General features: G+C 53.4%; 23 protein-coding genes and 2 non-coding genes across 25 annotated transcripts in view; 14 read left to right on the top strand and 11 right to left on the bottom strand.

The window, feature by feature from the left end:
• Positions 1 to 4,326: 4,326 nt before the first annotated feature.
• Positions 4,327 to 6,055, top strand: BO82DRAFT_272629 (MFS transporter; the record flags this gene model as incomplete). Its single annotated transcript, XM_025631029.1, has 6 exons — positions 4,327 to 4,426; positions 4,504 to 4,749; positions 4,839 to 5,123; positions 5,180 to 5,689; positions 5,744 to 5,917; positions 5,970 to 6,055. 6 exons carry the CDS (start codon positions 4,327 to 4,329, stop codon positions 6,053 to 6,055), a joined length of 1,401 nt encoding a protein of 466 aa, XP_025496658.1.
• Positions 6,056 to 7,520: 1,465 nt separating this feature from the next.
• BO82DRAFT_87153 (uncharacterized protein) lies at positions 7,521 to 7,988 on the bottom strand. Its single transcript, XM_025641614.1, has one exon. The coding sequence runs from the start codon at positions 7,874 to 7,876 to the stop codon at positions 7,613 to 7,615; it is 264 nt and encodes an 87-aa protein (XP_025496657.1). The 5' UTR covers positions 7,877 to 7,988; the 3' UTR covers positions 7,521 to 7,612.
• A 1,167-nt stretch (positions 7,989 to 9,155) lies between these two features.
• On the top strand, positions 9,156 to 10,636 carry BO82DRAFT_360760 (FAD-dependent oxidoreductase; the record flags this gene model as incomplete). The annotated part of the gene is made up of 2 exons (XM_025636787.1): positions 9,156 to 10,232; positions 10,283 to 10,636. 2 exons carry the CDS (start codon positions 9,156 to 9,158, stop codon positions 10,634 to 10,636), a joined length of 1,431 nt encoding a protein of 476 aa, XP_025496656.1.
• A 3,551-nt stretch (positions 10,637 to 14,187) lies between these two features.
• BO82DRAFT_350159 (uncharacterized protein) lies at positions 14,188 to 15,605 on the top strand. Its single transcript, XM_025634071.1, has one exon. The coding sequence runs from the start codon at positions 14,196 to 14,198 to the stop codon at positions 15,405 to 15,407; it is 1,212 nt and encodes a 403-aa protein (XP_025496655.1). The 5' UTR covers positions 14,188 to 14,195; the 3' UTR covers positions 15,408 to 15,605.
• Positions 15,606 to 16,247: 642 nt separating this feature from the next.
• BO82DRAFT_300301 (MCT family MFS transporter) lies at positions 16,248 to 17,674 on the bottom strand (the record flags this gene model as incomplete). The annotated part of the gene is made up of 3 exons (XM_025632054.1): positions 17,457 to 17,674; positions 17,261 to 17,402; positions 16,248 to 17,195 (listed from the first exon to the last, which is right to left on the bottom strand). Coding segments are annotated over exons 1-3 (1,257 nt in total), but the record flags the coding sequence as incomplete, so codon positions are not given.
• A 331-nt stretch (positions 17,675 to 18,005) lies between these two features.
• On the bottom strand, positions 18,006 to 18,906 carry BO82DRAFT_87132 (uncharacterized protein). Its single transcript, XM_025641613.1, has 3 exons — positions 18,769 to 18,906; positions 18,427 to 18,709; positions 18,006 to 18,341 (listed from the first exon to the last, which is right to left on the bottom strand). Exons 1-3 carry the CDS (start codon positions 18,798 to 18,800, stop codon positions 18,159 to 18,161), a joined length of 498 nt encoding a protein of 165 aa, XP_025496653.1. The 5' UTR covers positions 18,801 to 18,906; the 3' UTR covers positions 18,006 to 18,158.
• An 853-nt stretch (positions 18,907 to 19,759) lies between these two features.
• BO82DRAFT_300298 (NAD(P)-binding protein) lies at positions 19,760 to 23,502 on the bottom strand. The gene is made up of 9 exons (XM_025632053.1): positions 22,973 to 23,502; positions 22,880 to 22,899; positions 22,788 to 22,824; positions 22,655 to 22,728; positions 22,218 to 22,591; positions 22,050 to 22,142; positions 21,794 to 21,978; positions 21,424 to 21,451; positions 19,760 to 21,170 (listed from the first exon to the last, which is right to left on the bottom strand). Exons 1-9 carry the CDS (start codon positions 23,154 to 23,156, stop codon positions 20,060 to 20,062), a joined length of 2,106 nt encoding a protein of 701 aa, XP_025496652.1. The 5' UTR covers positions 23,157 to 23,502; the 3' UTR covers positions 19,760 to 20,059.
• Positions 23,503 to 23,736: 234 nt separating this feature from the next.
• On the bottom strand, positions 23,737 to 25,875 carry BO82DRAFT_325547 (cytochrome P450). Its single transcript, XM_025632879.1, has 4 exons — positions 25,683 to 25,875; positions 25,078 to 25,456; positions 24,740 to 24,960; positions 23,737 to 24,677 (listed from the first exon to the last, which is right to left on the bottom strand). The coding sequence occupies exons 1-4, from the start codon at positions 25,850 to 25,852 to the stop codon at positions 24,059 to 24,061; spliced, it is 1,389 nt and encodes a 462-aa protein (XP_025496651.1). The 5' UTR covers positions 25,853 to 25,875; the 3' UTR covers positions 23,737 to 24,058.
• A 939-nt stretch (positions 25,876 to 26,814) lies between these two features.
• On the top strand, positions 26,815 to 28,894 carry BO82DRAFT_388598 (putative cytochrome P450; the record flags this gene model as incomplete). The annotated part of the gene is made up of 4 exons (XM_025638397.1): positions 26,815 to 26,904; positions 26,962 to 27,066; positions 27,129 to 27,257; positions 27,338 to 28,894. The coding sequence occupies 4 exons, from the start codon at positions 26,815 to 26,817 to the stop codon at positions 28,616 to 28,618; spliced, it is 1,605 nt and encodes a 534-aa protein (XP_025496650.1). The 3' UTR covers positions 28,619 to 28,894.
• A 3,149-nt stretch (positions 28,895 to 32,043) lies between these two features.
• On the top strand, positions 32,044 to 33,985 carry BO82DRAFT_380095 (putative tannase; the record flags this gene model as incomplete). The annotated part of the gene is made up of 3 exons (XM_025637734.1): positions 32,044 to 32,434; positions 32,491 to 32,772; positions 32,837 to 33,985. 3 exons carry the CDS (start codon positions 32,044 to 32,046, stop codon positions 33,916 to 33,918), a joined length of 1,755 nt encoding a protein of 584 aa, XP_025496649.1. The 3' UTR covers positions 33,919 to 33,985.
• Positions 33,986 to 35,176: 1,191 nt separating this feature from the next.
• BO82DRAFT_t26 lies at positions 35,177 to 35,250 on the top strand. Its single transcript has one exon. It is a non-coding gene; the product is annotated as a tRNA-Asn (tRNA).
• A 522-nt stretch (positions 35,251 to 35,772) lies between these two features.
• BO82DRAFT_360751 (uncharacterized protein) lies at positions 35,773 to 36,330 on the bottom strand (the record flags this gene model as incomplete). Its single annotated transcript, XM_025636786.1, has 1 exon — positions 35,773 to 36,330. One exon carries the CDS (start codon positions 36,328 to 36,330, stop codon positions 35,773 to 35,775), a length of 558 nt encoding a protein of 185 aa, XP_025496648.1.
• A 614-nt stretch (positions 36,331 to 36,944) lies between these two features.
• On the top strand, positions 36,945 to 37,989 carry BO82DRAFT_397619 (uncharacterized protein; the record flags this gene model as incomplete). The annotated part of the gene is made up of 2 exons (XM_025638958.1): positions 36,945 to 37,371; positions 37,457 to 37,989. The coding sequence occupies 2 exons, from the start codon at positions 36,945 to 36,947 to the stop codon at positions 37,987 to 37,989; spliced, it is 960 nt and encodes a 319-aa protein (XP_025496647.1).
• A 567-nt stretch (positions 37,990 to 38,556) lies between these two features.
• On the bottom strand, positions 38,557 to 38,628 carry BO82DRAFT_t24. The gene has a single exon. It is a non-coding gene; the product is annotated as a tRNA-Ala (tRNA).
• Positions 38,629 to 39,447: 819 nt separating this feature from the next.
• Positions 39,448 to 41,135, bottom strand: BO82DRAFT_300290 (cytochrome P450). Its single transcript, XM_025632052.1, has one exon. The coding sequence runs from the start codon at positions 41,078 to 41,080 to the stop codon at positions 39,488 to 39,490; it is 1,593 nt and encodes a 530-aa protein (XP_025496646.1). The 5' UTR covers positions 41,081 to 41,135; the 3' UTR covers positions 39,448 to 39,487.
• Positions 41,136 to 43,152: 2,017 nt separating this feature from the next.
• Positions 43,153 to 44,006, top strand: BO82DRAFT_388595 (uncharacterized protein; the record flags this gene model as incomplete). The annotated part of the gene is made up of 3 exons (XM_025638396.1): positions 43,153 to 43,278; positions 43,341 to 43,510; positions 43,578 to 44,006. 3 exons carry the CDS (start codon positions 43,153 to 43,155, stop codon positions 43,987 to 43,989), a joined length of 708 nt encoding a protein of 235 aa, XP_025496645.1. The 3' UTR covers positions 43,990 to 44,006.
• A 170-nt stretch (positions 44,007 to 44,176) lies between these two features.
• On the bottom strand, positions 44,177 to 46,314 carry BO82DRAFT_325536 (uncharacterized protein). The gene is made up of 2 exons (XM_025632878.1): positions 45,167 to 46,314; positions 44,177 to 45,112 (listed from the first exon to the last, which is right to left on the bottom strand). The coding sequence occupies exons 1-2, from the start codon at positions 45,882 to 45,884 to the stop codon at positions 44,316 to 44,318; spliced, it is 1,515 nt and encodes a 504-aa protein (XP_025496644.1). The 5' UTR covers positions 45,885 to 46,314; the 3' UTR covers positions 44,177 to 44,315.
• A 628-nt stretch (positions 46,315 to 46,942) lies between these two features.
• BO82DRAFT_272568 (Zn(II)2Cys6 transcription factor) lies at positions 46,943 to 49,205 on the top strand (the record flags this gene model as incomplete). Its single annotated transcript, XM_025631027.1, has 2 exons — positions 46,943 to 48,115; positions 48,174 to 49,205. The coding sequence occupies 2 exons, from the start codon at positions 46,943 to 46,945 to the stop codon at positions 49,203 to 49,205; spliced, it is 2,205 nt and encodes a 734-aa protein (XP_025496643.1).
• Positions 49,206 to 50,170: 965 nt separating this feature from the next.
• Positions 50,171 to 51,399, top strand: BO82DRAFT_300280 (proline racemase family protein). Its single transcript, XM_025632051.1, has one exon. It carries the CDS (start codon positions 50,232 to 50,234, stop codon positions 51,312 to 51,314), a length of 1,083 nt encoding a protein of 360 aa, XP_025496642.1. The 5' UTR covers positions 50,171 to 50,231; the 3' UTR covers positions 51,315 to 51,399.
• Positions 51,400 to 51,954: 555 nt separating this feature from the next.
• On the top strand, positions 51,955 to 54,059 carry BO82DRAFT_325528 (isoamyl alcohol oxidase; the record flags this gene model as incomplete). Its single annotated transcript, XM_025632877.1, has 2 exons — positions 51,955 to 53,768; positions 53,827 to 54,059. 2 exons carry the CDS (start codon positions 51,955 to 51,957, stop codon positions 53,846 to 53,848), a joined length of 1,836 nt encoding a protein of 611 aa, XP_025496641.1. The 3' UTR covers positions 53,849 to 54,059.
• Positions 54,060 to 54,922: 863 nt separating this feature from the next.
• On the top strand, positions 54,923 to 56,345 carry BO82DRAFT_87015 (uncharacterized protein). Its single transcript, XM_025641612.1, has 5 exons — positions 54,923 to 55,075; positions 55,136 to 55,348; positions 55,425 to 55,588; positions 55,646 to 55,714; positions 55,791 to 56,345. The coding sequence occupies exons 1-5, from the start codon at positions 54,988 to 54,990 to the stop codon at positions 56,196 to 56,198; spliced, it is 942 nt and encodes a 313-aa protein (XP_025496640.1). The 5' UTR covers positions 54,923 to 54,987; the 3' UTR covers positions 56,199 to 56,345.
• A 146-nt stretch (positions 56,346 to 56,491) lies between these two features.
• Positions 56,492 to 58,159, top strand: BO82DRAFT_428371 (uncharacterized protein; the record flags this gene model as incomplete). The annotated part of the gene is made up of 2 exons (XM_025640438.1): positions 56,492 to 56,876; positions 56,976 to 58,159. 2 exons carry the CDS (start codon positions 56,492 to 56,494, stop codon positions 58,157 to 58,159), a joined length of 1,569 nt encoding a protein of 522 aa, XP_025496639.1.
• An 812-nt stretch (positions 58,160 to 58,971) lies between these two features.
• BO82DRAFT_350151 (uncharacterized protein) lies at positions 58,972 to 59,662 on the bottom strand. Its single transcript, XM_025634070.1, has one exon. It carries the CDS (start codon positions 59,548 to 59,550, stop codon positions 59,143 to 59,145), a length of 408 nt encoding a protein of 135 aa, XP_025496638.1. The 5' UTR covers positions 59,551 to 59,662; the 3' UTR covers positions 58,972 to 59,142.
• A 938-nt stretch (positions 59,663 to 60,600) lies between these two features.
• On the bottom strand, positions 60,601 to 62,627 carry BO82DRAFT_272941 (alpha/beta-hydrolase; the record flags this gene model as incomplete). The annotated part of the gene is made up of 6 exons (XM_025631036.1): positions 60,601 to 60,735; positions 60,821 to 60,881; positions 60,958 to 61,042; positions 61,225 to 62,223; positions 62,292 to 62,453; positions 62,513 to 62,627. 6 exons carry the CDS (start codon positions 62,625 to 62,627, stop codon positions 60,601 to 60,603), a joined length of 1,557 nt encoding a protein of 518 aa, XP_025496637.1.
• An 805-nt stretch (positions 62,628 to 63,432) lies between these two features.
• BO82DRAFT_415548 (Zn(II)2Cys6 transcription factor) overlaps positions 63,433 to 63,623 on the top strand; it is a gene marked incomplete at both ends in the record, with an annotated part of 1,853 nt that continues 1,662 nt past the window's right edge. The window contains 2 exons of the mRNA XM_025639963.1: positions 63,433 to 63,539; positions 63,608 to 63,623. The exon at positions 63,608 to 63,623 is cut by the window's right edge and continues 1,662 nt beyond it. Coding sequence (XP_025496636.1) covers positions 63,433 to 63,539; positions 63,608 to 63,623 — 123 coding nt within the window. The remainder of the gene's footprint in view (positions 63,540 to 63,607) is intronic.

Below are 63,623 nucleotides of genomic sequence, written 5' to 3'. Positions count from 1 at the left end.
TGTGCTAGCATTGATCCTCCGTGCCCTTTGGCCAATCAGGTGAGGTGAGACCACTATTATGAGAGACGGACATTTCGGTGTATCCTCGACAGCATTGATCGCCCCTTTGGATAAATTGTTTTATGTTTCTGTGGTGTCCATCTTGACAGCTGTCAAGGGTGACCCGTACACATTGAGAATCTTCTTGTGGAAACATCTCCTCTTCCTCATAACTTGCTGGAATGCAGCAATCTGAGTCGAGTTCTATTGCTTCCGCGGCCTTCGCTTTTGTTTCTCTTTCGGCATCTCGAGCAGAACTGTTTCTTGTTTATCTTGAGCAATTCATCGAACTCAGCGAGATCTGTCGAAGACATAAGCCGGACCCGTAGCAGACCATGTCAATCCTGCTTCAATAGACAGAGTACGGGAAAGCAACATGATGATGAAAATTGAGGGAAATGGCGCGCCATGCAAAGAACCAGGTCTGTCGTGCGAAGGCCTTGCAACCTGATGACGAGCGCGATGCTCACATGGATCCTGGTTATTGCGAGGGAAAGCTCCTGGTGCATCGGCCGGCCAGCAGTGGGCTGAAAGCTTTAGCAGCAGCCCTGATAATCCCCAATCGCCTTAGTGTCCCAGATTGAGATCGATGTTCTGGCACTCGTTCTGGACGGTCGGACTAACAGCAACATTTCGTTTGCAGATGGCGGTTGTTTGATGTTGGCTTCTCGTATGCGTATGGGCATTTCGTGCCCCGCGGACTGTTCCGAGAATTCTCCGTGTTACAACGCCAGAATGCTGATGATAAGGAAACTGAAGTCTTTTTGTTTTTTGTGCAATGAGGTTTGCGATTTCAAGTGCCGTAGCTGACAGGTTCTGAGAGGGTAAAGCAGTACAGGAGACGCTGTTCGCGATGACGTCGAACACAATCGTCACTGAATCCTTGGTGAGATTCTCCACATCAATATTCTCGGAGACGCGCTTCCGTAGCTTTCAACCTTTGCAAGCGCTCACTTGATAGTCCCATGAAGTATGGTGCTGCTCTCATCTAAGAAGGTGAAGCCAAGCTGAGTGCAGCTGAGGCTCGTGGCGTGTTGATGAAATGGTGGAGTTGTGTGTGAACTGAAGCTTTAACCGAAGCGATTCAATTGCAGTGACCACAAACCTTATGGCCAAAGTCAAGTCACCACACTGCGGCAGCCAATTACATGCTTGTCTCGCGAATCTGAGCTTCTCAGTTCTTACGGTCTTGGCTGCTTTCTGCTTGTGACCTTCTGTTTTGTCCTGGTCAGCCTCGAGGCTGGCTCGGTTTCCTTCCCGGCGTTCTATGTGTGGATTTACGTATGGAAATCCGAAGGTTCGAGTCCATCGTCAAGTTACAGGCTCTCCAGTAGGCTGCAACTAGACGAGCGCAGGTCGGGTTAATATTTCTGAGCGCAGGGCTTAGCATCTCCGTGACGAGCATACCATCAGCCGCTTTGTGCCAGTTTAGCAAGTCCGTCAGTGGGTAGGGTTATCCCGAGTAAAGAATCCAGTCAGCTCTCGTCACGATGGCTTGTGTCGCATCATGCACACTGCAGCATGCATAGAGGATCATGGCGTCCGAATCCAGACTCTAAACGCGATCGTACTGTGTCAGGGCAACGCCCGCAGCCTCGGGTCTGCCCATGTCACTGCATCTCTTGTCAGCTTCGCTCCACATCTTGATCATGGAAGCTAGTGTACTTACTATCACCGTTCAGCCCGGTCTGAACTTCGATGGGTATAAGCTCGATTCTCGCTTTACGCTTTGAGCAGCAATCTGCCTCCCGCAGAATCGCTCGCCGGGCCATATTGCAAAGGATACAGAAGCAGGCTGTCACCCTAACTGTCTCGACGGGTTGAACGTCTACCGCGCTGCGGCATCACTAAGCTCCTCCCTATCCACCATTGGGATTTTCCTCAGCCCGTGGGACAGTCTCAGCGTGCTGAAGATCTTGCTGAACCAGGGCATCAACGCCTTAGGAGGTTGATCATCCAACCTAGCACAGAGCCAGTAGCTGCCTCAGCGTTTGATCATCGTGGCTCAGTCGCCAGCTACCACAGGCCGATCAGAAAACCTGAAGAGCTTCCAACTGCACAGACAACTTTCAGCCATCGGATTGATCCGCGCGTCATTTTACAGGCCGCCACTGTGTCGTTTGAGCGGTAGTGATGCGCCATGGTAGGAGCTTCCCCTCGTGACCCGACGGAAAAATCATTCGACGGCCCAGATTTGCCGCGATAACGTCCAGATCGTCCGCATCGTAATTGTAAACAATGTTCTGGTGAGAGAGTGTAGGTCTGCCACTGGCCCACGTGAAAGTCTGTCGAGACATGCTTGACCGATCTTTGCCGATCCAGCTGCTATTATTCTCGGCACTACCGTACAGCACATACAGGACCTAGGAGACAGGTTAAATGTTAGATTCCATGTCCAGAAGACGATCGTACGTGACTTGGGATACGAACCTTTCTGACAGTTCCTCCAGCGTCGAATCGCCAGGTCAATGCTTATATTGTGGTTTCGGAAGCGAAATTCTCAATAACCATAAAAATGCATATATCGCTCAGTCGACTTTCAAATGGCAGCCACAAATTCTCCTTTCGACAGTGAGGTCCCAGGACTGTTCCACCATCGTATACTGGCGTACTTGGAGGTGCGGAGAATAACTATGGACAGATTACCGTGACTGTCCTTGTCAGCACTCTCAGCTGCGCCGTCTTCGCGATGCATCGGCCATGGTATACATAAGCCCAGAGTACAGATCAGCCTGTAGCTCTTCCTGATTCAGTTCAAGATTCGAGAGGAAATAATTGCGCTTGTTGTATACGTTTCCGAACTCTGCCCGCCCGGAAGACGAGATTGTCAGACTCCGCTGTCAAGATTTGGTTCCTTGGGGGGCTTAGCACGTACCTTGGCCATTTGAAGCTCTCGCTGAGTCTCATCACCATCGCATGGGGCTCGTATTGCAGAGCTAGACCTAGTTCCTAGCTGGGCTCACGCACTGAGCCTCACGAAAAAGACAGAGTGCAATAACGGCTGCGCTATCCAACACCTCTCGCGACCTGACAGAGACTGCCCACGTTTCAGGGGGAATCTCCTGCATCTATCGCCAACGCACACTCCGACAGATTTAGTGAGGCGTTATGCAGCTGATTGGTCCACGAGCTGGGTGTTTGCGCAGTCTGCGACCCGACAACCCCCGGGACACGACTGTCCCAGTACTCCACCCACTTTCTGGAGGAGGAGACCCGCGGGAGAGATATACTGAAAGAAGGACGCAATGGCCCTTGGATGACTGGTTCATCGACTTGTTTTTGCCTCTGAAGGATGGATATGGGAAGAAGAGGACTCCGCAGAGGACGGGCCACCGGCCTTAGATTTTGACGGTGTAGAAGCTAAATCCACCACCGCGAATGAGATTTGAAAATGCTATGGCAGTCTTTCAAACAGTGTATCAAGAAACTCATCTCTTTGGATGTTGGATTGAATCCAGGAAATCAAGGACGTTGACTGCCAGTTCTGGTTTTGTGTGGAGTGGCTAGGAGATTCTCTGAAGGGTGGTTGGGGAAGATGAGAAGAAGGTGGAAGAGAGGTGGGAGAGGGGCCTTTTATGTTTGAGGACAGGAAGTGACTGACACCCTTTCGTTTTGCTTTATTCACAATGATATCAATCTTCACTCTGATCGGCTGGCTTTCTTGTAGAAGAGAGGAGAATTGGCTTATGATTAAATACCCAGAATATTGAACAAGCGCTATGTTATGTTCACTCCGTCAAAAAAAAAGTCTGACGGTGAAAGAGACCACAGCATAGAGTAATAGATTGAAGTAATGGGGCCTAAAGGTCAAACATTTCACCAGGGCTTTCTGGTGGTTGTGAACTATGTTTGCGAAGCGCAGCTACCGCAGCATAAAATATTATCCCGCCCATTGAGGCTGTCAATCGATACATTGTCTATTGTCGCACCCACACCAACAACATCGGCACTCCGAAATCCTCCTAGCAAATCTCTTACTGCAAGAAAACCTTTCCTCCAGCTGAGCTCCCCCTCAAAGAACAGAGACATGTTTCTGCACCATGCAAGGTGTTTTCCCAGCAACCCCGCCCACGGTAAATTCCTTATCGGCGACGCGGTGGGTCTTGCGGGCTTTTTGACCAACCACCAGGCCGCGCACGATAGCAGCTAAGGCGCGGATGGGGCCCCTCCAGCCATATTTCTGCTTATCATTAAGAAATCCATCCATGTCTCCCCTCTTTTCCTTTGCACCCTCAAACTCACTCTGCTCTGCTGCTGCTGCTGTTCCGTGCGGCCAAAAGCGGCATCATGACATATACTCCCACCATGGGAGGGAAAGTATGGGGCCAGAAATGGCGCTCCTCGCCCTTGTTCATCGTGGGTGCCATGGCCATCGCATTATTCACGGGTAAGCACGCCATAAAAGAAAATTTTGACAGTGCCTGAAATTTTGAAGAGCTGACGGTTTACTCTGGGTAACTTTAGACACTTTTCTATATACGTTCCTCGTGCCCATTCTTCCCTACGTACTTGAGAATCGCCTTGGACTGGACGTCGCATTGACGCAGCGCATGAGTTTTGCCTTGTTGTCTGAAAGCGCGGTAGCGTCCCTGGTTACGAGTCCTTTTATCGGTCACTATGCGGATGGGCTATCTTCTAAGAGAGCGCTACTGGTTGGGTCTCTAGTGGCGGCTTTGATTGGGTCCATAATTTTGGCGATGGCGACTTCGAGTGAGTGACTATTACGACAACGTGGCGGATGAAGGCCAGAAGGAATACGCTGTTGAGATGTGGGGATGTGCTGACGCCTAGGCAAACAGCTTTCACGCTTTTCGCCGGTCGTCTTGTCCAGGCGATTGCAAGCTCCTTTATCTGGGTCGTAGGATACGCCACTATCGCAGATAACGTTCGGCCGGAGCATCTGGGTAAAACCTACGGCGTCATTTCCCTAATCGTTGCAGCGGGTACCTCGGGCGGACCCATGGTAGCGGGAATACTCTTTGAGCTGGGAGGCTACTGGGTCGCATGGTCGAGCGCCTTCGCAATCCTGATCGTAGACATTGTCCTGCGATTCCTCATGCTAGAAAAGTCAAAAGAGAAAAAGGGTAGGTGGCGTCTCAGCTCGCGCCCGAACGTCCAACTAATTGTGTCCCAGAAGAAGTAACGCAGCCTCCGCACAACAGCGCCTCGGTGGATCCGGAGAATGCACCGCTTCTGGGGAACACCAATGATATAAACGTACCGAATCTGGCGGGCTGGAGGTTCTATGTCGTTGTCTTGCAGCATCGCCGATTTCTGGCTGGCGTGGTCAGCTTTTTCTCCTTCGCAGTTCTGATCTCGAGCTTCGATACGACCCTTCCGCTCCATGTCCGCGACGTATTCGATTGGGGAAGTTTTCCCGCGGGGATGATGTTCTTCGCCCTACAGGGCCCTGGCATTATTCTTAGTCCGTTTTGTGGCTGGCTGAAAGACCGGGTTGGTACGAGGTGGCCGACGACGGCGGGGTTCCTTCTCCTTGCACCGATCATGTGGGTTATTGGCATGCCGGGCGACGACCGCTTCCCTTGGGTCAATGAAGGCGACAGAGCAAAAGTGATCTATACGATCTGCGTCACCCTCGTAGGATCCGTTTCATGTCTGATGAATGGGGCCGCAACCATCGAAGCCACAGGTGCGTTACTTGTATCCCACGGATAGGGGGTTAGTCTAACTGTAACTTCGGCAGTCACAATTGACGAGCTCGAAGCCGAGACGCCTGGAATCTTCGGTCCCAATGGAGGCTACTCGCGGGCCCTCTCCATGGCCAGCATGAGCTGGACCCTGGGAGCATTCATCGGGCCCGTGCTTTCTGGATACCTGGCGGAGCACGTCGGGTACTATGAAATGAGCACTGTGATTGGTAAGTCGATGTCGACTGCTTGGCATTTGCGGAGTGAAGCTGACGTTGATAGCCGTTGTGTGTGCGGTCTCCGGAGTCAATGCGTTCTGGAACCTTGACTCTCGGGTGCATTTCGACCGCGTGAGGGAGTCTCAATAGATGATGTGCGCCCGTATGATTGCTTGAAGTTTCGTTTGCATGGCGTATCCTAGAACAGTTTGCATGTGATGCCAAGGACGACGGTTATGAGACATGTCACAAAAGCTTTGAGTTTAGACGTATCCTTTGTTTGACAGATAGGAATTTTGGTTTGCCTTTTGCTGAGTGGTGGCTTTTGAGGCGTCTAGTCTCGATTAATAATGACTTATTGAGATTGTTCTCCGGACGAAGCCGGACCCTTGAGACACTTTGGGGCTCGCTTAAATCAAGGACGGTCGGCTGTTCTTGCAGTCGGATCGGCTGGCACGGTAGCACAAGTCAGATGTGACATGGCACAATTATCCGAGATGTATGTCTCCGAGGTACGAAAGCGTCGGCGGTTATTGTCTCCGTGAGCGAGGTCAGGATACCTCCAGGCTCCCACCCCCCTGCAACCTTAATGTTTGCCGGCTCCGACAGGAAATTTTAGGATGAGTGTCGATCTCTCAATAGAGTTTGATGACAGTCATACTCGATCAGAGGTTCGAGCAAACGTGCATTAGCTCGACACATGGGGCGGAGGAGCTCTGGCGCGTATCTGAGACCGATTGGAGACAATAGGAGTGTTTCGCTAGTTTGGTGATGGGGAATATGGAGCTCATCTCAAAATAGACACAAGTAACCCCGATTCATGATGTTTGAACGAGGCAGTCCAGTCAGTCTAATCCTGAGTAAGGCAGTGTGGCTGAAGGGGATGAAGATAGGAGAAAGCTTTGCAGACGGTGCTGTTTGTTTGTTCTGGAGTGGGGGGGGGGGTTAAGGCAGCCCAGGAGAAGGCCCCAGGCCCCTCTTTCCTAAACCTGCGTGGCGGCCTCGGGACTTCTTCCCATTCGGGACTTCTCTTCTACTGTGTACAACCACCAACTCCCTCAACTACACTAAATATCAACTGAACTATGAGTTATGTCGGCATATCTCCTTCGAGGCTTGTCTCTTCGACACAGAGCACACCCTGATCTAGCGCTCTATAATATCTGAGTATTAACCATTCTTCGTATTCTCAATCGTCCAGTCAAGATGGAAACTAAACTGGACGGATCACTTGCCAGGGTCGTTCTGTTATCCGATGACCGATCGTCAGGGACACGCGGTTCCCCCAACGCTCTGGACCCAAACCTGGGCAGCCTTCCCTGCAGCCACGCAGTGACAGGTTCGATCAAGCTCACTCGTCCCAAAGTTTGTATCTTTCCCGAGACACGAATCGGACCTGTCCAACCACCCCGTCTCTCTTCCAAGTTCCCCTTGGCTCTTTCCCACGGCCGTTTTTGGTTTACCGGCGAAGGATGTGACAGGTCCACTGTGTCTTGATTGACAGGCTGCGGGGAAAACATCATACTTGCCCATCAACAAGATTTCTAGATTGCTAATGCTGCAGGCTTGTGCGCTAGTGGCGCTCCCCTCCTCTCTTTTTTTTGCCTCCTGAGACTCAATTGCTCGACACTTGTCATTGTCAGCGAGACCTTCGAGCGCCAGGCAGCGCTTTCAATCCGAAGCCACCACACAGAAAGGCTACGTCAGTTATCCGCGACAGTCTGTTCGACGGTGGGGCACGGAAGGGAGGTGGGGGCCAATTACGACTTGTGACCTCGTTCGCTGGAATGGCTTCTGGCCACGGACAACTACCGTTGGAATGGAGAACGGAGACGGAGTGCGGACATAGTCTCCTGTGCTATAGTCCCAATTAGCAGTAGCGGAATGAGGGAGGGGAAGGAGGGGAGGAAGGAGGCGGAGAATACCCATCTTCGCTGGATCTCGAAGCGGAGTCGAGACCATCCTGATCATTTCGGATTGCTATCGATAACGCAGAGTGATGGACACCTCCCGAAGGAAACCACATGGTTGGGGACCACCGTTCATTGCCGTGGAACAGTATCTGCAGTGATGCGCAGAAGAAATCTTATTCGGGATCAAGGGGGCGCGCGACCGCCGACCGGGTCGCTGGACCCGGCCTGGTCGAGGAAGATTTGGCTTGAAGAATAGCAAGGATTGATCCCGGTCGGAGTCCCATGATGGGATCGGCAGATTTGTCCGGAATGTCTTATTCAGCCCTCGAGGCTGCTGAAAATTCATCAGGGCCTGCGTGTGCAGATTGCTGCAGCCAGACGCACAAGGAAAGGGAAAAAAAAAAACCCCCCTGCTTAGTCACGACTAGTGTCTTGGCCTCAAACACACTGCATAAAAAAAGAAAACAAAAATCAACAGGAGGGAAGGGGGCCAACGAAGAGCAAACCCCAGTGCAGTCTGCGTCAATCGAGTCTCTCCTGAATCCTGATCAGATGAACTCGCTTCCCCATCAATGTTAATCTCGAATAATGCCACACGGACCAAGTGCTAGGTCAAAGACCTCGGTCTGACCCAGCCATCGAGCTCCTTTCCATCTTCCTGGCAGCACAAAGAGGCTTCCGCCCAGAGTCCCAAAGTTCTTTACGAGTACCGAGCGGGCCACAACGGCTACAATGGAATGATCCAGCGTTCCTACCACGGAACTGATAAAGTTCAGTCACTGACAGCTGCTGGCTTCCAACCTATGACGTCTCGGGATGACTGCTCGTCGGGCAGTCGGGTGGAGCTGCGGATGAAGGCCTGGCGCCGGCGGAAGTCGTAGCTCATCGGATTTGGGGCAGTCCTAGCCTATGAGGCCTGTGAGGTGTGGATTCCTGCAGACAAATTTTTCCCAAGTGCCAAATTTTGGCTGTCTCGAAACTGGATGCCAGGGCCAACTTCCGAACACTCTCCATTTACCGGCCGAACATGTCCCCTCCTCAATGGCTCCCCCAAACCATCGCTGATGCACCGGTCTTATTGGTCTATATATAAATCTTTTGGTCTCCTGTGCCATTTGCCCCTAGGTATCGGTGGCCGATGTATCTCGCCCCAAAGCTTTTCTGCAAGAATTCTGTCCTTTTATCTGACTCCTGCCCTCTTCAGAAAATAATCACCTCGGTTCTGGACAATCGACTTGCATACCACACTCTTTATATAACCGCTTCCCCTGCCGCTCTATGTATACTATTTTCTACATTGTTGAAGCACTATAGGATCTTATCGAAGCTACATCACGATGGATGTCGGATATGAAGCGACCCCGCCGCCTTCCGCGGGGAAGGACTGGGCCAGTTTCTGGAATTTTGTCGACAGAGCACCCCCAACCGAAGAGAGCGACCCTGTCCCCCGCGACATCCTCGTTGTTGGCGCCGGCATTGCGGGCATTGCCGCTGCTCTGGCCCTTTCCAAAGAATTGACCCCCTTCGTCCCCGACCTCCGTATCACTGTCTATGAACGACACGATATTCTCTCCACCTCCGGTGGTGCCATCAACCTCACTCCTGTCGCCCAGCGGCATCTCGATCGTCTTGGGGTGCTAGCAGAGTTGGACCGGCTTGGACCGGAAGGTGGTACTGATGTGGATGCCATCGAACTATATTCTAGTCGGTCCGGACGTTCCCTCGGCTCGGTTGACTTTGTCGATGAACATGGCAATGGGTTCGGAGGATATAAGGGTCGCCGTGTGATGCGGATTGCTCTCTCGGTAGCCATGTTGACGGTCGTTGAACGATCCAAGAATGTGAACGTTGTGTTCGGCAAGAAGCTGGTCCGGGGAAAGGAAACGAAAGACAAGGCCATGCTTTACTTTCATGACGGCACTACAGCCACAGGGGACTTGGTCCTCGGTTGCGACGGTGTGCACTCGGCGACTCGGATGTACTGGGTTGACCCCGACAGTCCATCCGAATACACCGGTATCTCCTTCTGTCAGACTCTCCTTGACAGCAAAAAGATCAAAGCCCCTGTTCACTTCCGCTCGACCTCGATGAACATCTCTCGACATGGGTCGCTACTAGCTAGCTACTGTGACCGGGACCACGAGCAGATTTTCTTGGCCGCTATTGTTCAGTTCCGCGAGGAATTACTTCCTCACTACCGCATGGACCCTGGTCAGGACTGGCGGCGGACTGCTGCGATCAAGCAAGCTCTGCGCCAAGAGATGCAAGACCGCTTCGGTCGATCCGGAGTACCTTGCATCCGGGACTTTGTCAACAAGGCGGACGACTGGATGTTGTATCCTGTCTGGCAAGTACGGCCTAATGCCCGGTGGTACCGGAGCCGAGTGATTCTCCTGGGTGATGCAGCACATGCGGTATGTTGCCATATTGACATGACTTGTGATTCGAATACTGATTCAACTAGATGCCTCCCCGTGACGAGTCGGCGGCGTATGCGCTGGACGATGCTATCCTCTTCTCTCGGATTCTCGCCAAGCACCGGTACGAACCGTTGACCGTGGCGTTCAAAGCCTACGAGGATCTGCGTCGGGGCACGGTGAACGCGGCGTTCCAGGTGTCCCGCCGGATGTGGGAGAAGAACCGCGACATGGGGTTCCTGGAAGGCCGGCTGAAGGAGTGGACCTACCCGATGCAGGTCCGCAATGCGAAAGACTCACGCGAGGCGGCCTGGGAATTTGATGCCACCAAGGTCTCGATTCCGGGAACCCTCAGCGACCAATCTTCATCTCTCTACTCGTCGGAACGAGATTTCCTTTAGACTATTTGCATGGGCGGTGTTTCGGTTGGTTTTGGGTTCCGGGTCTATGGATGGGTTGGTTACGAGAATACGAACTGGGATACATTGCATCGATACAATTGTTGTCAAAAAGAACGCTAGGCTTGAAGTGTTGGCGGGGCTATGGGTTTTTTGTGAGCCTCGGCCGCACCATTTTGGTTTTTTTTTTTTTTTTCTTTTCTTTCTTATCTGCCTGGCATTTTCTTTATGGCTACTACTACTTTTTTTTTCTCCTTTATACTAATCTCGCTTATACACCATGACACTTTCGGGCTCTGCTTCTATGGGGATATATTCATCTATTGACCAAGGCACAATCTATTTCTTCATCTATTCTGCCAGGTTTCCGGGAAGGAAGTGGAAAGGGACTACCCACCAAATCCCGAGCGGTATCCGCAACGGTTTCCGTCACCCGACGGCCGTTCTCGGAAATTAATCTTTTTTTTTTTTTCTTTTTTTTTTTTTGATTTTCTTTTTCTTTCCCCCCCTGGTCCAGCGGATGAATCGATAGCTCCCGATAGCGCATCCGCTAACCCCTTCTTGTTCAGTGCTCGGAAGCACTAAAATTGTCTAGTTCCGGGCTGTCGTCCAGCGTCAACAGTCTTTTTTTCGCCGAACCTCCGGCTATTGAGTCTCGTGCATGCGACAGTGAGATTTGGTGTTTGCGATCGTGGGCAAAGGATGAGGATAGACTCCACTTGGGAAAGATGGCAAGGATCCCACGGGGTTCGCCGAGAGACAAACAAAAAAGGTTGAGATCGAGGATCCGATATCTGCCTTTTTTGTTCTTGTTTTTCTTGTTCTATGCATGCCACCATCCTGTAGGATTGAATCCTGGCTTTTACTTCAGTGCCTGGTAGTCTAGGGTTGGAGTCGCCGACCAGGATGCGATGCATGGCTTGCATGCATGCATGTATCGTGGTGGTTGCCCTGATCAGCATAGTTGCTGCCTAGTTCCTGGCAAGTTCGCTGGTAATATAGTTCAACCAGGGAAGCTCCGTGTATCCCTGCTCCCCGAAGCATGCATGGACCTGTCTTCCTCCAATCGGCGAGTATGTATCTCCCAGTCTGCTTACTGCGTAGGTAGACCTAGCTACTCTGCTTACGCCGTATGAGCCATGCAGTAAACTTATCGAGCGGTTTCCCGGAAATCCACGGAAAGGCTCTGCGTCAAACTCAGGCAAGAAGACTCTTTAAGCTGCGATGAACTAGCATGTCAATCTCTGCGCTGAAGTTTCGCGAACTTGCACTCAGTCCCCCGATATTTGCAAAATCGACCGCATCTAGAAGTGAATGATTCATTCTCCTTTTTCCGCCAGCTGCACCCGTCTTATTACACTTGAAGTCCTCGATACTTGTACATTCCATGAAGCAGCGGCCTGAAGTTGAGAACGAACAACACCCAATATCCTAGGCTGTAACACATACGTAGTACACCTTAGTTCGGTCTGACAGTCTTACACTTCCACTGTGAATCTCGGGGAATGAACTACAGCGCACTAAACTCCCTCCACTTACATATGGCATAAACTACGGGATTGACTTTCAATCAGTAAAGTGGGATTGGACGGTCCTGGGCAAATCTAGAGATAGCAGATCTAGAATAGCAAGTCAAAAAGCGAATCGAACAGCGAATCTAGAAACAGCAGATCTAGACAACATGACACGACCTCCAGTCCCCCCGAATCATCTCCGAGACAATCTCAGGAATAAGGTTATGAACAGCCACAAAGGATTAAGTTCGCTGGGCGGGAACGGAATTTTCGAGAAGCGTTGATCAACTGGAAGATCGACATCTCTTTTGAGTTTCTTAAGGATGGAGGATGGATCAATGGTGCGAATCCCCCTCGGATCCTTTTGTTGCTTGACGGTTGATGTACACAAATCGATTCTTAACTGGGAACTACTGAAGTGACATTTCAGTTTGATTTGCGGATGCGTGCCAGGCGACGGGAGATGATCGATCGTTTGATGTCATCCAACTCGCTAGTCAATCCGTGCTAATCCTATTTCATTGGGACTTATTCAGAGGGGATGATGGGGGTTGCATGATTGCGGTGCACGGTACGGTAGTTGTGGTTGTGGTTGTGGTTGTGGTTGTGGTGTACTTAACTTAGTAGTGATGACGTTGGGGCAATCGTGGAGTCTACCTCTTCTCTATCCATAGCACCTCAGGCTCGCTTCGATACCCGATGTATGGGAGTTTCGTTTTTTGGTTGAGGTTGGAAGTGGGGGGGAAAGGGGGGAGGTCGGGTCCACGGTCTTGTGCTCTTTTTCCTCTTTGGGGGCTGGAGCTGGGGATGGGGGTGGGGGTGGGTTGCTGTGGATTCGGTACTGTGTACAGTACAGTGACTTACTGTACTTCGGCTGTATCTCCCCTTGTTCATGTTTCCTTCACACCCATAGATACTCCATGGACCGTAACTTAGTTGATGTTGATCAGCCCATGGGTGATGCTCTTCCGGCTTAGCCCTAGCCCAGCCCAGCCCTCCGAGCTGAGCTAAAGTCCGGTTGCCGCGGGAAGGAGAAGCGAAAAGTGAGCGGAAGCCTTAGGCCGCCGCCGCCGCCGCTCGCTTACTCATCCCGGATCAGGTGACGTCCTCTCGGGATCGGGGATCGGATCTGCTCCTTCGCGGGTGGAGACGTACGTATCTTTATGAGATTTGTTTCCGGGGGCATTACGTGCTTGGCTGGCTGTTCACATGGACGTGGAAGGATCGCGAGGTGGTACTTGCTGAGGTGCTCGGAGCTGGGTGGTAGGTGGTGGGCGGTGGCATGATCGTGGGGTTAGGGCTGGGCTGGTCGAGGTTGGAAGGTTTCTGGTAGTTTGTAGTTTGAGACACCGAGGTTCGTTGCTTCTGTTCTCGTGTTAGGCTAATCGAAGTGATTGTGTAAAGTACGGAAAAGCCAGTACTCACGAGACGGGGAATCTGCAGTCCAGTGCATACAAAATTTAAGAAATCTGGGTGCCGCATTCATTCTAGATCGATCCTATTCAAGACTCTACTTCACAGAAAGACTTCTTCAAGGAAAACCCGGCACTCGATTTGAAGTAGTTTGATCCAGTCACAACACTAACCACTACAACTAGCATACTATGACCTGCCGCCATTCGGCCAAATGGTTGACAGATGCGTGTATGCTCTTTCCAAAACTACATTCAAAGGCCCTGCCTCAGCAATGAATGCACTGTTGTCTGTGGACGGGAAATGATGCCTCAAGCTGCTGTAGCTCAATACAGTAAGAGCGCTCGTGGTCTGCTTGTACCTAATTGTAGACTCACAATTACTGCAAACGATGAGGTGGGAAAGAGTGCAATAATTCGAACTGGGGAAGGCAGAGCTAAGCCCACAGTGTTTGCAAAGCCCACTTCCTCGCCATCTTAGCCATTTTGACTCCATTCATCGTTATCGTTCCAGCTACTATCTACCAGATTTTATCGATATCATAGACAGCTTTCTCCTCGTCATATTCCCTCACTTACCACCCACCGCCCTTCACACTCTACCGTACAACTACCAGCCCCACCCATCCACACACAATGTCCAGCTCCGCCACCGTCGGCTCCGGTACGACCGGCAACACGACCCCCATCAAGGTAGACGATGATATCACCACCGCAGAGGAGCACAAAGAGCACAAGGACGGGCCCTCGAATAGATACGATCATCTTGCGCAAAGCTTCTGCAAGCTGACCGCGCTTGAGAAGGAAAAGTTCCAGGAACTGGTGACAGCGGATCGCAGAGTCCATTCTATCGACAACCTTGACGACTGGCACGAATTCTACCTGGACCTGCTAGGGGTCAGCCGTACAGACGGCGATCCTACTTTTTACAGTGCGGACGCAAAGACAGAAATCCCCCCTGTGGTGCGGAAGTTGTTCAATGATCCGCCCAGCTTCTCCGGCTTCATCTACGCAAACGCGGACTGGGGGCTCTCGTGTTCGGTGTACGCTGCAGGACTCTTCACAGCCTCAACCAAGGGGCCCCTCACGGCGAGCCAGTCCGCGTACCCCACCGTCGCCACGATGGTTCATTGTATTGTGAATGAGATGAACAGAGAGAACGCAGCCGCAGCCGCAGCAGCCACAGAGTCAGAGCCCGCAACAGCAGGGCCCAGCGGGCAAAATGAGGGCCAACCACCACTACCGTTACGGACCCCACCGCCGATGCCACCACGTTCCACTGCAGGTCCAGCACACCCTCGCCTCCACATGGCACCCAACCACCACCTAAAGATAACCCACTACCGGCGCGCCGTCAACCGCCTGGATATATTCGAGGCCCGGTGCGATCTGGCCGTCTTGAGCAGCGGCCAGGAACCACACGTGCGCTGCAGCATTCTAGGGCGTGGGTGGGACGAGAACCGCGATGGCGCTCTGAAGATGATGCAGACGTTTCTGGCCCTCGCCCAAGAGGACGAGCGACGTACGGGCCGCCTGCGACCCATTCATGGGATCATCACGAGTGGGCTCAGCGTTAGCCTCTGCGAGATGAATGAGCAGCGCGAGTTTTGCCACACCGATTTCCGGGACACGCTGCCACCGTACCGCCATGTTGAAGGACACAATGGGCCCGGCGCCGTTCTATTTGCCACGACACGGCTTTACAACAATATCAGGGACATGCTCAATGTGAAGGGCTTGGATCCAGAACTGCCGGAGGGTAAGAGGCGGAGCCGGCGAGGCACGCGGCCCAGGTCGAACGCTGTGTCGAAAGGGAAAGAGCCAGCTTCCACCACTGATGAAGTTTGAAGCTAGTGAAGTGAGGGTGGTGTTGGTGTCTGCCTTGGTTGTTTCTCGTTGCGTCTGTCATTCGTTGGGCTTTTATCTATCTTTTTCTGGAGATCTGGGTGGAAAAGTGTCATAGTCATTCCTTCGTTACTTAGCAGCCTTGTGGAGTTTTAATAGGTAAGAATCGGTATTGCTGTTCAGGAGGCAAGCTTATAGTGGTTAATTGATTGAATGTTATTCATCCTCCGTGTTTTCAATAAAATCTCCTGGGTGACGACTACAGCCAGCTTGGAATACCTCATTGACAAGGAGTAATTAGGTCGATCCAAAATTCGAGTCTAGTATGATACGACCCTTACTCAACTTCAAATCTGGCTTATATCTGGATGGTTATGTGTCTACAGTACCTCTATTATCTCTTGCGTGGAATAAGCAGATATGGACCAACCAATACTCACATCCCGCACATCAGTGCAGCTGTAACTGGATACCTGCGACCATATCACATAGCATCGCTTACTCCAAGCAGAGCGTCGACGTTCCCATCCTATACGCATGGATGACTTCTCTCCCATTTCGTCTCTAATTTGCTTTTGCTTTTGTATGTTTCTGCCTTTGGCCAATGTCTCTGCATTTGTGCCATACACCACTTACGTGAGGGGGCCTTAGCCCAAAAGAAAACTGCACATGTGATATAGTGAGATCATTCGCATACCACCTTTCGGCATCATGATATTGCAACAGTCTAACATATCTACCAATGAATGCAACACAAACTTTTCCACTATACATTACATCCCCGCCCCCTTTGCCCATCCCCCTCACTCCCCTCTGCCCCTCAGCCTACGCAACCCACACCCACCCCGCAAACCGAACCCTCGCCACCGCGATCACCCCGGCCCCGAGCAATGCACTCACGCCCGCAAATACAATCGCCGCGTCGTAGCCCCCATATCGATTGATCATCGCGCCCGTGATCGGCGTGCCGGTCAAGCACGCCAGACTCAGCACCCCCAACGCCATCCCCATATACGACCCGATGACATTAGGCCGGGGGGCGGTCATCGCCACCGTCGCCGTGAACAGCCCGATCACCGCGCCGGAGAAGAACCCGAACAGCAGGGAAAAGACAATCATGCTGCCCTTCGAAGTGACGGCCAGCCAGCAGAGGATCAGCACCCCGGAGATCGCGGACGCCAGGACCAGGCCGTTGAACCGGCCGATGCGGTTGGCGAAGGCCCCGGTCAGCAGCCGGCCGGCGAACGAGCCGGCGTTCATGATGGAGACGAGGTAGTTGGACAGGTCGACGTCCAGACCCACAATCGATTGCGCGTAGTCCGGGACGTAGAAGAAGGGGGTGAAGAGCGCCCACATGATCAGGAAGAGGCCCAGGATCTGCAGCGTGTAGGCGGGGTGGTGCCAGGCTTCTTGGAGGAAGGGGGCGCCGGTTCGGCGCGGCGCGGCCGGCGAGGAGACGCACGCGCAGGCCACGAGGCTCAGCGCCAGCATGAGGAAGCCGACGATGCGCACCGTCCAGCCGAATCCCAGAGAGGTGTCGTGGAGCATGCGGTTGAGCGCGATGGGGAGGACGACGCCCGCGAAGGAGGAGCCCGAGGAGGCGATCCCCATCGCTAGCGGGCGGCGGCGCAGGAAGTATTGGTTTACTGCTGTCAGGGTCGGGGTGTAGGTTAGGCCGTTCATGAGGCCGCCGAGGATGCCTTGGGCTAGGAGGAATTGATAGTACTCTGTGCAGAGGCTGGTGAGCATGACTGAGAGGATGAAGAGGAGGGAGCATGGGAGCAGGATTATCTGGTTGGGATGAGGGGGTTAGCTGGGTTGGGGGGAGGGGGGTTAGGGTTGGAGAGGGCTGGTACTCTAGGGCCGTAGCGATCCATCAACGGCCCCGAGATGAGGCCGGCAGAGAACATGAAGAAGGCTTGCAGGGAGCCGATCCAGGCGATGTTGGAGGCGCTTTCGTTCCTGAGGAATGTGCTTTGGTAGTAGGCTTCGTAGATTCTGGGGCTCGGTTAGCTCCGAAGCAGGGTTGACATGAGGGAGGCCATGACATACCCGAATGCATTGATGTAGCCGAAGGTGTTGAACATCACACACCAGCATGCCACAACTGCTAGCCACGCTTTTACACCTCCTTCAGGGAAGCTCGGGGGTTTGGAGGGGCTCGTCTCTTCCTTCGGAGCGTTGTCCGAGGACATGCTATTCTTCTCGACGTCGGACATGATGACAACAGACTCAAGTCAGAATTCAGATGAAGAATAGATAGGTCATCAATTGCTTCGGGCTATAACAAGGTAGGAAAAGGTTTTAGGAGCTACACTAGAAATATTTGTATACATCGTCGTATCGGTGGAGTGGCTCGGGGATTTCCCGATTAGGACAATAACCCCCTGGCCCGAGTCGGGGCCGAATTGACCCTCCGAGCTTAATTTCTAATCGGTCTGCTTTGGGTTTAGGGCAATCTGATAAGCAAGCCCTGCCAGCAGTGGACTTGTATGCACCCCTTAAACTTTCTTTTTGGGACAATATCTCATGCTGACTCGGTCTCGCTCAATATCGTGAAAAACACACATGGAATTGATTTATGGAATTTGCATAAAAAGCCCACGACGTCCCAAATTCAAATCAGGTACGCTGATATGGTTCAGAATACTTAACCTCACAGTAAGCAACCCAACAGGAAGCTGCCTAATCGAGACAGCATGCTAACTCTAATATCAAGATACAAAATTCCGAGTTCGGCAGCAAGACCACTCCCTACTCCAACACAACCCTAATCATATACCCATACAACGGTCCCGCCCCCTGCGTCATGCTCCCATCGTCGTCCAACGCCACCATCACCACATCCTCCGACACATACCTCCAATAATCGATGCAGGGCTTTGTATCATAGATCAGCGCGGCCGAAACCACCTCGCGAAACTTGACTTCGCGCAGCTGTCCCAGACAGACATCAGCTCTCCTCATTTGAGAACCTACCCTCACGCAAAAGTTAAGCTGGGTTCAAGAATACAATACATACCCTCGAATTCCCCCAGGCCTCCGCCCTCGTCCAGTTTCCCTCCTCATCAAACACCATGAGGTTCACCTCGTTTATAGAAATAAAGTCCTTGCCCGCGAAGTTCATTTGCTCAATGACGGCCTGCTCGGCGGGGTGGCCGCTGTGGAAAACGTAGCCTCTCCAGCGGCTGCCGATGAGCTTCTCGGGGGCAACGGGCTGGAGTTTGTCGTATACGGTCGCGAGTTCTGCGTGGGTCACTTGGTGGGGGCGCTTGGTGAGGGCCCAGAATTGGGATTCCAGGGTGCTGGACGGGTGGGTTAGTGAATCTTTTCTGGGGGTCGTAGTGCTGAGGGGTATACGTGCCTGTTTGTAGTTTGGGTTGATTCTTTGGTCATCTTGCGTGCAGGGGTGGGGCTTTTGTGATGAAAGAACTCGTGTACAGTGCTGCAGTATAAATTTCCTAGATTGTTGACGGTTGATTGTGTTTGCTAAAGATGTTTCGAACTATTCTTGATAGTATTTATTCAGTAGTATGATGGTAGTGCATGACGTTAGAGCGTCCGACACAGTGATAAATACCCAGTATCTCTGGCACAGGATACAGGGACTTTGTACACAAGTGACGTCCATACATGCAAGGGGTAGCGCGGAATCCCGCCAAAATGGCAAATCCTTCCCGAACAACCTGCACAACTCCCCCATAGGGCTCATGGCATAACAAGGCACGCAGGTCGAACCTTAATGCTGGGCTTCTGCCGACTTTAGTAATTTTGGAGTCTTGTATGAGCAGGACTGTACAACGTGAATCAAAATATCTAAGCCTGCTTCATCGACGCCGCATACCCGCTTGTCGTGGGCGCCGTAGGTATGACATGGTGGAGTCCAGTGATCTGCAATCTCGTGTTACAACAGAAATGCTCCCAACGTCGATCACAGTCTGCAGTTTTAAATGCCCCAAAACCGGTCGGTGGCTGCGTTGGGTGAATGTATAGTATGCATTGCGATGCTGGCAGGTTTGATTCATGTGACGACTAAAAAATCCTAATCTACACGGCTATCTTGAAATCGTAAACATGTTTACTATCAGGAGCGATTACAAGCTCTTTGCTTAGACTGTTAAATATCGTAGTTACTAAGTATCTTTATTTTTACAGGAACTATACCTCTGAAAACTGAAATTAAAACTTTCTAGATCTCAATACTGTCTACTAAACATACCGCTTTTACATTGAACTTAAGGTGATATGACTTTTCATATAGATAGCTCATATGATATGCCTTGGTTGAAGATGACTACTAGAATAAGCCTATGCCTTTTCGCCTCTGACAAGGAAGAAGAAAATATAATAGGTAAATGTACTACACTTCCATGGAGACATCTGGTATCAAACAGGACAGAACATAAGAACATCCTCTCTCGCTTTCCTATTTCTAGCTTAGCATTTTCTCTCCATCTTCTACCTTTGCCCGTTCCTAATACATAACAATACCAGATAAAGTAGAAGAAAGAGCTGTACATTCAGATCGCCCCTGCAACTCAGAAAGACCCTTGCCAAGAAATCGCAATCAAGAGTACAAAGCTCAAATTCAATCAATCAATCGATCAATCAATCGACTAACCACTCTAACCCCGCAAACCAACAATCCAGCCCCCTTAATCCTCCTTCTCCCCCTTCGCGGCCTCATCATTCTCCACGAACCACCGCACACTCCTCTCCAACCCCTCCCTCACCCCAACCCTCGGCTGATACCCCAACACCCGTCTCGCCTTGCCCCCATTCAGCGTCCTAACCAACGTACTAAACCTTATCCCCTCGCGGGTCATATTCGCCTTCCTCGTGCCACCCGAGACCACCCAGGCGACCCACTCATTCACAAACCCGATCGTCAGCCCGACCCACTTGGGGATGACCACCACATCCTCTTTTCGAACCGGCTTGCCCACCAGCCGGGAGACCTCGCGCTGGAAATCCCAAAACAGCCAGGGCTCCTCGTTCGTGACGTGGAAACACTCGCCATCGACTCTCCCGTCCACAACGGCGGGTTGACCCCACGCGGCCAGCAGTTTCCGGGCCGCCAGGAGATGCGCCTCCGCCAGATTCCCCACGTACACGAAATCGTACAGATTCCGGCCATCGCCCATCTGGAAGCGCAGCTTGCCCTGGCGCGCGACGGCGTACATCTTGCCGAGGGTGCCGTGGTCGCGTTCGCCGAAGGCGAGGGCCGGGCGGATGGCGCACGTCAGGAGGCCGTTGTCATCGGCCGGTCCGGTGGCGGAGGTGCGGTTCGCGGCGGTGATGGCGTCCTCGGCGTCCGCTTTGGCGATGCAGTACAGTCGCTGCTGCGCCGGCGGGCGCAGGATGGGTGAGTCCTCGGTCGCGTCGACGAGGTCGGTGTGGTTGTCGTTGATGACGCCCGACGTGGAAGTGTTGACGAGGGCGCGCACGGTGCCCACTGCCTGCGCGGCGGCGAGGAGGTGGTGTGTGCCATCGACAACAATCCCCCGGTAGGCGGATTCGGGCTCGTCGGAGAACTCGGGCGAGGCGGTGTGGAAGATGGTCGATGGGCGCGCGAGTTGCATGATGCGCTGCACGTCGGCTGCACGAGCCATGTCGCCGTGGTGGTAGTGCACGTTGGGCGCGGCGTGGCGGTTGCGCGAGGTGTTTATGTCGATGGAGTGGATGGTGCACTCCGGTTCAGTCTCCAGGATTTTGGCGATGATGTGGTAGGCGATGAAGCCGTTGCCGCCGGTGATGAGGACGGGGCTGAGGGTGGGCATTTTGGGGGTTGCCGCGGAGTTAGGGGTTTGAGGGGAGGATGGTAAATGACGGGGGGTGGAGGGGGAAGAAGGTTTGGGTTCAGGAGTAAGGACATGAGGGGAAAGTGCTTGTTTTTAAAGGTGCAGGAGTAAGTTCAGTTTACAAAGAGACGAACGCAGTACGCTAAGCAGCTGGCGGCTTAACTGGATTGAGAGTAAGTGGCAGTACGCGGGATGCATACAGTATCCCTGCAGGAGACACACCTATCAGGAGCCTACGATACGACCCTGGTCAATTGCCTCGTCTGACTTGAATCTACTACACTTACATCCCGCCGCGGCGTTAACAGGTTCCCTGGGTTAGTCTACAGATCCGTGCTTACTCAGCCCTAATGACAGTCCCAATCAATCATTTCTAACAGTATCAGACAGACCCCGGTTGACAACAAGAGACTGCGTAGGATATTCTGAAAGTAGCAGCAGAGAGCCAATCCCACCTTCCCACCCCCTCCGCATGGACCAGCTAAACCGAATTATCCGTCAAAAACTCCAGCTCCTGCGAGTCCATCCGCCCACCCCCCTTGCCATTCTTCAGCCGTTCCCAATTCTGGCTCCCCGGCCGCCGCTTACTCGAGAGGTGGCTCCGCGGCACCCCGTCCCCCGTCTCGCTGACCTTGGGCGTCTCCCGGCTCCCGCTCTGGAGCAGGGAGACGGCCGAGTTGTAGAAGGAGGAAGTGAGGGAGCGGAGGCGCGCGAAGCACATGGGGAAGGAGGTGGCGCAGGCGACGATGATGGCGATGTTCATTTCGACGATCCTGCCACCGTAATTAGCTTACTACCACCAACCCGCTGCCGATATTGACGGATGTAGGGGGTGTGGACGTACGTAAATTGCGCATTCCGCCCCGTCGTCCAAAACACATCCGAGCTGTCGTTCAGCTGGAAATTCACCAGCCGCGCCAGACTAGCCGCGCAGGCGCTGTTCCGACCATCGAACATCAGTCAGCAATCAAAGTATAAACACATACTGGAAGAGACGACGGATGCATCTCACCCAAGACCACTCATAAACGTCACCAGCAGCCCGATCCGCCGCCGCCGACTGACCTGCAGCTTGAGCAGCCGCGGGATCGGCAGCAGGAGCACGTAGAAATCCGTCACCACGTTGATCACCGACTGGATCGTGATCATCGTCCCGGACGTAAACTTACAGTAGGGCGCCTCCAGCTGCGACAACTCCGCACACTGTACCAGGCTGCCGATGGCGACGGCGATACAAAACGTGTAGAGCACCGCGTCGGCGACGATGCCGATCCAGGTGGCGACGATCTCGCGGTGCAGCGGGAACACGCGCTTGTACAGCAGGAGGATTGAGATCTTGGCGAAGCAGACCGTCCACGGGAAGGTGATGCCGCCTGCGTCGAGGACCTGTGGTTATTTTTTGTTAGGGCTTTCGGTTCTTCTAGGGAGGTGCGGATATTGAAGACGTACGCGGGTCGAGGAGGGATCGATGAGGTTGATCGCTCGTACGTCCCACATGTGTCGTCCGATACCCAAGGGGAGGGCTGTTGTGCACGGCTGTTTAGCTTAGGGCTACGGCTTGAGGAGAGAAGGCAAATCTCACTCTGTGTGTAGAGCGTCATATGCGCGATCGAACCGCACTGTGTGAATCAGAAGCCTGCACCCGTGATAGCGACACTCTCCGGATCGACTTACTGCCGCAAGGATACAAGTTGCTACATATTTGGCATTCTTAGCAACTCCCATATCTAGACAGGTGGGGAGGAGCAGGGGCGGGGGGATACTCACTGTCTTCGGCGCCCCAGAATTTGATGATACATGTCCGCGCCCAGACGCGGGCGGACACCGCCAGTAGCGCGAGAAACAGGAAAATCGACTGCAGCACGATGATCGCCGTCCGCTGGGATGGCGGGTTGTCGAAGTTGGGGACCACCCCGGGCGGCGGTGCGACGGCTGGCGTGTTGTAATCCATGGCCAGACAACTGCAACGGTTGCTCAGCAGAGCAGGGCAGCAGACCGTACGGTCTGAAGGAAGGGTTCTTGGATTTTAAAGACCATCCCCCTTCGTCAGACCAGACATGGTGGTGACAGCTGAAGGAATCAGGAATGGGTGGGGGGCGAGCCAGATCAGCACGAGTGAAAAGCACACCAAGCTCGACGAACCGTGCGGTCGTCATGCAAGTAAGCCTCCGGCGAATCCATCATGGGCTTAACTTGTGATGATACTACACAAGAGAATCTAGGAGGCCTGATGGAGGGTAGATGCTGACCTTTGGGGTCCAAAACTTCGCCAGCCGACGGATTCAGGCTGTTTGGCGGTCTCGCAAGGCTTGGAATGAGTTGTGAGGCTTAGGCTTAATATACCGTGCAGTGCAGTTGCAGTGCTCAGCTGCATGGCGAGCGAATGACTCTTGTGCCAAGAGCGTGGCTGCAGGAAGGACCCCTCAGCGCGGCAACCCTCACCCAGCAAATCCATGCCGCGGACTACCCTAATCACTACCATCACTCATATCTCTGCACCTCGCAACGAGCGAACCAGTCAGGGAATCTCGGCCGCAGATGCCAGTTTTATTGCTTGGGTCTTCCTACAGGGCCTTCTCGCGGGGACATTACCCGTTCTGTCCCGCTTTTCACTTCCTATCGCTTCGGCAGTTGAGAGCCCCGCTTATCTTCAGCTACATACCTTATGCTGTTTCCCTAGCCCGACCTCCCCGTTGGACCGGTGATGATAATAACGAGCTCACGCAGTTCCAAGCTACACTCGAGCAACCCGCACTGAGCATCTCCGAAACTAGATCGCACCTAGGCGATTCCTCTAGTCACATGGCGTAATTTATCTATTTCCAGCAAACGCAAACAACCTCAATTCTCCTCCTACGATAAGCCGCCCCCCTCCTTCGGCGAAATCACGACCCGCACATCCCCGCCCTTCACGGGCCCACCGGGCCCCGACGAGACGGGGGTGAACCCTACCGCCGGCACGCCGTCCAGCACCCGCACGTGGAATCGATGCACCACCAGCGCAACAAACGTCAGCGACAGCCGCTTGCTCAGATACCGCCCCACACACTTGTGCTTCCCCGCGCCAAACGGGAGGAAACTCTTACTCTGGGCCAGACCCGGGTGGTCGAGGAACCGCCCCGGCTGGAAGCGATCCCAGTCCCGTCCGAGCAACGGGTGCGACATGGCGAGCTGGCGGTAGGGCACGAGCAGGTGCGCGCCGGCTTGGAAGGTCCGGCCGTGGATGGTGAGCGGCTGCTCGACGCTGCGCGCGGAGCTGGAGTTCATGGTCAGTCGCTGGGTTTCGTTGTAGAGGGCCGAGAGGAGGGGGTTTTGCTCGAGGCGCTGGGCGAGGGTGGGGAGTGGTTCGTTGGCGGCGGTGCTTTGGGTGAAGAGGGTGGTGACTTCGGTGGTGACGTTTTGGAGAAGGGTCTGGTCGGTGCAGATGTGGGCGAGGAGCCAGAAGGGGAGTTTGAAGACGTTGGCGTTGGCGCTGTGGAGGTGTTAAACTCTGTACGAGGAGGGAGGATAGCAAAATGGGTAAGTGAGACGTACCCCCAGAGCACCATCAGCAGATACGACGCCATGTCGTCCTCGCTCAGTCCACGGCGTCGCATCTCCGTGATGGAGTTTCTGACAGCCCAGGATTGATCTTGCTGGCTCGATGGCGACAGACGCATGTAGTCTACCAAGCAGCGCAGCACCCTCGCTCTGGCCACGCGAACCTCTTTCCCGCATGGCCGGGGTAGTTTGAACAGGAGGATCCACAGATCGCTCTCCAGACACACAAGGTCCTCGACGATGTATGGCGAGAGCTCCCAGATGGCATTGCCAAAGTATGCCGTCGTGACTGCGTGGATGATCGCGGTCTGCGCCCACTGGTACAGCGAGACTGTTCGCTCCCGCCCATCCTCAGATGCATGAAGCAGGGTTGGCGCTTCGAGGCGATCCCATCGCATATGGGACTCCAGAACCTGCAAGGAGCGAGCGAGGATCTCCGGGCTTAAAGACTTTTCAAGGAGCTGTTTCCTCATCAGCTCCTCTGCGACCAGAACCAATGGCGGGGCCTTGGGTTCGGAGTCGTGATCCATCTCCGAGATTCCCGATTCCGAACAGCCAAGGCCCATGAGAAGGTTCTTCAAGTGCTCCGTGTGTGTCAGCTGGGACGGTTCCCTGAGCACGGCCGTGGCATCTTGTTCAGATAGGATGAAGTAGATTTTCTGGCCGAAGACATTGATGGCAATTGGTTCCCCGCTCCCCTTGCAGTCCTTGCTATGATGCCATAATCACTTTAGATAATGCGAAGAATAATGCCAAGGTTAGGATAGACAACTCACATTGCGGATGATAGTAACGCATGGGGGCTCCTTAGCATGGAGACTGCATGGCCTACGCCGAGTCATTAGCGCCGTCAAGAAAGGGTCCGAGCGAACCAGACGCACCAACAACTATGTTACTTTGTCAGCAAGGAGGCAGCAGTCACTGTCATGCACAGTACTCACTCGGAATCCAATAGGGGACCTCTCGCGGCGAGTCAGGGTTGAGCAAGGGACGAACGGTGAACCGCCACAGGCGCCAGATCACGAGAAGTACGACACCACTTTCGACCAGGTGAAGCAGGCTCAATTGATCCTGGATAAACCCAAAATCGGTAAGTACAGACAGCATGATGTAGGTGATACTGAGACGGATATGACAGTCAAAAGGTGGGAGGGTGAGGACACCTCTCGTAAATCCCGTAAGGGTACCCTTATATTGAGCAGCAGGTTTTCCTGATAAGGATGCACGCTACTGCTGCGCTATCACATCGCAAGTTACGTCCTTGGCACGCAGACCAGGATAGGGATTTGAAAGTACGGAATACAGTATTCGACGCAACGGCGCAGCCGGTATCTCCCTCTGTCTCACGTCGAGCTGGCCGCGCACTATATTAACACGGCCCATCATAAGCGGACTATTCCGCCGCCACAGAGGGGGCGACTAGTCTTATCTCTTTGACAGATTCCTGCTTCTCATGCGGCTGAGAAAGCCCTAGGGGACAAGTCCAATTATAGTGATCACGGGCGAATGCACGTTTCTGGTGTAACATGGCTTGGCACCAATGAACCTGTTCTGCCATGTGCGTGCATCCTCCCCACGATCGCGAATGAGACCAAACCCCGAGCGGGGTAGTCCAATACTTAAATCCTGAGCCTCGTATTCTCTGCACGTTGGAATTTAGCGCAGGGTGCCTTAGCGCTTACCCAGAGTCCTTCTCAAACCCCTGCAGAACTTGCTATCCCCGTGCCCAACTTGGCATTAATCCCGGACGGGAGGATGATAGCTTGGCCCATCTGCTCCCACCACCTAGGGCTTCGCATTCATAAGCGTGGAATTCGCTACTCGTACTTTTCGTGAGCTGAAAATCGTTAGAGGCGTAGACCCCGCAGTAGAAACGGTTGTTATCAGGCCAATGTCCTGAGTATATGATAGATAGTGAGGTAGTAGTCGCGAAGAGGCGTTGCCTGCTTCCTTTGTAATCGTAAGTACTGTGCCTTTAGCGGGGTGATGCTGTCTCCCCTCCTCGTGGTTTTGTAGCTGTACACAATTGTCTCGGAGTCGGAATGCTGTTCTCGATCATTTTTTCTACGATGGGAGTTGCTTCTCTCGGGAGCGTGCTGCTTATCTTACTCTGCTGTTGGCTGTGTGTTTGCAGACTAAGAGCCAAGTCCCAAGAATCGGTACTGCACATCGGTCGCCGATAACGAGAGAGGAACATCGCTGATACCTTTTCTTAGACACGTCATAATGTTGTCCTTGTCGAGCCTTCCAGCTATATCCTCAAGGTTGTTAGCCAGCTTCAATACCTTTTGAAGGGGCCGGAGATTGTGCAGAAGGCGCACGTAAGTAGTTGAGTTCAGAGAGAGAGCAACGAGGCAGGAGATGCTGAAACTGTAATGCGCAGATTAAAGATAGTGCCTATGCCGTACGCACACCAGAAGGATATCAAGTGCAATTCTCCTCCAGGGAGCACATCAAGCAATTGGTGCAGGCGCCAGACACGTACCTGTCGCTACATGCTCTGGCAAAAGATGTACGTGCCTGTCCTACTCTCTTCCTTTTTCTCATATCAATTAAGTGCCCCCTTTCTAATCCCTATCTCGACAAGAACAGATGTTCCAGCCCAAGTATACCATGAACGGCCTCGAGTACGACGACTGCATGAGCGCGAACGGAACCGTTCATCAGCGAGCCCTGCAAGCGGAGCTGCGATCCCACCTGCCAGCCCTAACCCAGCCGTTGCACAACTGCATAGCCCAAGCGCTCACCGCAGAGATCACAGCCCACAAGCCCCAGTCCGGGGAATGGCGCGCAGTGCCCATCTTCCCGATGGCCAAGCGACTGATCACCGCCACCAACGCTCTGGTCTTCTTCGGTCCCGAGGTCTCAAGCGACCAGGTCTTCCTCGACGCCGCGCTCGAGTACCCCGAGCACCTCATGGAAACCGCCGAAGCGCTCCGCCTGCTCCCCGCGTGGGCCGCACCCTTCGCCGCGCCCTATCTAATGCGCCGCCACCGAGCGCTGAAGATCCTGCTAGATCGTCTCACCCCCGTCGTGGAGGCGCGGATCCGCAACACCACCACCACCACTGCCTCCGAACATGCCGACTGCATCCAGTTCTTCGTCAACGCAGCCGCGCGCAAGAATAAGCAGCACGAATGGCCGGCCCAGCGCATCATCCAGGTCCTGCTGGGCGTCTGGTTCGCCTCCGTCCACCAGCCCGCCATGTGCCTCTTCTACGCCCTGGACGACCTCTGCCTGCATCCCGAATTCACCTCTGCGCTGCGCGACGAGGTCCGCGCCACGATCCTCACCACCACCACTAGCATCGCCCAACAACCAGAAATCAACCCTACCCACCTCCCCCTCCTCACCAGCTTCCTCAAAGAATCCGCCCGCCTCCACCCAACGGACTCCATCTCCCTGCGCCGCAAGGTCCTCCAGCCTTTTACCTTGAACGACGGAACCACTCTCGCAAAGGACGACGTCGCCTGCATCCCGCTGCGACCCATCCTCCGGGATCCCGAGCTGTACCCGGACCCGCATACCTTCAACCCCTACCGCTTTATCATTACTACCCCCAATAATCCCGGAAAGCTCGAGGAAGACAACCCCACCCCGACGACAAGAACAACATCCTCCGAATTCACCGACGCAGACGTCACCTTCCCGATCTGGGGCCTGGGCAAACGCGCCTGTCCCGGTCGGTACTACGCGTCGTTGCTGCTGAAGCTGGTGCTCGCGCAGATCCTGCTGCGGTATGATGTAAAGATGGTGGAGGGGGCCGAGGACGAGCGGAGGTATTTCTATTGGCGGTCGGCGATTGTACCCAAGGCTGGGGCGGTGTTGTTGTTTCGGGATCGGGAGGCGCTGGCTTTGGAGGAGGTCTGCTAGTTAGGGACTTATTGGGGGGGAGGGAGGTTCGTGACTTCTGCCTGTTCGTGGTCTTTTTTTTTCGAGGGTTGCTTAGTGGGCGGATAGTAAGGCAGACGGACAAGAAGGTAAATTTCTAGAACTGGGAGAATGATATCGTTTGACGGGAGAAAGGGTCCATGGAACTTCTGTATCTTGGTCCCGGTTGGGGATTGGGGCAAAGCCTTGGGGCCGTGGAGGTTTGGTGATTTAATCTGTTGACGCTGGGTTGTAAGTCAGGACCGATAAACTGGCTAGGGGGTTGACTTCGTTGAGGGGTATGGGGAGAGGCGGTTGGGGTGGACGCACTCGTTCGTTTTCTTTGGGTGTTGTTCATTGATAGAGATATGAGAAACATGATCATAAGAGTGTCATCGGACAAAATCGAGTTTGCTTTTTGTACTCTTCGACACGAAAGAAGATAAGCAGGTATATGGCAGTGTCTCACGGCTCAGGCAGGGTCACACTCCACCAGCACTGTAGTGGACATCAGTGAAGCTGGAGAAAAAAACCTGTAGCAGGCTCCTGCAACTAATTCTGGGTAGCTTTGAAGGTAGCTCTCAACATTGCGAGCGAGATTCTGAGAGATACGTCTTCACCAACTCTCCTTTGCAATGTACGGAGCAACTGCAGTGATCCTAAACCCCATCGCCTGCTCAATATGTCTCGGAATGAGCCTACTGATAGATCGAAACCTTGAGCCCCGAACAGATAGCAGCGCTGATCCTCTTGTGGCAAAACGGAAGTTTCTCCTCCATTGCAAAGCTGAATTCAGGAACAAAAGGACGCGTATGCTTCAGATCACAGACCAGGAAGTTGGATAGCGGTCGAAGGATCAGGTGTCGAGGCACCGAAGGGAGCTGCCGGTTAGTCAGCGGCAAGAACCCTGACGCTAGATTCATATTAGGCTTGGTGTATGTCATGCAGCCAATCAGGGCACCTTCGAGCGGCCGCTGACTGATGTGAATATGACCTGGATCTAGAAACCATGGAAACTATGGAAAAGATTAACCTGGTCAAACTTGTTTGACGATCTACCGCCGTGGAGAAGGTGAATGGGTTCGTCCGGTTGAGGCTGTGTCTACAATGTTGCAGATAGACGAATGCTGGCATTCAAGAGCTCGACTCTTCAAGATTGTGCAAAGTCGAAAGTACTCAGGTTGAAGCTTCTACGATTCTGCCCTTGTTATTAGAACGAGCTGGCTCACAGAGCGAGCAGTAAAATTAAAAGCATAAACTATGGCGGCGCTACTGGCAGTGATCGCAGCGTATAGGGACCCATGGCCACCCAACGTGAGGCATTTATGACGCTTCACGAGTGCTGCTAGACATGTTCCATATCATGAAACCATATGAGTCAAATTCCAGGCGGACCGAGATCCGTTGCTCCAGCCATCCCCAAAGCACGGAGATGAAGGTACGTCTATTTGAGGCTTACAATAGAGTTTTCGATGAGTTTGCGACATGGACAAGTACTCTCCGCTACGTGTCTTGCTGTTTTCTGAGGAGTCATCATAGCGACCGGCTCCATCAATGCCAGTCAACCTTACACAACAATCACGGGAATCTTACACTCACCGCACTCAACGGACATACTGCGAGTAATAGCCCGATCATCTAGAGATAAGATGGTTGCACACTACTATATCCCCAGAAAGCCCACCAGAGTACGTGATTGAAAACTCCATCAGACACCCCTCGCCGGCAAGGCCGACCCACCTGAGGCCTCATTGGAGTGACGGCACACCGGGTACGTTTGTTCTAGCCTGCAGCTTACCACTGCCTTATTCGCAAGGTTTTTGAAAAGTGCAGTACGTGCGTAATGATGTCCCTTGACGGTCTGACGCGTCACCTTCACGACCAGGGCCGTGGAACAGCCTCGACATGGCGCCTGGACTTTCATGTAACCATCATGACGAACTCCGAAAGCTGTCTACACTCTCTTGATCCTCCATACAATCAGTTTCTCGTGTCGATGTATGCTCTGACGAGCCTGGTGTTTAGGCAGACAGGTTAATACAGGACAGCGCGCTAGAGCCGGACGGGAGCACAAGGTTCTTTCTCCCGGTGGATCTCCGGGCAAAGGACCCCCTAAAGAGGAATCCGCACACTCTATTTCGAACGTTAAGATTATCTTCTGCATAATGTTGAGATGATGATCTTCCCAGCTGCGTATCTTAGCAGCTTGGCAGGCTCACACGGTGCCCATGTTCATATCCTCGTGTCGGCGAGAGCAGCGCTACTCACTTTTTTTAAAAACCAGCTAGCCAAGACTCAATGAGTCTAAGAGGCAGACTAACGTTATAGCTCGTCATCTACGGGTTAGTACTGGCACAAGCCTACCCCTCAGATAGATGAGACAGAACTCATACACACCCATCAGTTGGGTGGACTATAGCAGAGCTGACGAAGCCACTTACTCTGCATGCATAAGCGAGATTGACTCGCAGCGTGGGAAAGCTTAGTACTGATTACCTGAAAGCCGGCGGCTGGGCTCTCCGTGATTCTCTTATGGCAATGAGAATGAAGATTTTGACATCCGAGCTGGGGATTCCACTTGTATAGCAGAACGTGGGGTAGCATTGTCACCTGGATCTTCCAGATGGCGCTCAAGGTTTACACTCCTCAATCCTTGCCGGGGGGCAAGGGATCTCGCCACAAAAACAGTACTCAGCCCGGTGGGCAACTAGGTTGCAGGATGAAGACACTTGTAAGGGCACCTGGCATACCAAATTGGCTCGGAAGACCCTAATCCAGCGCCAAGCGTGTGCCAAGCATCCCAGATCGGTTATCAGTGGGGCGTGCGGATAAGCTTATTCCCGCCCTAGCATCCTCACAAAACACCATCGAATTTGGGAGTGGCTTCGAGGGCTTGATGCAGAATTGATTCCAGAAACATTGAACACACAGTTGACTGGCCTAATTTCTATCATTTCTATATCTGGAATCGTATTGTACTTCCAGACTGTTGGGTCACATCTCAAGACCGCAAGGCCAGAAGGCAAAAAGTGCGAAATTACTCTGGCACTCTCCATCACTGCAATTACGCTAGAGGTGCCGTTCACTTGGCAGTGGACTAAGGCTGAAGCAACAGCAGACTTAACATCAGTTTTATCAGGGAACCCTTTGACCCTAAGTGCTGGGGAGGGCCACGCAAGCGGGTGACGAGGGATGAAGGGAACCGGGCAGGGACGTCAAACACAAGTGGGCCCAAACATGCTTTCCGCCTCCGTTCCAATTATGGGTCGACTATCCATGGATGCTCTTCGATCATGCAGTGCCTCATACTTGAGACTGCATTTGCTTAAATAGAAGCCATTGCCTCCTCGAGTCGATCTTTTCATCATCCAGCCTCATTCATTCTTTTCTTGAGTCTACCAACCAATCCGGTCATTTCAGCTCCTACCATGGGCAAGTATTCCCGTGCAGCTGTTGCTGCTCTGGCAGCCGCAACGGCCAATGCCACTTCGCTCTCTGATCTGTGTACTGTGTCCAACGTTCAGTCTGCTCTGCCGTCCAATGGCACCCTTCTGGGCATCAACATGATCCCCTCGTCTGTCACCGCGGGTGTCACCACCTCCAGCGGTGGCATGGGCGGCGGCATGAAGCGAGCGGACAGCTACACCTACTGTAACGTGACTGTCGCTTACACCCACACCGGCAAGGGCGACAAGGTCGTCCTTAAGTACGCCTTCCCCAGCCCGTCTGAATTCAAGAACCGCTTCTACGTTGCTGGAGGTGGTGGCTTCTCGCTCTCCAGCGACGCGACTGGCGGTCTCGAGTATGGCGCTGCATCGGGTGAGTCGTCATGAACAGCAATCCTGGTTACTAAGGCATTTTCTAACATGATGAAGGTGCCACTGATGCCGGCTACGACGCTTTCTCCTACAGCTACGATGAGGTTGTGCTGTACGGCAACGGCTCCATCAACTGGGATGCCACCTACATGTTCGGCTACCAGGCCTTGGGTGAAATGACCCAGATTGCTAAGCCCCTTGCTCGGGGTTTCTATGGTCTGGACAGCGGCAAGAAGATCTACACTTACTACGAGGGTTGCTCCGACGGTGGTCGTGAGGGTATGAGCCAGGTTCAACGCTGGGGATCCGAATATGATGGTGCCATCACTGGAGCTCCCGGTAAGCCAGACCCTTACAGACATCTACATTCTGACCGCGTCAATCCCTAACTTGTTCACAAAAGCCTTCCGTTTCGCTCAACAACAGGTCCACCACGTTTTCTCCTCGGCCGTCGAGCACACCATGGACTACTACCCCGAGCCGTGCATGCTCGACAAGATCGTCAACGCCACCATCGAGGCCTGCGACCCTCTGGACGGCCGTACCGACGGTGTTATCTCCCGTACCGACCTCTGCATGCTAAACTTTAACCTAACCTCCGTCATCGGCGAGTCTTACTACTGCGCTGAGCAGAACTACACCTCCCTGGGCTTCGGCTTCAGCAAGCGCGCCGAAGGCAGCTCAACCAGCTACCAGCCCGCTCAGAACGGCACTGTGACCGCGGAGGGCGTTAAGCTCGCCCAGGCGATCTACGACGGCCTGCACAACAGCCAGGGCGAGCGCGCCTACCTGTCGTGGCAGATCGGCTCTGAGCTGTCGGACGCGACGACCGAGTACAACTCCGACACCGGCGCGTGGGAGCTCGACATCCCCTCCACCGGCGGCGAGTACGTGACAAAGTTCGTGCAGCTCCTCAACATCGACAACCTGTCGAACCTCGACAACGTCACCTACGACACGCTGGTCGGCTGGATGAACACGGGCATGATCCGCTACATCGACAGCCTGCAGACGACGATCCCCGACCTGACCGAGTTCGAGTCCTCCGGCGGCAAGCTGCTGCACTACCACGGCGAGTCCGACCCGTCGATCCCCGCCGCCTCCTCCGTGCACTACTGGCAGGCCGTCCGCTCCATCATGTACGGCGACCTCAGCTACCAGGAGTCGCTCCAGAAGATGGCCGACTGGTACCAGTTCTACCTGGTTCCCGGCGCCGCCCACTGCGGCACCAACTCCCTCCAGCCCGGCCCCTACCCCGAGGACAACATGGAGATCATGATCAACTGGGTCGAGAACGGCGTCAAGCCCTCCCGTCTCAACGCCACCGTCTCCTCTGGCTCCTACGCCGGCGAGACCCAGATGCTCTGCCAGTGGCCCACCCGCCCGCTCTGGTCCAGCAACAGCAGCTTCTCCTGCGTCCACGACCAGAAGTCCATCGACTCGTGGACCTACGAGTTCCCCGCCTTCAAGCTTCCCGTCTACTAAGCTGGCCTTGCCGTGACCTCGTCACTTTAGTCTCTGTGACAGATGATAAGAGCCCTTTCGCTTCTCGCCATCCTGTATCCTAGTATTAGCTTTAGACTTTAGCCACCAATCACTCTTATCTGTACCATCTGACTGTATTCACATCTGAAATATCAGCCTCGCATTCTAGAGAATCCGCAACAAATACCCCAAGAACGTTGCGCACCATCATCCCACCGTGTAATAGACCTCTCGAGACTAAATGCCAAGCATGACCCATCCCCCATCAACTCCCAACCATCAAATATCGCCCCTCTCGCACCGAGACCTATCTTGGCTTTCCGTAATTCCCCCGAAGAAACGCGGAGCACACGTCACTGCCAAGAACCTCCATATCCTACCCAGCCATCTCGATTCGATTAGGTTCCCATGAAACCCTGAAACCCCAAAAAATGCTCCAGGCCCAATCAGGGTCTGACCCCCTCCTCGAATACAAGCACCTCTTCCGGCCAGCAGGGGAAAAGAAAAGAATTACAGTCTGCGATTGCCATTCAGTAGGCCCAGCCCCAACAGAATCAGAAACATAACGGAGGTCCTCCACTGCGTAACCCTCACCACTGATCGGCAGGAACCACTCCCGCCTGGGTGTGACTAGGTAGGGATCCACGTAATCCTTCGTAGACATTTAGGGATTTTTAAGGGCAGCGAGATATGGAGTGGGGCTGGGGGGCAGATGGTGATTCGTGGGCGGGAAAATAGGGTGGGACTCCACATCGGGGGTCGGGGGTTTTTGGAGCGGTGACCTCCGAGGTTGCGATACTCGGTTCGATTTCATTCCATTCTATTGTTGGAAAGGGCTTTTAGGGGTGTTGGAGCGGATGCGGCTGGGTTTCAGCGTGGGGAATATTGATATACTAGGCTGGGGATGATCGATGGTGTGATGTTTGTTTGGTGGGCTTGAAGTAAGCCGATGGGAAGTGGAGGTTGGGTACAGGTTGAAATATATATCTGGTCTTCAAGTGGGTGTCAGGCTGAAGCATGTGGTCGATGTTATCGATGTATTATCAGCCATGGTCAGTTAGTCCATGCTTGGGCTCAGGAATAGATCGGTATCAATGCAAAGAATAGAGAAAGTGCGTTTTGGAGAGGTTTTCCATTCCACGTAGAATGTGCACGCACAGCGGGCTACGGGATCATTGGTTGTGTCGAGGAGGATTATAGCGTAATTCTTTTAAACAAGAATATAGATGCAACGAATTGACTAGCATACATCAAGCACGTCTTGGTGGCGCAATTGGTTAGCGCGTACGACTGTTAATCGTGAGGTTGAGAGTTCGATCCTCTCCTAGGACGTCATATCTTTTTTACAGTTTGGTTTTTGTTCGCGCGCCTGGCGCCCAGGAGAACCTAGAAATGCGAGATAAGATGTGTCCAGCATTGGCCCATTATTCTGCGGCTCGCTGTTCTACCTGACCCGTTGTTGCGTGATGTCATGGACCGGTATACTTCCGGTCCAACTTCCCTTACAGCATTCGTTATGTCACTGTTGACACCTTAAAGAAATCCCATGTAATACAAATAACCCAAGAAGCCACGTCGTGCAAGCAAGAGCCTTCGCTGGAACAAGCCATCATGAATTACCATTACATCCGCGTGAGAATATCATAGCAATGATTGTCACCCGCTTCAAAGATCCAACCCTAAACCCCTACTATGCAACAGGTTCTTCTTTAGCCAAGAGGTCAACCTGATCCTGCAAAAAACACCAATGTAACACTCGTCGCATTCCCCTTTTCGATCATATACTTCGACACGCCCGCGCTGAACTCGATCCTCCCCAACATCAGGCGCCATGGCAATGCGCCACGCCAGCATTTACCTCGCCACATTCCAGGCCACCTCTTCCGCGACGGTGGCAAACGTGGAGGCATGGAAGTCTCCGGTCTTGTTGCATCTGCGGTCGAAGCTGTCGGTGTAGAGGTCCACCCACGCGCCGTAGTGCTCGAAGACAGAAGGAGGGTAGACGGGAGAGCAGAGAATTTCTTCCGCCTCCAGCATGCAGTCGCCTTCCCCACCCCGCAGGTTGTCGTAATCACGCCAGATGAAAACCGTGCCCCAGTCGGCGAGGATCCGGTAGTGTCGGGATGGCTCTGATACAGGGGGTTCCTCATTCGGCGTCGTCAGAGGTTCGCGAGTTGACATCTCGACGGTTATGGGGTTCGAAAGGGACGACTGATCTTCCTGTGCATTCTGGATTTTGGGACCAGGTCGAAGTTGGTTTCCACGAGTGTGAAGCTTGGTATCTAGCTCAGATAGCGGCTCGTCGGTGAGGCGATGCCATGCATCCCCTAGGTTTCTGATGGCTTTGATGCAGCGTTGCGATTGCGGCTGGCGGGCCAATACGGCCAGTGGTTTGAGGAGGTCGGAGGGCATGGTGGCGTGCAGTGCAGCTGGAGGAGGTCTTATTTCTACGAAATGAGGTGGTTGATAAGGAGGTGAGATGGATGGTGAGGTAGGACAGAACGCGTGCTTGTATTGTACTGTGCGTATTGCCCCTGTAGCAGTTCCCATGATTTAACACTCCAGAGACTATTTATATCAGAGCATATAATATATCTCGAATCTCTGCTGTGCAGACAGCGGTTGAATAATTGAAAGTCGGTGGTGTATAGTGAATAAACAGAGGCGAAAGTGACAACAAGCATGCAGCTAGGTGCGGGTTACCTTTTTTCTTCTTTAAAAGAACACGCTCTTTGATATCACACGCTCTTGTGGATCTATCGCAGTCCCTTCTGCTTCACCTTGTGGTTTTCCCTCAAGAACACCCCTAATGTCTCCTCCACAGACATTGTTTCCCCAACGCTGCTCCGCTCGGCCATCAAGTATTAGCCCGGCTACTCTTTATCAACAACGCAACTCCCAAACCTCAAAATCGTGATCATCGAAAAGCCATCCACAAGCGAGGAAAATGAGCCCCAGCCCCCCAAAAGCAGACCATCGCAGTCAACCGGGCCACGCTCATCAAAGGATGCCAGTACTTCCGGAATATGCTCGCCTGCCACCGCTGGACAGAATCTCGCCGTGACACGATCACGCTGCAGGACGACCACATCGTCGCCATGGAGATCCTGCTACGCAAGCTCCACGCGACCTTAGGCGCGATGAGCGTGAAGGAGATCTCCGTCGCGGACGTCTGGCATCTGGTGCTCGCCTGCGGCAAGTACGGCCTCAACCCGAATGAGTTTAGGGGTTGGTTTGCATCGTGGGCGAAACGCGCCGTAACTCAGATCGACAATTTTTACCGTGGCGACGAGCGGATCTACCACCGCCAGATCCTGTTCCCGAGCTGGGCGACCGACCATGCGGCCCTCTTCGCCGAGGCGACCAAGTCCCTGGTCTACAGGAGTGAGGCGCATATCGCCGAGCGCAACCCCACGAAGGTCGATCAGATGCATCTGCCGCCCCGGATTCTGCGTGCGTATCCGTTTCCTCAGACTCACCGGGCATTCTTGTTACATCCTTCCTTTTGGGATCAGAGCTAACGCCCAGACTCCCGCAGAGCAAATAAACGCCGTCCGCGGCCGCCTCCGCAACATCGCGCACAAAGGCCTCTTCGACCGGATCGCGACGACCCTAAAAGCCTCCTCCGCCCCCTGCTGCGAGCGCACCGTCTTCGAGTTCTTCCGCGAGCTGCAGCGCATCAGCGTCTGGTCGTTTGAGGACTGCATGCGGCACTGCAGCATCGACGATCTGGTCTTCCGCATGAAGCGGTTCGATGCGAGCAAGATGCGCGAATACCGGGACCCCAAGACCCAAAAGCCGATGGATGGTTTCGCCTGCGAACATGGCTGGAAAGCTGTGGTGGCCGGCGCCGCGAAGCGCGTCGAGGCGTACTTCGACGGGCTGTGTCTGGATTGCATGGATCTGACCAAGAACCTGCACAAGGGTGGGGATCGGGATCGGGATTATTGGGCGTATATGCGGCCGCGGGATCGGTACGATGAGAATTGTCGGATCAAGCATGGCGAACCGACCTGGTACTTTAGCTTCATGGGGAGGCGGGAGAAGAAGGGGTTGATTGCGGATGTTTAGGGAGGGAGTGTACCTGTCGCATGGCTACTACGGTAGTGGCTCGTCGCGACAAGACCTGCAATTCGTGGTGCTGTTTCTTTGTCGTCGGTTTCTGCAATCTGCTCGATATGACGAGGGACTTTGTTCGGGGGCTCGTGGCCTACTTCCCAGCCTTTGTATCCTGGTTTCCCGAGAACTCCATTCTCCTCCTATGCCTGTCGTGTTTTCGAGATGATCTCCTATAGTAAGGTCATAGAACTCCCGCATAAAAAGGCCCAGCGCTCAACAAGGACATACAGGGAACTGCAAGCACCACATATTAGAGATTCTCCGCCACGGCACCCCTTGGAGTGACTATAAAAGAGACCGCTGTATTTGCCAGGGCTTCTATCTCCGCATCATGTATAGCTTTCCCAGCAAGGCTCCACAGCTACCATGCCAACCTTCCACAACCGGAGGCCCAGTGAGCAAAAGCAAAAGAAACATTCCTCGACGCTGATACTAGCCCGACTCGATAAGAATCCGCCATCCCCACGCGTCGAACATGCCACCTGGAGTCAGTCAACAATGACAGAAGGCCAAAAAAGATGGAGCTGCGGGGAATCGAACCCCGGACCTCTCCCATGCTAAGGGAATATTATACCACTAAACCACAGCCCCAATTATTGAAAGCCGGATCGAAACTGCGTACCTTGTTCTTAGACCACGTGTAGCAGCCCTGCTTACAGGGATGTGAGCACACCCCTTTGCAGGAGGTGTCCTTGGACTAGAGTATATATATTAGTTATCGTCCTGACAGCTCTCAGTGAGCTTTGTAGTGCATCTGCTTGCTGGGCACAGTGAATATAGTGCCTTCTTGTCGGTCGGTTGTGATGATGGACTGGCGCTACGAAAATATATAAGCACTCAAAAGATTGTATGATATCCCGCGTAGCCCTAATTCAACCTCTCTCTCTGAGATTTCCCAAATGTGTAACATATACAACTAAGGAAAATACACTCAGACACCTCTGCGGCACAATTGACCGACCAATCCGATAAATACGGCTAGAAAAATATCTGCCACATGTAAGAGCCACAAGCCAAATTGTATTGCACTAGGTATAATGTTGCTGGGAAATCAAGATTTTCCGCAGCGAGTCATTGTGCCACATGTGGCCGGCTGGAGATGTCTCATCAATGTTACGAATCTAAAAAAAGTTCACACGAGAAGAAATAGGCTGGGAACGCCCTGGGCACGTCCATGATAATTACGAGATCACTTAGCCACGTAATGCCAATATCAGTTCAAGGGATATGTTATGGCGTCTATCTCCTATGTCCCTTTCACAGACTCAATACAAGGGGCATCTGTCTCTGGTACTCATTTCAAGCTGCACACAGGACTAAGCATGAGCTAGGATCGACCAACGACGGGCAGCTCAATTAGAGAATCGATTGTAAATGGTCTGTCTATGTGCTTATGGCCACCCCGACAAGACACAGTGTTACTGAGGACTGGCCCCTTTAGTTACAGCTTTTAAAACTCCGCCCCAATCTGCCGAAGTAGCGCCGTGTGATCCGTGCCATAAGTGTCCCCCGCTCGCGCGATCGCCTCACGCACCCACGATCCGCGCGGGATGAATCGCGCCGTGAAGGGCAGCGCGCGCATGACCAGACCGTAGGTGCATGCTTCCGGGTCGACGGGGATCGGCTCGCCCGTCTCCACGGACACACCGGCTCTGATATCAAACGACCAGAGCAGCCGCGCCACCACGATCCAGAGGACATTGCGCGCGAAGTACCGCCCGGGGCAGGTCCGTCGTCCATACCCGAACGCGGGCGCCGGAAGAGAGGAGCGTAATGCTCCGTGGTCATCTAGCCAGCGTTCCGGAATAAAGCCGTCGGTGTTGGGGCCGAACACGGCCTCCTCGCGGGCGATCGTCCAGATGTTGGCCACGACCACCGAGCCCTTGGGGATGCGGTAGCCGTGGTAGGTCGTCTCCTCGCGGTTGAGGTGCGGCGCGCCCTCCGGGCCGGCCGGCCGCCACCGGAGCACTTCCTCGACGATCGCGGTGATGTACGGCAGGTTGGGCTTGTCGTCGGGCCGCGGCAGCCGGTCCTGGCCGACCACGGCGTCGAGTTCGGCGCGGGCGCGGGCGATGAAGCCCTGGTTTTGGGTTATACACGCCACCACAAACCACACCAGGCTGTCGGTCGTGCCGTCGAGCGCTGCGTCGATCATCGTTCCCAGCTCGAAGGCGAGCTCGTCCAGCGGCATGTCACGATCATCATCCTTTTCCACGGTCTCCTTTAGATGCTTGGAGATGTTCCAGGAGTCCGAGTCTTCCAGCGCCCGCCGGAAGTTGCTGAGACGCAGGGCATACTTGGTGCGGTAGTGATTTTCCGCTTTCGCCTTCCAGGGCGCCAGAAAGCCCGGTAGGTGGTTCAGCACCGGGAACTGGTCGACAATATGCGCGCCCACCTGAATGAACTCGGAGAACTCCTCGTTGAGCTTGACCACGCTACGAAGGACGGGGTCGTTGGGATCCTGGATCCGGAAGCCGTACAGTAAGGTGTGGATGATACTCGCTGTGGTCCGCTGGAACGCCCCTTGGACATCGATTCCTGTACTCGCGCTTGTTTGCAAGAGATCGTACAGCAACTGCTGTGATTCCAGTGTTTGGATGGGGAGGTATGCGGCTGCTGGAGTCGCGTTCAGCACGGACACCTGGAGCCGCTGATGATGCCGGAATTGATCGGTGTAGTTCATCATGAGGATGTTGAGCCCCTTTAATGCTAGCTCCGTCGCCAGAAACAGTCGAGGTCGGTCGGAAAAAATCGCTCCACGCTTTGCGAGCAGGTCATGGGCTACTTCCGAGGTCGACAAAATGATGAGCGGTTGTCCAAGCATGTTGAGGTGAACGATGGGTCCATACTGCTCATTCCATTGGCGATAGGTCCTCCATCCATGGGACTTGGGAGCTTGATGGACATTGCCTATCAGAGGCAGTGGCTTGGGCCCTGGCGGTAAGGGCAAAGAAGAAGATGATGATTTTGGCCGGCGTGTGACGAAGTACACGCTAATCAGGAGGAGAAACCCTATAAGTACGGCGGAAGTTGTTGGATGCATGACGAGGTGAACGATGGTGGAATACAAAATCGAAACGAGGGCCAGGCCCTTTTAGAGGTGATGGAGGATGTATCTGTAGATTCAAGGAAAGGGAAAAGAACATCAACAGCTGTTGGAGGAGGAGAAGGTGCGAAGAAGCTATATCCCTGATTTTGGAGTCAAGGTCACATGACCATCTGTAGTCCGACAGTGGACCAGCATTCACATTACCTAGGAGAGTCTTCACAGGGATCGAAAATGCACACATTTAGGCAATAATCCGCCGCCCAAGAACTGGTTAGTTTTTATTAAACCGCCGCATGCCACAAGAGTTTCTTCGAGGCCACGTCACTACGACGGTACTGGCCAAATTGCGAAACAGAAACCAGAGCGACTGAACGATATGCTCCAGTGGGGTACGACTGGACCTGCCTACAGATAGATCAGATCTGGCATGTCCTGTGTTGCTTGTGTTGCTTATGTTGCGGGGATTTCTGGTTCGCTGTGCTGCGCCTCGATCCCGACTAGGGCCACTGTAGTTTGAGCGTTAGTGTGGTTTCTAGTGCTTACTGTTGAATCGGCGAAATATGTAGCCTTGCTTAGACACGCCTTGCTTTCCCATTGCCTGTCTTTTGTCCGACTTTCGACCGGATATAGCAAAAGCGTTTTCGCAGCTTGATGTAGACCATGTAACTCGATCCACGGGCCGCTCCCCGTAAGCACTGGCTCCGCTTGCAGCAGAGCAGCCGAAGCATCGATTTTACCATGGAATCCGTCCAACGTCAGATATACTAAGCGATTGTTTTATGCTTTTGCCGCCATTCGCTCAAATATCACATTCGCCAAAGCCCTACCTTGATCGGCTCTCATCATGTGGCGTCTGTAATTGTCCTTCGAGATGGAGTTACAAAAGGTTCATCACGCTTCACGCACGTGTAGACAATGGTTTCTGATACATAATAGGTTGAGGAGGCCCAAGGATCCCCTCTGGTGGAGTGACTCCAGCTGCCATGAGTGGCTTAAGAGATCCAAATACGTTCAAGGAGGGTCTGTTTATACTTGAGGGGTAGCAGAGTCACGTGTTATCGACAAGCTGTCAGCGGGTACAATGATACTACAGTCAAGTCGCGTTCGGAACATAGTACTTCCGGATCAGGGCTGAAAGATAAGCGGGGCGGGTGCTTTGTTCCAAATTTTAATAAATGCTGTCCATATCCAGGACTCTCCCACTCCTGTTTTCAGTTGCGCTTCACCTACGGACTATTTTTTTTCTCAAGTTTAGCTTCGTTGCTGCTTTTGTCTTCACCCCTGTCAAGCTGACACTCACTCATCTGAAGTCCCCGGATCTATCTAATCTAGACCCTGACCTTGCCGGAAAAGCGGATATATCTATCCGCCGTGGAGCCGCCCGACTAACAAATCACGTGCACAAGATCCCCTTGCTTCTAAGCCTTATTGAGGAAGCGTGAAGATGGATGGATTCAGGCTATCTCTATGGAACTAACTAAGGGCCGCCGAAGGCGTGTTACACACTCAAATACCTGCTAATACGGGTCAAACTTGGACCAAACTTCTGTCCCCTGACCGCTCCATCCCCAAGACGAGTATCCCAAATCCCTGCACCGCATGTGGCTGGACCTCTGAACGCCAGACTGCCGAGTGCCTGATGCAACTTCGCAAGCTCCAGTCTCCTAAGATGCATTCGGTCGATGGACAGCCGCTCTATTCTGCCTTTCTTTTCCTAGATGAGTAAGCAGTAGTTTTAGGAACCGGAGGGACAAGGGAAGACTCACACACTACGTACTGGAAAGAAATTGGGCCCACCTGAAGCTGCAACTAGTCCCCATGTAACTTGACACGATTCGACATAGTGACCCAAGATCTAAGCCCCAAAGGAGATTTGCCAAGCAGGGGTTCGGCCAGACTAGCCTCTCTTGGCAAGGCCTCAGCTTATGGTACCTGATAGTTTGCTCCAGCCGAGGGTCCAGCCGAGAGCTCCTCCTCCTTTCTTTCTGCTGAGAAACCTTTGTTGGTTCCTCCAAAGCATCCTTCTTTATCGCTACACCGAGTGGTTTGTTTATCCTGCAGTTAGAATGCACGTTAAGTTGGTCCTGTGTCTGGCGGCCGCCACCCTTGTCGCCGCCGAGAACATTGTCACCACCACCCTTTTCATCCCGGATACGGACGCCGAGTCATTGGCGGGCTCAGTCATGGGCGTGGTAGGTGCTGACTACCGTCGCGGGCGCTGACTTGATGCGCCGCAGACTGACAGACAGGATAGGCTGCAACTGCTACTACCTTCTTTGTCAACTGTCCGACCGCAACTGGTATCAGTGATGATGATGATGATGGTGATGATGGTGATGATGACTGCGGCATGGGGGCCGGGATGACGATTATCGCTGGTCCTCAAACCACCAGCTATCTCATGGGAGAGCCAGCAGATGATATGTATGTGGCCTTCGTCCTCCCTTTTCAGCAGTCTTGCGAGGATCATGTGCTAACTTGCACCGTTCAGCTATATGTCCATGGCTTGTTCTGTGCAAGGAATTACTTACGGGGTCTGCACGGAGATGATTTCGGGCACCGGGGCGGATTACCCGGGGACGTATACCACGACCATGGGGACTGATGACCTCTGCTGCTTTGTGCCCGTGACAATCACGGCGGGCACGCTTACCGGTGGTGCTGGAGATGCCACCTCCCCTGCGAGTGTACTAGCTACGGGAACGGCTACCGCCACCACTACCAGTGCCTCCGCTACCGGCACGGACCCTGCAATTAGCGACAAATCGGTTGCTGCCACCGCCTCCACGACCACTCACAATAGCACGACCCAGAGCACTGGAGCTGCGGCACTCCTTACCTATGATTCGACTGTGATCTTGGGAGGTGCTGCGGCGGCTGCCCTTGTGGCCGCAGCTTTATAGAATACGAGGAAGAAAAGTGTGGATCGTTTGGTGGAGACACGTCGGCTTGGCAATATCGGACCTCTTAATGGTGGTCACAAAAAGCATCAAGTTTGACAGATAAGGAAGGTGATGACACGTATATGGGCTTGTCCCAGAGCCCAAGAGGCTCCGGGCTCATAACCTGTGAGCGATTTTAGGCACTCAGGGGTAGGCAATATAGAACGATTTCTTGATTTTTCTGTGGTTCTTAGGTTGTTTCACTATCGGAGTTCTCTGCGTGTAAACAAAAGGTAAAGGCCTTTGGATCACGTGGCCGGTGTACTCCGGAACGCCGACATACTGCTTCAAACAGAACTGCGCCTAATACAGGCACGCAACCCATGACGTGTGCTGGACTTCCCATCAAGTGAAGGCTGTGCAGAAGCACTCGACCGTGGCGAAAGTTTTCTCTTTGCAGAGATATCGGATTCGATGTCGATCGCGATCTCGACTCCCCGGCCCTCAATATCCTTCATGCACCGTTGTGCTTGTTCTTCCATTTGAACCATGTATCCTTGCACCTGCTCCTCCATTTCTTTCATACAGTCATTCGCCGTGTTGCGTACCTCGATGTTACCAGTGTCGATCTCTTCTTCGAATTGTGCTTCTTTCTGGGTGCATACGTCGTAGAGCTGATCGCGACATTCGGCTACGGCGCAGTCGACGTAATGCGCGAGCCGGCGCTCAACTGTCTTATCGATGTATCGTTCGAGCCGGCGCCCAATCATCACCATGTCGGCCTCGAGAGAGCTGCCTACAGGCTCGAGCTCGCGTGCCAGACGGCGGTCGACGTCTTCCGGTATGGCTAGCAGATGTTCGCGGCCGGAACGAATTAACAGTCTACGGATCAGGTCATCAGAAACACCACGGAGCTCGTGTTCAAGATGCGCGAGTCTCTGAGACTCTGTTTGGCCGCGGGAGGAAGCACGCTGAAAGTGAGTCCGATGGATCGAGGACGGTGATCGGGACGGAGCCCGTGTACTCGGCGTGTTGACTTCAGTCGCAATATCAGTCGGAACTTCAGTTGGAGAGCCTATCGGTTCAGGGGATAGAAGGAGCAATTTTTTTCGTTCTTCAGTGTTGGGTGATATTGACCGTGGGTCTAGATACTATTACTAACTATTACACAAGGCGCTATGGTATGATGAGTAGATACCTCTGCGCCGTTTTCCTAGCACTTCTTTATATACGGGGAGATCCACCTGCTCGGAGACGGACTCCTGGCAATATGGGGGTGGATCGGGTGACAGAACAAAGACACGCCAATCTTTCTGGCAGACTCCGTGGCGAGCGGTGTTCAAAGGCACTGCTTGAAGACTTCTTTGACGCAGGGCATAGGAGAAATCATGTAGCTTATCAAGCTCGCTATTGACAAATTGTCGTCCGGTGAAGTGTAGACGGAGGAATTTGGATTGACAAATTTTGGCAAATGAGTGAAACTCCAAGTCTCCAGGTACGGCTGGTTTGAGAAAGTCCATGCCAGATGGACTAAGAACTATGCCGACCGTGTCGAGGCTAAGACTCAGTGTTGAGACGGCCGAAACTTTTGTAACAGGCGCCGGGAGCGAGGAAAGGAGACGATCTGGACAGAGTGAGTTGTTGCTTCTGCGAGCAAAACCGCACTTTCCGACTCGTTCAGGAGGGATATTCAGAGTCAGGACCTGGGATCTGCTGCTCGAGTTAGCGATGCTGATCGAGTTAGCGAGAGTTGTTGTGATCGAAAGCAAGATAGATGCTTGGTTGGCAGTTTGACCATCCGCAACAGTTCGGCCATGGACGATACGAAGGCGAGCGACACAGAAAACATCACAGTCGGGTGCGTGGACAAGGACTTTTGAGACCAATGGTCGATTCTGTGAAGTGGTAGTCGTCATTCTGCCCTTCTTAAACGATAACCCTCGAAAAATCGAGTAGCCCACCCACCCAGGCTTTGAGCGACGTGGAGCAGCCCTGACTCGCAATAGGAGGGGGGGGGAGCGCGGGGGGAAGAAATGGAATAGATGAATCGGAGGGGAGAAATGGAAGAATGAGAGTGTATGAGCTTCTGAGCCTGGTCACGAGTACATACCCAATCTGAGATCAACGAGTGAAAACAGAGAGCCCTATGAGAACACAGGAATGGCAGGACTGGATTCGAGGACGACAGAGCAAATACCAAGGAAGGAGGAAGGAGAGATGCGGTCTGGTCACGAGTACATGCCCAATCCGAGATCCACGAGAGAAAACAGAGAGTCCTATAAAAATACAGGAATGGCAGGACTGGCTTCGAGAACAGCAAGAAGATGGAGAATGAAGGATGGGGGGATGGGGGGATGGGAGATGGGAGATGATGTTGAAGATGAAGAAGAAGAAGACGAGGAGGACGAAGACGAGGATGCGAAGGAGAAGGAAGGAACGCGAAGGCGGAAGGCGCGGGCGGAAAGACGCGTGCCGTCCCGTGACCGCTGATGCTGCCTTAAAATGGCACCTTGAAATGTGGCTTATGATGATACAATAATGACTAAGCTAGTAACATATTTGGTAAGCAACTTAGGACCGCCAGTGCACTCTCCAACTCGTTGAGCTGTTCTTAGTACTGCAATCTTATTATAACAAATATTCCATTCAAAATTAAGGTAAGCTATACAAATATTGACAAGCCCGAAGATATCCTAGGTATCTGCCAGATGCCATGGGGAAGCCACCGGCCGATAACCGATCCGCCAATGATGGAAGCCAGTTGTCATTCCGTGGAAGACGTCCCGTCCCATCTCAGGAAGGTGATTCCGCGACTCGACGGAGCTATAATCAGCAGGCAGCCATTCCCGCATTTCCCGCATCTCCCGTATATCTATCTATCTGCCAGCTTCCGCATACCGTAATCTCCCCCTGTGTCTACATACCACTCAAGCTTTGTGTTTGTCTGCGAAATTTGCATGCCTGTGTCGCGAGAATGAGTCCCCAGCCAGGGTTGAAGAGGGAAATGCGGTCCCGCCGTCGGCACGCGGTGGGAGTGTGCAATGCATGCCGGCGACGGCATATCAAGTGCGACTTGGCTCGGCCAACCTGCTCGGCGTGCAAGGCAATCGGCGCGTTATGCGAGAGGTCCAACGCTCAGCTGACATGGACGTCGACCTCGGGACTCTCCTTTCAGGGCGACACCCGCGCCCACCACGGCCCCAGCACCACTACCACCACCACTACGGCCGTCCGACGACGCTATTTGTACCGGGAGCAGGACCGTGTAGCCACCAGTATCAGCCTCCTCTCTAGTCTCCATATGGCTTCGGTTGACAACAGTCTGCAGCAGATCGAGGACGAGTCCTGGCAGACCGCGCTCCACCCGGGCCAGAGCAACTTCATTGGGCCGTTTGGGGTGTTGAGTCTGCCGAATGACCCCGTTGCCCTGAGCTCTGGGAGTCAGGAAGAAGCCCGTAATAGTAGTAGTAACAGTAATCGGGACCAAACTCAATCGTTGGAGATTCCGCCCCCCCTGTTGGCGGGCTCGCTAGGCAGTCTGCCAACCGCAGAGGAATTGCTGCACTGGCCGGATCTATTGGAAATGGACATGTCCTGGCCAGGATTGTTGAATTTCAATGATCTACTCAATCCATTGCCGGAGCAGTCCGTCTCATTAGTGGCCGAGGGCGAAGAGCAAAGAAATGAGGACGCGCCACTCGATGGCTCGGTCCAAGCCCCCGGGCCGGGTTTCTCCTTGGGAGATATCCTAATCTCGGACGCCCAGATGCTTCTGAAGCGGTACCGAGATGTGGTCGTTGCCCATTCCTTTTCCTTTCCGCTCTCTGGAATGTCGCCATGGGAAAAGCTCAACGTGGATTCGGCGGTCATTACCTTGGGCCGGATCGCCTTTATGGGCACGGAGCGCATCTCACATGCTGCCATGTCCAACCTGCTCGCATTGATTGCGATTTCCGCCGTGCATAAGGCGGCCGCAGTACGGAAACAAGGGACGATGTCCAGTGAGTATTGGGAAGGAATCAGTGCGGCGAGCTATGCCAAGGGCAAAGATCATCTGCAACAGTCCCTCCGAAGTGAGATTCACAATGTGCCGCCGCCGAAATACAAGGAACAACTGATGGCCCTGTCGGCGATGCTTTCGTTTGCGGTAGGCCCTGGCTCTTTCCCTCGTCTCTCTTGCCCTTATGGTTGACCGGTCGTCTCAGATTCTCTCGAACTGCCAAGAAGAGGCCAGAGCATACTTGCTCGATTCCGAGCGCCTGTTACGTCTTCGGGGCCTAACCAAGCGCGCCTTCTCGCGCAAGGCACGATTACTACACCACGTATATACATGGAACCGGATCCTGGGAGAAAGCACGTTCGTCCTACGGGACTATAACAAGGACCCCAGTTTGACAGCACGGCCCGCCGAAGAGTCGCACGCCCGCTCAAACCCCTTCCGATCCAATCCGGATATCCACTTGGATGACTTTTTGCAACTGGACGTGAGCTCCAACAATCCCGAGCCGAAGAATCACAGAGACCAGGACGGAATACTCAATAACGTGCATATTGAAGAGTCGAGAGGGGACGCCCAGCCAATGTACCGGGAACTCTACGGAGTATCCGAGACCTGGCTTAGTCTTGTCTCGCAGACCACGCGGCTTGCCAATTTCGTCGACAAACTCACGGCCAGCAAGGGCCGGCAGGACCCAGGAATGATGGATGCGCTAGAGAATGCGAAACTGCGACTCGAGGAAAGAATCTGGAAGCTCGTCTCGCTTCATGATCCGCCCCCGCCCTTGGGGCCTCACGGACCCAATCTCGAAGGCAGTGTGGAGCATCCGAGGGCCTACATGGTCCATGCATTGAATCTGGGCCTAGTGATATTCTTCTATCGACGCATCAGAGAATCCAACCCGCGCCTGCTGCAACAGTACGTGAGCTCAATCGTCCAGGCACTGAAGGACTTTGCCGCCTCCTGCAAGGCCCTCCACCTCGAAGGGCCTGGGTCTCCCTGGCCGGCCTTTATGGCCGGCTGCGAGGCGATTACCCCCCAGGATCGGGACTATCTTCATCGCTGGATGGATGAAGCCCTAACATTGACGGGTTTTCTCAGATTCCGAACAATCAAACAATGCATGGAGGAGGTTTGGAGGCGACAGCTGGAAATAGCCGATCGGAGAGACGGGCGAGTGACGTATCATAGCTGGGTCGATACATGTCGAGAACACAACATGTATATCATGCTATCCTAAGTTGATTTGGCAACGGGGATTCTTGACGTTATAGGTCAACCGGAAATCATTTCTAGAGATGTGCAGGATCTTTCCGCTCGAGATCGTGGCCGGTCCATAATAGAAACCTGAGGTGCGGGACAGATCGACCGTTTCAACGGTCTTTGGCATTTGGACGGGGATTATGGGATGCAACCCGGGCAGGTGAGAAGAAGCGTCGGACGTCTGTGGCGGGGAGTCTTGTTTTGTTTTGTAGGGCCGCCAGTTTAGATATACTACCTTAGGGAGTCGGGACTGGTCGCTACCTTACTGCGCGCTCTGATGTGGGAATGTATAGCCTATATCGCCGAAGCACTTCCAAGCTGGGCAAAATCTCGTCAGAAGCGGATGCTGGGGATGTGGTTCCTGGGATGGATCCTGTTATCTGGTACTTAGTAGCCCTACTACGTACCCCGATCCCACGCGGTCTTACGGTCTTACGTGCAACCTATCGCGGAACCGAGACCTTGATCCGAAATTTCCTTCCTCCTGTCTTTTCGGCCCTTTTCAGCCCCTTTCAGCCGCTGAAAGTGCGTTGATAACGACTCGCGGCAACGGCATTGATCTCCTCTACGCCGTGGATACCTAGGGCACGCCAAGTCCTTGGACGGCGCCAGACCCGGAGCCATCTTCCCGAACCGGAACTGCCTTCCGTATCCCCAATATCTATCCTTGGGAGTGCGGACATGCACGCTTTTTCTGATGTTGCAGATGACCGAGCTGCGTGACGTTGATTGCCTGCTTTTCGCCAGACAGTTGAAGTTCCGCGGGATTGTATACCTAAATTGGAACAACCCTGTGACCCGAGGCCACATGTGCGCAGTCTATCCAGACCACCTGCCCCTTGTGTCAAGATTAAAAGACAAGGTTAGAAGGTAAGAGGCACCATGGCTGAGAACTTGGTATAAAATGAGACACACCGCAGCCTTATTCAAATATCACGGATCCGCCCATCAATTCAGGAAGATCAACTGTTGTCTTACACCCACCAATCCACCCCTCATCATCATGGTGCATTCCAACCGCGCCGTGCACATCGTCAGCGTCCACTCGGCGGGGGAAATCGGCGATGTGATCGTGGGCGGGGTTCTCGACGTGCCCGGTCAAACCATGTTCGACAAGATGACCTATTTCCGGACCCAAGCCGACGAGCTACGCCAGCTGCTGCTCAACGAGCCCCGCGGCCGCCCGTCGCGGAACGTGAACCTGGTCCTTCCCGCGTGCGACCCGCGCGCCGATGCTGGGTTCCTGATCATGGAGAGCCAGGAATACGCCTACATGTCCGGCTCGAACACCATCTGCACGGCCACAGCGCTGCTGGAGACGGGCATGGTGAAGATGCAGGAGCCGACCACCGTGCTCCGGCTGGACACGGCCGCCGGCCTGGTCGCGGTCACGGCGGAGTGCGAGGCCGGGAAGTGCAAGAGCGTGGCCTTCGACAATGTTCCCGCCTTCGTGTTCCACCTCGATCTAGCGGTGGACGTGCCGGGCCTGGGCACAATCCTCTGCGACGTGGCATACGGAGGCATGATGTACGCCATCGTGGACATGGCCCAGACCGACCTCACCATGGATCCGGACGAGGGCCAGCGCATTGTGGAATACGGGGAGCGCATCAAGCGGGCCGTCCAGGCCGCCGTCCACCCGGTCCACCCGGACAACCCCGGCATTCACGGGGTGACCAACTTTATCTTCACGACTGCCCTGGTGGCGGGCGATGGGGCGGATGGCGGCAAGAAGGCCCAGAACGCGGTGGTGGTCTCGCCGGGTCGCTTGGACCGCAGCCCGTGCGGAACCGGGACGTGTGCGCGCATGGCGCAGTTGCATGCGAGACAGCAGCTGGCCGTGGGCGAGCCGTTTGTGCACACGAGTATCATCGGAACCGAGTATGTCGGCTCCATCACGGGCACCGTCAAGGTGGGCGAGTACGATGCCATCCTGCCTCGTGTTAAGGGCAGTGCCTGGATCACCAGCTTCCAGCAGGTGGTCCTCGACCCCACCGATCCTTTCCCACAGGGCTTTCGGGTGGGGGATGCCTGGCATGTATCCAAAGTGCCAGTGCCCGCCGGCGCTCCGGTGAATAGTATCTAGTTCGCAATGCTGGGTAACGCATCTGCTACCTAAGTAGTCTCCTGGAAGGAGATGATCACTACCGCAGATCGATCTCCTAGAGTAGGGGTGTTTGTTTTTTTTTTTTTTTTTTTTTTTTTTTTTTTTTTTGTGGGGTCAATTCTTTAATTGCTATCAGATCTTGCGATCAACTGAATTCAAAGAAAGACATTACAAGAGTCATGCGTGTTTTCATTGCTATTTTATAATCAACGTGATACAGCTGTAGCCTCAGGCATCAATTCATCCCGCCGCGGGCGGGGCGTTTTCCATCTCACCCTAACCCAAACAGGAAATCCAGATGTTCGACCAATCAGGCAATCACGCTGTGTTAGTGATCGACACAGGCTTGTCGTCGCCTAACTACTAAGTAACTACTGCGATATCCATGATCCACAACAGACGAGGCTGAGCTGGGGGCTTTTGTCGATCTCAGCTCGGTTACTGACTGATTGAATCCTTCCATCATGCCCTGCCCATTATGTCCTTTCTGACCACAGCCCACTATCGGGATATAAATATCCCCTCAAGTAATGTACCTAAGCAGCCCAGAACTTGAATCTTCTTCCTCCAAGCCTAGGGCCCTGCACACATCCCGGCCTACCTCCCTGTGCAGTACAGCATGGTCCAAGTACCATTTCTTTTGGTAGTCCAGGCCACGTCCGCCTTCTGGGCGCTGGACCTCCTGCCCCGCGCAGCCGCGACAACCACCGTCCACAACACCAGCTCCGTGGTGGAGTACAACTGTCACGCGGGACAGTCCTGCTGGCCATCCAACGAGGAATGGACGCAGTTCAACAAAAGCCTGTCGGGGAACCTCCACCGCACTGTCCCCTTCGCCGCCAGCTGCTTCTACAGTTCGCTCTCCTACAATCCGGCCGCCTGTGCGCTCGCGGAGAAGACCTACCTCCTTAACCAGCCCCGCACCGAGGTCTACGGGGCGGCTACGGGCCTCAACTGGGAGACGTGCGGGCTGCAGAGCTGCGCGCTGAACCCGCTCGACGGATACAGCGTGCAGTCGGACGAGTGTCGATTGGGCCGCCTGTCAGCGCTGTATGTCGACGCCCACTCGGCGCAGCAGGTGGCCACAGCGGTGCGGTTCGCGCGCAAGCACCGCCTACGCGTCAGCATCAAGAACACTGGCCACGACTACTTCGGGCGGTCGACGCGCCCGGACACCCTGGCCATCTGGACGCACCACCTGAAGAACATGACCTACCACGGCAACTTCACTGCCGCGAACTGTTCCGCCACTGCCTCCAATTACGAGCATATCGGGGAGATCGGCGCAGGCGCGCAGGCGTCCGACGTGTACGCGTACTTCCAGGGGCTCGGGATGGACGTGACGGGCGGCAATGAGGGCTCCGTCGGGTTGGCGGGCGGGTTCGGGCAAGGCGGCGGCCACGGGGTGTTCGGGCCGTCGCGCGGGCTGATGGTCGACAACGCGGTCGAGTTCGAGGTCGTCACCGCCGACGGCCACCTCCGCACGATTAACGCCTGCTCCGACCCGGATCTCTTCTGGGCGATGCGCGGCGGCGGCGGCGGCACGTTCGCCATTCTGACCAGCTACAAGTTCCAGCTCTACCCCGCCGTGAAGATCAATGTCTACTCCTTGAAGGCCAGCTTCAACACGAACACGACGACGGGGGAGGACCCGAAGTACCGCGCGCTGGAGTATATGCTCACGCAGCACGCCACGGCGCAGCCCCTCTGGTCCGCGCAGAACGTCTCGGGCCACGCATACTACTGGCCCAGCCAGGTCGAGCTGTACCTGGTGTTGCCCTCCAACAACGAGACGGCGCTGCCGGCGGTGACGCGGGATTTCGTGGCCGCCGTGCGGGCCCATCCCGAGCTGATCCAGGTCTCCGAGAGCAACTACACGACGTACGCGAAGTACACCGATTTTCTCACCCTGACCGAGGCGATCGCCACAGAGCTCACGCCGGGGGGCATCTACGAAGCCGTGGCCAGCCGGCTGATTCCCCGCGATCTCTTTGCGTCGCCGGGGAACGTCACCGATCTGGTGACCGCGGTGCTCGACGGGGTCCGTCGGAGTAATACCCTGATCTCTGAGGAGTACGCCCTGACGCAGGTCATCATGACCACGCCCGTGAACGTGCAGAACGGGAACACGACCAGCGTGCATCCCGCGTGGCGCTCGGCGCTGTGGCATGTGCTGATGACGGGGGGGTGGTTTGACGTGCGCTCTTTGGCGAACCAGACCGCGCTGCAGGAACGGTGGCTGGATACCGTGCAGCCGCTGAAGGATCTGACGCCGCGGGGTGGGTGCTACTTGAACGAGGGGTCGTATCTGGAGCCCGAATGGGAGGACACCTTTTTCGGAGTGAATTATCCGGCTCTGCTCGGGGTGAAAGCCAGGTATGATCCGACGCACTTCTTCGATTGTTGGAAGTGTGTGGGGTGGGAGGGTGCCAAGTAAGTTTTCCCTATGATTGTGCAGTTGTGGGATATAGGCTGACGTTGGCGGCTATAGGGGATACCAATGTTACGATTAGTTGATTGTCTTGGGGGGGCAATCGCGGCCGGGCTATACGTCACAGATAATGAGGTTCTGTCTCATTCCTTTGGGTCCAGCTTCTTTGACTCTACTACTGGTCTGAACCGCTCTGTACATGATATCTCATCTATGCTCCGATGTACTTCTAATCCTGTTGTAGCTCTTCGAGCTACGTCTTGTCTATAATCTTGGGGATAGCCCGATTCTAGTAGCTAGTTAAGAATCAAAAGAATTAATATCACAAACCTGCAAACCTGAACAGCTATTCCTAGCACCACAGCCAGCCCGCAACTTGACAAGCTTTTAGTTTATGTTTTCTCTTCTCCCATAAACAAAAATCTTATTACCGACATGTTTGAAAAAGGATTGATTTGAAAGTTTTTCTAAGCTAATTTGCAAAATATTTTCGCTCTCGTTATTTGCCTAGTGCCTCTGGTACAATCACGAAACTCGAATCGCATAATTGTGATTCCAGATCCCAGGGTCTGGATATCGTCAGTATGGTCTAAACGCGCCCTACTGGATATCATCGCAACCGAAGTGTCAAACACGATGAGGCTGCCTTAAAACAATTGAACAAGCGTGGCTGCATATGGCCAGCGCTTACACTACTTACCGCGCACCTACACGTCTTGAGCGTCCTCCGATCTCCTTTCTCAATTCTATGTACCCTGGTTTATGGGTTTGTCGCCTTGTGGGCTAGAAGTGTTATTGCAGATGACCCGGCACAGCCGCAGAGAAGAGACCGTGTTCGAAATCTAGTAGTTTGGATCAAACTGGCCCCTCGACAACTAGATCTCGATAGGTCCGAGGCTGAGTATAAATCCAAGATAGTTTCACTATGAGTAATCCAATAGCACTGTCATTGTAAGCGCCCGCCAGGGCGAGCTGAACGTTCAGCTGAGGTGACAGAGCCCTGGAGGTCCAGAGAAAGCGGCAATCCGAGCCGAGAGGATTTCCTCCCCCTCACAATAGAGCAAGACCCGCTCAGCTGATGAGCATCGCAGGATATACTTAGGAGCTGAAAAGAGGTATAAAGGAGGTGGTTGCAGGCAACTGCCATCCGATGTCTCGAAAACATCCTGCAGTACATGTCCGGCAAACATAGCTACCTTTTTACCGCTAACGTACGGCAGTATGGGCCGCAATCATCATTTGTTGGACAGCTTTGCTTCTATTTCGAGGATCATGCTTCTTTTACCTCTTCTACTAGTTTCTGTGACTGGTATGTCGGATCCTCCCTCTTCTGCGACTACAAGCCCGTTGCTAAGTACGGCAACAGCAGGCTCCCTCTCCGCCGCACACCCCCACCCCACCGACTATGTCAACGTAACAAGCACGACCTACTACACTCAGATCGCGATCAAAAACTCGCTTCCAGTACCCCTAAAGCACATCCGATTCGCCCACATCAGCAAGCAGGAGCTGAACGTCCAGGCCTGGGATAACGTGCCGAGCGGCCAGACCCTCCCCGCCGTCTGGATCAAATATGCGACAGGTAAGTTGAAGTGGTAGCGAACCACCGTTTCTCCAAAAAAAAAAAAAAGGCACCCTAGAAATGCTGACCGTCTCAGGTATATTCACTGGCAGCGACACCTGGAACCTGGATATCACCTTCGAAGACGGTGAGACCTTCTACATCGACCGCGACAGCACCTGCAACCTGCAGGAGTCCGACAGCGGGCAAGTGTACACGTGGACCATCGAGGGATCAACGTTCCATATGCCGATGAACAGTGTATGTATGCCCTAACAGTTTTTGACATGGCATCGGTGTTTGACGGAAGAGAAATAGGACGGCATGAACACGCAGATCCACAACAACGACGACGAGGATGAGTTCAATACCTACGCGTTCGCACGGGTAGGAATACCCCGCTGCTCTGCTCTCCCCTCCGTGTGCTTGGTGTGGTAGATCCCACTCACTGACGACGTTAAAGATCAAAAACGAGTTCGACCAGACGTTCGAATGGTCTCAACTCGCGCATACGCACGAAGGGACGGGCGAGAGGCGGAGCGCGTGGACGATCTCGATCCCTCCCCAGGGTTTCTCGCCGGTAGTGCCGGTGTACTTCACCACGGGGTTTGGAAACACGGATACGGATTTCTGGGCGGTGCGCGCGAAGTACAGTGCCGATGGCGGGGCGCACTACCTCCTGCGACAGGCGGATGAGAACTACAAGTGCATGCTGAAGTCCGGGGATGCGGGGCAGTTATTTCATGTGGGCATTCGGGGCCAGCATTCGAGGAGTGGGGATTTTATTTTGGATATTCCGAGCGGGTCGTGTACGGTTGGACTGGTGCAGTCGAAGGAGGGGACTACTGGGGGTGTTAATGTTGAGTTGTAGGGGGTGCTGGGAATAGCTTCAGCTTACTGCCTCGGCTACTGTGTAGATCGTCGACGAGTCGTGGATTGCCAAATGCGGTTTGGCGCCATCTTTGCAAGCCGAGAATTTCTTGCGTCTTTTTGCTCACGCGCCCCGCGTATTTCCAATGCGGCCTCCTGGTGGACCATGGCCCTGGGGAACAATGAGGTGAAGATAGCTGACCCGTGTCATTGTGGTCCCACCGAATCTCATATGATTGAATTCAGAACTCCATCTCACTATCGATTATGTAAAAGTTTCCCCCATCCCCGGCCATGTTCATCCCTTACAATCCGCGCTCCTCCACACAAGCCAAGCACAACCGCCGGAAGATAAACACATACGTGGCCGCAGTAGCGGCCGCAAATTCCAGCGTTAAGCGGTGCTCACGGTCCCACAAGACGGCTACGACTGGCCCTGCAATCGAAAAGATAGAGAACTTCACTCAAGCCCTCCATTGGTTCCCTAATTTTAGTGACCCCACGGGGGAACCTCCCCCTGCACGTCAGGCAGACGAACAGGGATCAGCATGCGGGAAGTCCGAGGACCCTGGCGCCGGCCAGCCTCCGGCGCGTGCTTTTGCTGCAGGGAGGTTCTACCCCATCGAGGGTTCAGGCCCTAACTCTCGCGGACCGCTGGCACTGCAGGCTCTTGCCCACTGTGAGTAAAGCTTACGCGACCCGTATTTGTTCGTCTTTGATCGCAAATCTCGCTTTAAGCACGCACTGACATAGCCCCGTTCGGATACCCCTGCTGCAGTGTACGATGTCCTCCTCCCGTACGATGCGAAAGTGGTGGGCCTGGGGAAGTCAGAAACAGACAGCTATGCGAGGGATCTCCTCGCATGGACCTTCGACCACGAGGAGGTTTTTCATAGCCAGGCAGCCTTCAGCCTGTGTATCATGTACCGAATCGACGGCAGTAGGGGAGTTCACCAGGCCATCCTGTGGCATCGGCAGCATTTACTAAGGGCCGTGCGCCAACGACTATCTGCTCAGCGAGTGGACGACGTGCTGCTGCACAGTCTCTGCACGATGATCTCCGTCGATGAGTGGCTGGGCTTCCACGAGTCTCGCGCCGTCCACCTAAAAGGACTACAAAATATCATGCGCGTTCGTGAATCCAGCAACAATGCGTTGCAGCTCACACTTCCAGGGCCCAGTGTCGCTCCCGGTATGTTGCCAAAGCATTCTCCCTTGGGCAAGGTGGTCCTCGTCAACAGGATCATGGTAGAGTTTCATCTGAAAATGAACCTCGGCTTCTCGCAGGAAGTGGCTCCACTGTCAACATCATCGTCCAGTAGACCCCCTCTGCAGCTTCTGAGCCCAGGCCCCGCCACAGATCTCGCTGGCGTGGAGGACCTCCTACCGCCCGGCTTCCAAGATCTCGCTCGATCGGGCAGATTGACTCCCGCCCTGGTCGACCTCCTTTCGGACTTCTCGTTCTGGTTCTACAGCGGGATGGGCACAGACGCCACCACCCGCGAGACCTGGCGCTGTCTAACCTTCACCCCCAGCAACAGCCTGGAAAAGTGCATTGACATCGCTCTGGTCTCGCTCGCCGACGATCTCAGCGCGCTGGGCTCCCATCCGTGCGCTGTCATCTTCCGACAGGCCGAGCAGCGCGCGCGCCTCCTCCGTTCGCTCTCATCTTTATTCGATGAGCACTGGTTTCGGGAACTTGGGATCTGGATTATTACGATCATTGCAACACCAGCAAGAACGTCGCGTCTGCCCTGGCTGGTCAAGATGGAGGTGTTGGGGATGGTGATGTTGGTCCCGCCGTCCTCACAGAGTGGTGGCTCCTACTATCGATCTGTTGACCAAATTGAGGGGGTCCTCCGACGGTTCTTCTTCGACGAGAGTCGTGCGGACGATTGGCGAAGGGCTTGGAAGGAGTATCTTGAGCTTGGAGTGGGGGATCCTAATGCACTAATAGAATAGACCTCCCATGCTTCAACGTTTTTCCCGAATTAATTGTAATCGCAACATGGCCCATGGCTCGTCACTCCTCTCTCCCCAGGATAATGTTCCAAATATCCTCGCAAAATGAGGCACTCAATACGGCAATATGCGAATCACTATACGGCAGCATCTGCGCCGCAAACAGCGGGGCAACCCCCGCGCGGGCACGATTTGCCCATTCGACTCACATTCGCAATATGAAATTGGAACGGTCTGGAAAGCCATCTAGGACGGGTAATGAATCCGGAAGTAACATCAACTGCGAGTGTAGGATGGGTTCGTATCCGATTTGTAATCACAATCTACCACGGAAGACTATCACAGCCACTGAGTGAATAAGAGATGTCCTGGTAGATTCACACGCAGAGGTAGTAAATATATTTTTGTTCCGCAAATGCGCTGCTGAAAACGATAAAAATATCACATGGTCAAAGTCTCGAAGATTCCCAAGAAGAAATGTGTTCCGGATTTTGTAATAACAAAGTACCCTGGCGCGGGCAAGCGGGGAGGTTGTAAATCGGTAAGCGTTAGAATTGCTTATGCTGGGATAAATAGTACTTTTCATTCATAAGTTTGGCAGCGCCCCCCTTATCAAGCGGCAACCGCTGCGGTGAGGACACAACAGAAGAAGCTCTCCTTGCCAAATAGCCGCAATAGCCTTCCATCGTCCTCGAGTACAATTGATAGTTTTAAGAATCTCGACAAATGCATTGCTTCCCTTGGAAGTACTAAGTATCTCCTGTTTCCCACACAGACCTGTGTACCATTTATTTATCAACCACAGTAGATAGACGCAGAAGCAGACTGAAATAAGAATCCTTCGATTGACGCACGCAGCAGATCTTGCCACATAACGCTTGTCCCTTGCCAACATCTCACCCAGCATCCTCTCCAAACCACTCACAATTCCATCCACTCCCAAAGTCCAAACGAACTTAACCCTGACGAAAGACCGAGACAAATCACTGGTTCTGCATCCCATCCACCAGTAGATACGGGGCGTTGTACGCGTGCTCGCACGAGCTGGTCCACTGGGTGCTGCTGGACTTGGTGGCGGCCCACAGCAGGGCGCAGCCGCTGGAACAGCTGCTGTCCGGGCAAGCGTAGATGGGCGGCACATAGTCCTGGCCGCTAAGGTTGGACCAGCCGATGTCGACGTCGTACTCGTCCTCGCCCACGGCCAGGCACTGCGCCGTCGTCAGCACCTCCATCGTCTGCGACCCGTCCACCTCCAGGTAGTGGTAGTCCGAGGAGCCGAAGCTGTGGTCGCAGTCGTCGCCGGCGGTGGAGATGATGACGCTGAACTCGATGGCTAGGGCGCTGGTCGCCAGGAGGCCGAGCGTGCTGAGGAGGAGGGTTTGCGGGAGCATGGTTGCTGGGTTTTGGTTTTGGGTTGGTTTTCGTGGGTTGGGGTGTGGTGGATGAGTTCTGGGAAAGATATCAGAGGCCGAGTGAGAAAGAGAACTCGGGTTTGCGTTCTTGGAGGATGGGTTGGATGGATGATCAAGAAGCTGATGAGCTGGGAATGAGCAAGCTTTTTATAGAGCGCCTGCAGTGCAGAGTTCTACTCATTTCTTCAGTCCTATCCCTCTTATCGGGTATGATTCAAGCTTCGACCGTGCTTGCGCCGATCATCACTTCAACAATCATCCTGGGCTTCACCGGATTAGGAAGAAAACTCGGGTGAGAGGTCACTATCGTCATATTGTCGTTGAAATTCAAGCTTTTGCGCCCTGCAGGAATATTTAGTTTGGGGGCGGAGGAATTAGTCTGGTTTGATGAGGCTGCGGAAGCGGGTCCTCCAGGGTCCACCGACCCCTTGGTTGGAGTTCATTCGCAGCTTTGTCCAGGAGGATGAATGAATAAATGAATGAATGTCAGGCCACGGATATTTCACCTTACATGGTGCTCTTGCGATACGTAGTAGTCATCAAATTGGTAGTTACCTGTGACTCCTAAGCCTCAGCAATCAATGCCGTCTCCATCTGTCGGTTGTGTAAATACTATATGAGTAGATGAGTTTTGCAAAAAGTAGATTAAGAAAGTTAGCCTTTTTGATGAAAGGTCTACTAGTAGAGGAGTAGTGGTTGACAATAAATTTCTTAGATACCAAACTGGTCATGGTCAGTCCCCAGTAGAAGGCTTGCAGAGGATATGATTGCGCTCGACAGTTGTTTCTTGAATAGTACGAATGACCATAGCTACTAACCTAGTAGCCTATCGCGGACTCGCCCGAGTCTTTTCCTAAGGATTTTATAAGTGGGGAAAATTCCATACTCGTCGCATTTCTGACCCAGGCGTAGAAGTAAAGGAACACTAGGAGACATACTTGGGCATTCCCTGACTTAGGTGGCACTGATCAATCATTTCCCGATATTAACCGAACGTCCCCTCTCCCCCCGCCACTGCTTTGACAACCGCTAGAAAGGCGAGGAATCTATGAAAGGAGTATACTGCCGCGGGCAGGTAGTGTTCGACACTGGAACGATGCCTTGGAAGTATGCCTGAATCTTCTCAAAGTAACAGTCTGACGCCCCCTGGTCGATGACCGTATGCTAAAGCCAATGAAAACATCTCGCGAGTAAGCCTGGACTCTTGCTCGAGATGGGTGTAGGAATTCAGAATGGACGAACAACTTACACCAATAGCTTCTTGCATGAGAAGTACCGATCCGGCAAACCGAGAGGACATTTTGCGCGCCCTACGACGAGATAATGTCAGTTGGTACCATGGATAGCCAATGGCGGCCAATGGGAAGCGATTTGACCGGGACGTACGAGATTAGCGGCGTGATAGGGTCGATGGTGTTACTCGCAAAGAGGATCGGGAAGGACGTAGGCGTCTTTATTGCGCTGATATCACCTACATCACAACCTGGTTAGACTTGGATTTCAGTGCAGATGGCCACCCATTGGGTCGAAGGTGAATTCTATAGAATACTATAAAGGCAAGATAGAGAGAGAGAGAGAGAGCAAAAGAGCGTTGCATACCTTGAACTACCATGCTATCAGGCAACTGCGGTCGGAATGATCGGCATAAGATACCTTCCAGATAGATTGGGTAGATATCGCCGATGTACTTGCTCTTGGATATCGTGTACTCCGCCCAAGTCCCGAACTCTTCAATGGTAGTAAGCTTGTTTTTCCGATACGAATCGGTGCATGTAATGGCAAGACGGGCATCCGTTATCGAATTTGACTGGTCATACAAGCCCGCAAGAGCAGAAAAGTTCCCCTGCTCGGCTTGGTGTAGGATGTCCGCCATGCTGGGAAAGCTTGCGAGCGGGGTGTAAATTGTGTTGAGAAAAAGAGTCTTTAGGTCTGGATAAGTGACCATTGTTGGCAGCAAGTCTGGATTGCCAACGCGGCTCAGCGGGACTGGATGGTTCTGAAGTTGACGGATGATGCCATCCATTCTTTCCGTGATGTTGGCCGGCGTGGGACCCCAAAATGAGCACTTTGCAGGCCCTGCAGAATGGCAGAAGGTCGAGAATGTTTCCATGGCCTCGTCCATTTGATCGACATTGTCTGTCCAATAGTTGTTGTAGTATTGCTCTGCGTTTAGAACACCGTCCAGGACCATCCTTCCAACGCGGTCAGGAAACATAGAAGCGAAAGTGCTCCCGATGACCGTGCCGTAACTGAGGCTATAACACCACAATTTGGCGGCTGACGGTGATTGATCGGCCATTTGGGCCTCAGCTTCGGTAAAGGTAAGCAAATCATGTGCAACGGCGGGCGTGGTCACATAGTACGAATGGGGCGACTTGTTCTCCATGGCATTGTTGCACCAGTCTCCATAGATAGAGCTTGAATAGTACTGTTCCTCAAGCGATGTCGACGAAATATTAGTAGCGCCTGTTCTGTGTAGTCGATAGAAAGTCGATCTGGCTTCTGTGTCCTTTGAGAAACAGTCTAAATGCAAGCCACTGTTGTTCACGCCGCGAGGGTCAAAGGAGACGAAGTTGTATTGCTCTCCAAACATTTGTCCGACGATAGTCTGGTATGTGAGGAGGAGGTCAACACCAGAACCACCCGGGCCGCCTGGCGATGTGTCAGTCATGTCCAATAAAGTAAGACAATGTTGCTATGATTGACTAAATGAGTCGTACCAGGGATGAGTACAATGCTCGGAGACTTGACGGTCGCATTTTTGCCAGCCAGCTTGATGAAGGCAATCGACGTTGTACCAAGACTTCTGTTCGCATAATCCACTGGAACTTCCAGTCTTGAACAACCAAAGGCATCAAAACATGGAGTCCATGTGAGATTGGCTGATGGCTCAATCTAGATGGCTGGTTAGAACCCTGAGACCCTTGGACAATTATGGTACGGTAGAACCTCGGGCTCACGTTATCAAATCCATAGACCATGGGCCGATCATGTAAACTGTGGGCTTTCAATCCCAAGCTCATGAAAAGGATGAGCGCATTAGCAAGTATGTTCATGTTTAATCCCGAGGGTTTTTATTGATCTTTGTGTTGGCTTCATTGCAAATATCAAAACAGTTGCGATGCTTCGGAACTATTTATACTATTTATAATTCCCTAGATCGTAACATCGACTCTGACGATTTGAATAGGCAGCTGTATTCTTCCTGTCATGTTTAAACATCTCTTTCACTTTCTTTTCCGCTTGTACGAACAAGCCTATCAATCATTTTGTTCATCTCCAGCAAGTATGACCACGATTTGATTGAGATTCATGCTCTTGCCGGTAGGTTTACACTGATAGAATAATTGATTAGGCTCAGCTCAGCCTCCCTGACGACCCACCTGTACGAGCTAGCCAATCAATCACATTGCAATCTGTGCTACTAGCCCATAAAAAGTAAGGTGAGATTTATTAGATTGAGGGAATATTATACTTCTTGAACATTAGGTACATCCTATAAGTTAGTACCTAGCCTTGTCATAATGTCCCAAGTAGCCAATCATAACTTAACATGAAAGCCACCACCTAGTCACTGGACCCTAAGCTCTCTACTTAAGCAATCCTCCCTCGTTGAAAATTCCCCATTGAAGTACCTCCGCTTGTACGAACAAACCCATTAAGTGCGGTTTTCTTCCAGCTTCGGCTGTTTGTATTAGGTACCGTCCACCTTTTCTCACCCCGCCTCCCACCGCAAGGGATGTGGCGAGACGTCGCCCCGCAAGCCTTCCTTTCCAAGTCAATGCATGCGCGTGGAGGCCTCAGAATTGACCTCCGCCTGTAATAGTGCGCATTTGCATATTTTGTCTGCCTTAGAAGACCATGGTGAATGAGATGCAGAACAAGAAGCCAAGAATGAGCAATCAATCCTGGAGAAAGAAGCCTCGCAAGTTCGCTCCGAAGTCCAAACTAGGATGTAAGACGTGCAAGTATGTCTTTACCTTCACGTATTGCAACAGGGAGATCAATTAAAGACAACGAATCTGACATGCCTTAGAATAAGACGAATTAAA

The sequence above is a fragment of the Aspergillus uvarum genome (genome assembly GCF_003184745.1).
Source record: "Aspergillus uvarum CBS 121591 unplaced genomic scaffold BO82scaffold_3, whole genome shotgun sequence".
In the NCBI taxonomy this organism is placed as follows: domain Eukaryota; kingdom Fungi; phylum Ascomycota; class Eurotiomycetes; order Eurotiales; family Aspergillaceae; genus Aspergillus; species Aspergillus uvarum.
This window is presented reverse-complemented; position numbering and strand designations above follow the sequence as displayed.

Coding starts and splice junctions, on each gene's coding strand:
- BO82DRAFT_325536 (XM_025632878.1), bottom strand. CDS start 45,884: ATGACGACTACCACTTCACAGAATCGACCATTGGTCTCAAAAGTCCTT. Junction 45,113..45,166: donor GCTAGGAAAACGGCGCAGAG/GTATCTACTCAT, acceptor AATAGTATCTAG/ACCCACGGTCAATATCACCC.
- BO82DRAFT_87153 (XM_025641614.1), bottom strand. CDS start 7,876: ATGATCAGGATGGTCTCGACTCCGCTTCGAGATCCAGCGAAGATGGGT.
- BO82DRAFT_325547 (XM_025632879.1), bottom strand. CDS start 25,852: ATGCTGTCTGTACTTACCGATTTTGGGTTTATCCAGGATCAATTGAGC. Junction 25,457..25,682: donor CCCTATTGGATTCCGAGTGA/GTACTGTGCATG, acceptor ATGGCATCATAG/CAAGGACTGCAAGGGGAGCG. Junction 24,961..25,077: donor AGGATGGGCGGGAGCGAACA/GTCTCGCTGTAC, acceptor GTGTGTCTGGAG/AGCGATCTGTGGATCCTCCT.
- BO82DRAFT_350151 (XM_025634070.1), bottom strand. CDS start 59,550: ATGCTCCCGCAAACCCTCCTCCTCAGCACGCTCGGCCTCCTGGCGACC.
- BO82DRAFT_350159 (XM_025634071.1), top strand. CDS start 14,196: ATGTCCAGCTCCGCCACCGTCGGCTCCGGTACGACCGGCAACACGACC.
- BO82DRAFT_300280 (XM_025632051.1), top strand. CDS start 50,232: ATGGTGCATTCCAACCGCGCCGTGCACATCGTCAGCGTCCACTCGGCG.
- BO82DRAFT_87132 (XM_025641613.1), bottom strand. CDS start 18,800: ATGACCAAAGAATCAACCCAAACTACAAACAG. Junction 18,710..18,768: donor TCAACCCAAACTACAAACAG/GCACGTATACCC, acceptor CCACCCGTCCAG/CACCCTGGAATCCCAATTCT. Junction 18,342..18,426: donor AGGCCTGGGGGAATTCGAGG/GTATGTATTGTA, acceptor TGTCTGGGACAG/CTGCGCGAAGTCAAGTTTCG.
- BO82DRAFT_300290 (XM_025632052.1), bottom strand. CDS start 41,080: ATGCATCCAACAACTTCCGCCGTACTTATAGGGTTTCTCCTCCTGATT.
- BO82DRAFT_300298 (XM_025632053.1), bottom strand. CDS start 23,156: ATGGATTACAACACGCCAGCCGTCGCACCGCCGCCCGGGGTGGTCCCC. Junction 21,452..21,793: donor GCCGCGGAGCCACCTCTCGA/GTAAGCGGCGGC, acceptor GCAATTGACCAG/GGTCGTATCGTAGGCTCCTG. Junction 21,171..21,423: donor CGTAGGCTCCTGATAGGTGT/GTCTCCTGCAGG, acceptor GCCCACCCTCAG/CCCCGTCCTCATCACCGGCG.
- BO82DRAFT_87015 (XM_025641612.1), top strand. CDS start 54,988: ATGGGCCGCAATCATCATTTGTTGGACAGCTTTGCTTCTATTTCGAGG. Junction 55,076..55,135: donor TCTACTAGTTTCTGTGACTG/GTATGTCGGATC, acceptor CGGCAACAGCAG/GCTCCCTCTCCGCCGCACAC. Junction 55,589..55,645: donor TCCATATGCCGATGAACAGT/GTATGTATGCCC, acceptor GAAGAGAAATAG/GACGGCATGAACACGCAGAT.